Below are 71,835 nucleotides of genomic sequence, written 5' to 3' on the forward strand. Positions count from 1 at the left end.
TTAGAGTGGCCGGTCCGATGTCCGGGCTTTCCCATATCCGTTTCGGATTTAAGCTGGGTTTGAGGGGTGCGGGTCCGCTAGTACATCCGCAGCTGTTTTGATACGTTTTATTGACGGGTGCTGACCAGTCATGTTGCTACGTGAGCACTGAGTTTACAGCTCGACTTCTTTGGTTGCAAATGTTTAAACTCTACTAGAATAATGCTCGTGCGGTGCAACGGGATATAAGTCTTTTAGTACGTCGGTTTGTGATTTACCTTGATCATCAAATTCTGCTCATGAATCTCTACTACTTACCATTTCAAGCTCTTTGATTCGAAGTTTGGTAAGTAAATTAAAATGGAGCCGGTTCAGAAGGTAAGTAAATTAAGTTGATTTATTATCGTATAAGGAAGGTTGAACGAAGGGGTGGTGGGAAGAGGACTGGGATCAGGTGACTTACCTCTTGGCAGTCACGCTGTAACATGCGGCTATAAATCCAACGTTCATTATTGATCCAACGTACAGCAACGGTTGAAGGCCAAAGACGGTCCAGACTTCAGTGATTCAAGCCACATGATTGGAACGATGTCTGTTCTGTACATGTTTTCGATACCTCTGCATGCATCTATCTAAACCTACGAATCTGCTATTAAGTCAACCATAAATTAATCTCTACAATAAAAGAACAAAAACTCAGCAAGATCAGTCACACAAAGCTACATATATTTTTCTTTTACCAAGCTACATACATTTTTTCCTTTACCATATAAATACATTTGCTATTAAGGACATCTCTGACACCAACCCCTGAAACAAACAAATATTAATCATTTTGTCCACGGACTGGTTTGGACCAGTACGCAGACACTAATTCAGAATCAAATTCATTACATCTTTTGATACATTTCTTTTTTTTGCGGCTGGCATTTTTGATATACTTCAACTAAACAAAAATGCCCCGAAGTTAACCTAGTCTAAATCTCCGCCAGTCGTAGTGAGCCCCCAAAAGTGTCCAACAAGTCCTTGTTATTCACCACCGTGTCCATGTAGGGCGGCCGTGAGCCCTAGAAAGTGAAGGTGCGGTCGTCGGCAAGGAAAAGTAGGACATGGGACACGAGAACAACACGCAACGGTCCGGACGCTCGCAAAGCCCCTGTTGTTTGCCTCTAGTTTCGGACGAAACGGACGTCCGGACCGATCCACGGACGGATGAGGTACCGAGTTAGATGGAAAATTGCTTCCGGACCACTCGGTCCAGACGGATGCGGGAGGTTTAAGGGTCAGGGTTGAAGATGCCCTAAGCCAACTACGAATAAATCTCTACAAAAATTAAAAGAACAAAAACTCAGCCAGATCAAGCACGCACCAATCTGCAAAGGCAAGAGTAAACTGTACAGCTAGATCCCATAGGCAAGCCGACTGCCTCCTTTGTCTCGTGCTCCGACTGCTCAATAGCAAGCCGGAGCGCCTTGGCGTTCTTCCGCCGGAGGCAGCGAGCGTCCGTCTCCGCCATCGTGAGGGACCGGCGGTAGACCCATGCGAGGAGACGCGCGTCCTCGTCGGGGTCCGCCTCCATCCCACAGCGGCGGCGCGCGGACTGCTTCACCGCATCCACGTTGCCTCTCGCGGCGCGCGCCTCTGATCCCGGAGTGCGCGTGCGGGCCGACATCGCGGGCACTACCACCCACCGCTGCCTGCATGGAGGAGAGGCCGGTGGGAGAAGGAGATGGCGCTGTCCTGGCGTCGCTGTGCGCGGGCCGGGTGGTTCCAGCTCCGGCGTTCGCGCTGCGCCGGCGCTCCAGATCCGGAGCTGCCGCCAGTCTCCACCTTCGACCGCTCTAGTGCAATGCGGAGGGCCATCTCCTCCTCGTAGTCGAGCTCGGAGCCGGAGTCGCTGTCGGAGCTGGTCATCATAGTGGATAGGATTGGAATCCGAGAAGGAAAGAAGAGGATGGAGCGAGAGAGAGTGAGCTATGGTTCGGAGCGAGGCGTCCGGATTGGGGTTTTTATGGGACGGTTGTGGGGTCGGTGGTGGGCTGGACCTGTCAGGCGGACGCGACCGGGCCGCCCTATATTTGGGTTAGATATGAGGGGTGCAGGTCTGCTCGAGTGTTTGTCCATGGTTTGAGAGGTCCGGTTGGGTTGATTTTTTTTGACCGGTCAGTGACCGGATAGCCTGCCCAGGCGTTTGAGACGGGTACGAGAGGCCCAGCTGTAGATGCTCTTGATCTCTAAAAAAAATCAAAAGAACAAAAGGCTAAGTTTTTGTAGTTTTGAATTTTATCGAGATTGATGTGTGCTTGATCTGGCTGAGTTTTTATTTTTTCTTTTCTTTTTGTAGAGATTGATTTATGGTTGACTTAATAGCAGATTCGTAGGTTTAGACCGATGCAGAGGTGTTGCAAACCAGTACAATACAGACAGGGTTCCAATCACGTGGCTTAAATCGCTGAAGTCTGGGCCGTCTTTGGCCTTCAACCGTTGCTGTACGTTGGATCAATAATGAACATTGGATTTACAGCCAAATGTTACAGCGTGACTGTCAAGAGGCAAGTCACCTGATCCCAGTCAGCGGGAAGAAAGGTGAAATGAAAACCTTACATTCTTTTGAAGTACTAGTAGACTAATATATAGTAGACTAGTAGACTGGTAGAGATTGTGAGCATGTGCATTTTCTTTGCACACAAAATGTTTTCTTGGCTTCTGTTTCGCTCAGCGCTCTCCTTTCCCCATCTCGTGACCTGGTGCGGCGGCGCAAATCGTGTGCGACAGCAGCCGGGCCTAGGACAACGGCGGTGGCGCATCATGGGCGAGACTTGTAGCCGGATTTTAAGCGCAAGCTGCATCGAGCCTGTGTAGATTTTCCACTAGCTAGCTACCTCCAGGACGTGGGACGGCGGGGCTAGGGATGGCACCCGCAGGGTTTGGGTACGGGTAGAGCCACTCCATACCTTTACCCGTCGTCCCAAATCTTGTCCATCACCCGTACCTATACCCGTCGACGGGTACAACTTCCCCATACCCATCATCCGTCAGAGTAAATGGGTACCCGTGGGTAAAATTACCCAGATTTGCAACACATCAATTTAAGCATTACATAGTCATAAACAACAACTTAAAATAATAATTTATAAACATCAACACATCATGACAGCAACACATGAATACATGACATTATCTATGGACAACAAATATATTCCTACTCTAAGATCAGCGCTCATAATCATAAAATAGTAAATAAAATTGAAACTCACTTAGCCGAAATAACCTTGCTCTTGTTCTTGTGTTTGGTAGCAGCAGCAGATGGACCATTGCTAAGCAAGCTAGGGTGTCGCTGCTTCATGGACAACTTGGACATAGAGTTGCAACGATGCTGCGCCTTGGACCCCAGAGCAGGAGGAGGGAGACCTTGATGTCAGCCGGGGAGTTGGCTCTTTCCTAGCGCGCGGAGGCGCAAGGCCCTGGATCCATGGTGTTGGCGTCCACCTCGGAAGACAGGAAAGGGGTGGTGGTGCGAGGCATCAAGCGGCTGGAGGCGCCGGCGGAAGTGGGCAGCGGCGAGAAGATGAGATCGATTTGGGCGCTGACTGCTACGAGCGTGCGAGGTAATTTTAGACGTGAATCACGCTGATATAGCCATATAAGGAACGAGGCAATTCTGGACATTAATCACCTTTTTTGAGACAAGGACATTAATCACCTAGATACGTACACGTATGGGATGGGCTTGTGGGTCCTGTGGCTTTGTTGTGGGCCAGTTGCAGGATTTATGTAAAAAACATTTAGCATATGGATACATAATATTTAAGGCATATTTAAAAACTCATATTACATGCGGGTACATGGGTACACGAGTATGGGTTGTACTAAACCATACCCGTACCCACTATACCCGATGGGTCTTGAATTTTCCTATTTATGTATCTATGGGTATTTTTGTGACCCATACCCTTGTCCTAATAGGGTTTTTACCCGCCGATACGCGGGTAATGGGTACCCATTGCCATCTCTAGGCGGGGCCGGCCAGAGCGCGTGCAGCTGCTTTGCCAGGGCAACGGCTTTGCTGAGGCTCGCCGAGCGTGTGCGTGCCCTGCCAGCAGTGCTGCTGGCGTGCCTGCTTGTTCGTGCGGCTGGCTAGCTGGGTTGTCGTGCTTGCTGTGTTCGTGCGTACGGCCGGCGTGTGCGTGCCCGGGGCGCCGGCGGCTGCACGAACGGGGTGGTGGCCAATGCTGCTCCTCTCCTCTCCGGGGAGCTGCAAGCTGGGCCTCGGAAGAGCTGTGGACGACACTTTCCTCGCGGCGCCCAGCAAGTGTTTGCGTAAATGCCTGAGCGCTTGGTGTGGTGGGTGCTCTGTCCTCCCTACTGCCTTCGTACTTTCGGAGTGTATAAAAAATCTTATCACTTCCACTGATGCCTCCATCTTCAACCAAGCTGTTTCTTTGAATGTGGATTCTTCTTTTTGCAAGCCGAAACTTGGACTGTTTTTGGTCTATGGAGCATCAGGCCAATTTTAGCAGACTTCCCCTAAGCTTCATCCTCTCTGAATTCAACTTGAGTCATACACATCAAAGGAAAGCTGAATTGCATAGCTACATACCTTAGTTGAACTGAGCTTTTGGAGATCGATCTGACCCTACTTTCTCCTTCTGATGTAGTAACAACCATGATGAGATTTGATCCAGACGCAGCTCCTTTTACCTCCTTTTTGCAGATTTTGTTTTTTCTAACTCTAAAACAAAGTACTACAACTAGTAGATCATAAGTCAACTTTGATTAAAAAAATTTTTGCGAAAAAAGTCAACTTTGATTATGAAGTTGCTAGCAACACATACCGTGTGGTATTTACATCGTGGCCTCAGGCTCCTTCCAAGTCGGCAGCAAGATGAGCGGGCCATCAGACGGCTGCCGTGCCACGGCGGTTGAATGAAGCAGAGAGCGAGGGAGGAGGGGTCCGATGTCGCAGTGGACCTCTGGGGTCCAGCTGCAGTGGCTGCGGCGAAGGGCTGGTTTCAACGGCGGGTGTGGCTGTGAGCATTTGGGTATGGCAGGTGAGAGGCTCGCTGCAGGTATGTTCAAACAACCTCAAATTCTCCCCATCACTGATATGAGAAAAACTGGATCCACACTGGAGCTAGGTTCACGATCTAAAGTATGGACTGAAGTGCGTTGTAGGTCCCGGAACTATTTCAGGGGTGTCACGCTCACACAAGTCCTCGGACTATGAAAATCATCATCCATGTCCTCAAAGTTCAATAAGTGTGTCATCCAGGTCCAAAATCAGTTCAACACTAAACTAGTCTGAGGACCTATATTTTACCTAGCATGACACACTTGCTGTACCTCGAGGACCTAAGTGACACCCTTGAAATAGTTTAACGACCTACTGTGCACTTCACTCAAGTATGTGGTGGAAAAATTCCAGGTGTTCTTGTTTACAACCCCTTCTCCCCCCCCCCCCCCCCCCCCACCAAACAAGTCCCACAACAAGTAGTAGCAGACCTGTAAAATATAATATATCCAAATGGACTGGTTCAGGATCAAGTTGAAACATTATACCCCACAATACTGACAATCATTCATGTTGAAATATATTGCCCGCCTCCCTCCATCAGTTCGGACTTTTGGATGAGTTGGCTGGAGCATGAGTTCAATATGGTATCCGAGCCAAGAGGTCTTGAGTTCAAGACCCTGCCAACACAGTATTAAATAAAAAGATTCTGCGGCCTACATCGATCCCACGTCTAAGGACTAAAATAGCCTAGACGTGAGGGGGAGTGTTGAAATATATTGCCCGCCTCCCTCCATCAGTTCGGACTTTTGGATGAGTTGGCTGGAGCATGAATTCAATAATTCAGACCATACATGGAGTTATGCCCATGTATTTTATTGTTCACTTGGTAGGTAGCTGATTCATTAATTTTGACCCCTTCACGGATCAGGCTTTCTCATAAAGAGTTGACCATCTGTTCCTTCCTCCACATCCACTCCATGGCGATTTGTGCTACAACAAGCCTTCAGCTATGAGAAAGATGCTTCATTAACTGTATTGCCGCATCAATTCCTAAGAGGTATGTTGGGCTCAACCGCGACTATCTTTATATCTTACTGAATTTTTGCAATTTCTTCGATGGATACTTCTCTACAGGTTTGTATTTTGACATCCTGATTCTTCGGATATATGCTTCAGTAGGTTTCTGACTCTTCTCCTAGTGTTACCTTCTCCCTGTCAGAAAGCACTTAGCTGCTTTTCTTTTGGTTTGCACCTGGATGCAGAGTTACCCAATGCCTAGCCTGAAACTCCAGTTAGTACCACGGCAGAACTGAACAATAGTGATTAATTTTGCTCTCTCCTGCGTACAATTTCGACCTTTCCTTATGGATCTATTCCCTCTATCGATGATGTCCAGCAACAAATAATATTTTTCTACAATTTTGTGCAAAAATTACTGAAGAAGCAGCCTAGATTTATTATAATTGAACGTGAAAGTATTTATTCTTCATCACCAGAGAATATGTCTATGATTAAATGGGGGAAGTTGAGCACTCTTATTCTCTTGATTTATATGTTGGACTGAAATCGACTCTTACCCCATCTTTATGATAGTCAGCGGAGATCTTTATGACAAACTATCTTTAAAACAACACACATCAATGTTTTCGTCAGTACATGTGCACCTGATATGGCCACAAAACACTTGGCAATCATTCATTCTGCAAAGTACTCTTATGTTAATCATAACTCTGGTTATCTCAGGTTTGGGTTCACACTTTTGGAAAATATTTTTCAGGTCAAGTCCATATATCCAGCATAATAGTTGAAGCTAACTGGTATACACAGTCTTTGCTACTTTACTTTCATATAAGATGGACCTTCGAGAAAGTACAGTGTCAGAAATGATCCAAAGGGATGACAGATCAAAGTGGTTGTCATATAGCAAACATAACATAAAATGCTTCACAGAGGATGAGATAAGAATAATTACCAGCAACTATGAAACTATCATTGGAAAAGGTGGCTTCGGAGAAGTTTACAAAGGTGTTCTCCAAGATGGAATAATGGTTGCTGTCAAGAGATTTATCTGGAATGTAGAAGAAAATTTTGCCAAAGAGCTGAAAGTCCACTGTGAAATCAACCACAAGAATGTAGTTAGGCTCATAGGCTATTGTGCGGAGGAAAATGCCCTAATGATAGTCAGTGAGTATATATCCAAAGGGAACCTTAGCGATGTTCTTCACCACGAATGCATTCCCATTGCGCTGGATACACGACTGCGGATCGCGGTGGAGTGTTCAGAGGCACTATGCTACATGCATTCACAAATGTATCCTCAGGTCATTCATGGTGATATCAAGCCTGCCAATATACTACTGGATGATAACCTCAATGCAAAAATATCTGACTTTGGAATATCAAGACTTGTCAACACAGATGAAGGTTCTTGAAGGAGTTGCAAAGCTAGCAGGACAATGTTTGAAGATGGAAATGGATAGACGACCTGAGATGAGAGATGTGGCAGAACGTCTTCGGGGGCTAAGGAAAACTCAAGTTCAAGGAAAACAAACTATTTTTCCTTGGGGGTGGAGGAACAAGCCGGCAGCTCAAAACGACTTGCAATCTTCTAGCTTAGTCAGGCCACAATCTCTCCCATCCAACTTGTGCCGCCATTTCTCACTTGGAGAGATGAAATCTGCGACAAGTAACTTTGATGAGTCACATCTTGTTGGTCGGGATGGATTTGGTAATGTTTACTATGGAATGATTGATGGGGGAGCAACTAAGGTGGCTATCAAACGTGGCATAGATGAGAGTCAGTTCAAGACAGCGGTAGCGACAATGGCAAAGCTCCGCCACCATCATCTCGTATCATTAGTCGGTTACTGCCAAGAGAAAAACCAGAGGATACTGATCTATGACTACATGGCTCGTGGCACCCTGAGTGGGAACCTTTACGCTAACAACACCAAGGAGCCACCACTTACTTGGAGGCAGCGTCTAGACATCTGTATCGGTGCTGCTCGTGCCCTGCACTACCTTCACGAGTGTTCCCTCATCCATAATGACGTGTCAACGACGAACATTCTCCTAGATGAGAGATTGGTCGGCAAGTTTTCAAGTGAAGTCTCACGGCCGTGGAATGTCATGGACCCAATAATGCCTATTGGACATTATTGTGTCGATCCTGAATTTCACCGCACTGGGGAACTCACAGAGAAATCCAATGTATATTCTCTTGGTGTCGTGCTGTTTGAGGTTTTGTGTGCTCGGGCTGCGTGGGATCCCAGTCTTCCAAGGAGGCAAGTATACTTGGTACAATGTGCCCGTAGTTGCCAGAAGAAGGGCATCCTTGATCTGATTGTCGATCCCTATCTTGAAGGAAAGATTGCCCCGTGGTGCTTCAAGAAGTTTGTGGAGATTGCTGAGAAATGTGTTAGTGATCATGCTATCCACCGCCCTACAATGCAAGAAGTGCTTGAGAACCTGGAGTTGTGTGTGTGCCTTGCAGAACAAAGCGGAAGCCTTGGTGATGAGACACCAGACGACGTTGACACTGATGGTCCATCAAGGAGAGAATATCGGCTGAACCTTGAGATGTACCTTGCAGAGGACGATGATTCCAGCTATTGTAGTGAGATGCCGATATCTGAAGATGATGGCATAGATGGGGATGAGCAAATTGCTGATAGTATGGATTCCAAATTGTCAATTGATTCCAACTTGTGCCACCATTTCTCACTTAGAGAGATGAAATCCGCGACAAGAAACTTTGATGAGTCGCACCTTGTTTGTGTGGGTGGATCTCGTGACATTTACTATGGAGTGATTGATGGGGCAGCAACCAAGGTGTCCAAGTTAGCTTCACGAGGCAAAGTTTGTGTGGGTGGGTCTCATGAAGTTTACTATGGAATGATGGTGGCTATCAAACGTGACAAAGCTGTGCAGGATGCGAGTAAGTTCCGGACAGAGATTGCGACGATGGCAAAGCTCCGCCACCATCATCTCGTATCACTGGTTGGTTACTGCAAAGAGGAAAACGAGATGATACTGATCGACGAGTACATGGCCGCCACATAATCCAACTGTAGACAATCTCAAAGTTCTCAACCCAACTTTTTTTTTACGCGTCAACGGCCGGCCAGCTTATGCCTTCCTGAACTTTATTACCAACCAAAGAAGCCATTACACTTGTTCAGAATTACATAAGGGGGGAGGTGGGACTGAAGGGGAAGATTACAATTAAGGTACACGAAACTATAATCTCTCAGCAAGGTGGGTCAACATAGCGGACCAAGCATTCAGCAGAGTCTGTTTTGGAATACTTTTGCATCGATGAACCCAAAGGTGGAGGTCATCTACAGCCGCCCCGGCGATGGAGTGAAGGCCTTGGTGCTCAGCACGAAAAACCATTGCATTGTGTCGTTTCCAGATGTTCTACAGAATGGCCATGAGCACCGTGGAGCGTGTTTTATTTGTGAGCTGGCCATCCCAGGCGTGAACCAGCCCCAGGGCATACCTTGGCAAATAGCGGTCATCCCCTCCCAGAGAGGACGTAACTGGATGCAGCGGAACAGAAGATGATCTATGGGTTCTGTCTGATTGCAGAAGGGGCAGGTGTCGGCATTGGCGATGTTTCGGCGAAATCTTCTGCCACTGGTGAACAGCCGGTCTTTATGTGCGAGCCAAATGAAAATTCTGCTCTTATTCGGTGCGTAGTTTCTCCAGATGGCCGGTGCAATTTGATCTATTGGCTTTGCATGCCATACTGCATTGTAAGCAATTTTAGTGGTTAGAGGCTTGTCTTGCTCCCTCGAAATTCTTTGTCTGCAACCTGCAAGTTCAAGTTTACCGAAGCCAACGTGATGCGCAAAGTAGTAAGCTTGCAAGTAGCCCCGTAGGACAGTCGAGGGGCTAGGTCTAAAGAAAGGTCGTGTGTTGCCAAAACCCTAGCCACAAAGGCGGTTTTCCTGTTTGAGTGAGTGAATAGAGCCGGGAACTGCCGCTCAAGAGTGTTCTGGTAGTGCGGAAGCCAAAGATCGGACCAAAACGAAGTGGAGGTACCATTACCAAGCTGAACTTTGGTAATGGAGTGGTAAAAAAATCGAGCCATTGAATGATGTCTTGCCAGATAGGAGTGTAGGCATTGTCGGAGGCGCCGAGATCGTTGTTAGGAGACCATTCGTATTTAGAGACCAAGTAGTGGCTATCCAAATTTAGCTAGGAGTCATGAAGCTTAGAAATGTACTACAAAAGCAGACAAAGATTCATATGCTTTAGGGAGAAAAACCAAGGCCCCCTTTAGCAAACGGAGCGCACACAAGATCCCAAGCGACCTTATATTGACCACCTGTAACAGTTTCCTGGCCAGCCAAGAAGAAAGCCCTGCATCTCTTGTCAATCTCTTGAAGGGTCCCTGCCGGAAGTAGAAGGACGCTCATCGCGTAGATTGGCAAGGCACGCAGAGCCGATGGCGGCGGGCCAACGGCGGAGTGGGTGCGGGTAAGGTTGGGGACGCGTTGGCGGGGATTGGGCTGAGGAGAGGCGAAGTGGCATGTTGGACTTTTACTCCGCGGCCGCGAGGTCGACCCTATTTAAGAGTCGTGAGCAGCTGGGAGTATTTTTCTTTACTCCCCTAGTGTTTTTTGGGGGGTTCAACTAGATGCCGGTTAGAGAAGGAAAATTGGATTTATCTTTCTCTAACCGGTTATTTGGATCGGTTAGAGTTGCTCTTGCAACAAAGGGAGGGGGTGGGGGGATTTGTCTAGTTTTGTAAACATCGGGGGATTAGATACCCGGTTTTGTGGTCTCCGCCTCCTGATTTCTTACTCCCCTTCCTCGTAACTGATATGATTATTGTTTAATAAAGGTCGCTGAATTAAAAAAAATGTTGACACAACCGCCGCCGTTTTCACGTTGCTTACAAGGCGCTTCCTTCCAAGTGGGCGGCAGGATCAACGGACCATAAGATGGCTGCCGCGCCGCGGCGATTGAATAAAACAGGGAGCGAGCGAGGACGGGGTCCGATATCGCAGTCGGCAATCGCAGCGGACCTCTGGGGTGCGGCTGCAGCGGCTGGGGCGGAGGGCTGGTTTCGACGGCGGGCGTGGCCGTGAGCATTTGGGTACGGCGGGTGAGAGGAGGAGACGGTCCGCTACAGGTACGAATTTTCTGTTCGAACAACCTCAAATCTCCCCGTCACTGATATGAGAGAAAATTGGATCCACACTTGAGTTAGAAACAAGATCTGAAGTCTGTGGTCGAAAAATTCCAGGTGTTCTTCTTCGAGTTTTTTACCCCTTCACGGATCAGCTTTTCTCATAAAGAGTTGACAATCTGTACCTTCTTCCAGCTCCACTCCATGGCCATGTGTGCTACAATCAGCCCTCAACTATGAGAAAGATGCTTCATAAACTGTATTGCCGCATCAATTCCTAAGACTAAGAGGTATGTTGATAGTTGATAGTTTCTTCAGTTGATAGTTTTCTGCGGGATTGCATTTGATATTCTAATTCTATATGCTTCAATAGGCATATGCCTGTTCTCCTAGTGTTGTTATTCCTTTTCCTGTCAGAAAGCAGTTATGCAGCTTTAGCTGCTTTTCTTTTGGTTTGCACCTGGATGCTGGTTCTCTTTTGTTCGTTACCTCTTTGGTAGTGGAATCCGGCCAGAAGGCTTGTTTGGAAAACAAAAAGTTAAGCAAAATTGCCCAATGCCTACCATGAAGCTCCAGTTAATACCATGGCAGAACTGAACAATGATGATTAATTTTGGTCTCTCCTACCTACAATTTCAACCGTTCCTTGTGGATGATTCTCTCCATCCAGCAACAAATTAAACAGTTTTCTGCAAATTAGTGAAGAAGCAACCTAGGTTTATTCTTCAGAGAGAGAAAACGCAAGCCTTGCGTTTTGATGCATTTGATAGAAAGAAGAGTTTGTCCAAGCCGTACGAAGGGTAATACCTGGTGATTACAAAACGATGCCTCTCATCGCCTGTGTTTTGAATTTCGGCCGGAAAAAACGGATTTCGGCCATCTCGGCCTGGGGCGAAATATATCTTTGACCAAAATTGGTCAAATTTGTTAAATTTTGGTCAAATTTTAGTCAAAATTTGGTCAAATTTCGGCCGAAAAATTTGAAAATGGCCGAAATTCGGCCATCTCGGTCTGGGGCGAGAAAAATCTCAAACCGAAAACCAAAACACAGTCATCGCTAGACACCTAGGTTTGTCACAATTAAACCAGACAGTGTTTATTCTTCATCACCTGAAGAATATGTTCTGTTATTAAATGGGGGAAGTCCAGCACTCTTATTCTCTTGATTTATGTGTTGGACTGAACTCGACTCTTACCCCATCTATTGTTCAACTTCCTCACCTTCAGCAGCAAGATGAGATCTTTTATGTCAAACTACCTTTAAAACAACGCACATCAATGTTTTTGTCAGTACATAGGCATCTATTGTGGCCACATATCACTTGCCAATCATTCATTCTCTAGAGTACTCTTATGTTGTTAATAACTCTGGTTGTTTGAGATTTGAGTTTCACACTTTTGGAAACCATTTTTCAGGCCAAGATGATGTATCCAGGGTATTAGTCAAAGCTAATCGGTATACCCAATCTTTTCTACTTTACTTTCATAAGATGGACCTTCGAGAAAGTACGGTGACAAAAATGCTCCAAGAGAATGACAGATCAAAGTGGTTATCACATAGCAACCATAACATAAAATGCTTCACAGCGTATGAGATAGGAAGAATTACCTGCAACTACAAAACTATCATTGGAAAAGGCAGCTTCGGAGAAGTTTACAAAGGTGTTCTCCAAGATGGAAGAATAGTTGCGGTCAAGAAATTTATGTGTAATATAGAAGAAATTTTTGCCAAAGAGCTGAAAGTCCACTGTGAGATCAACCACAAGAATGTAGTTAGGCTGATAGGCTACTGTGCCGAGGAAAATGCTCTAATGATAGTCAGTGAGTACATATCTAAAGGGAACCTTAGCAATGTTCTTCACCATGAATGCATTCCCATCACGTTGGATACACGACTGCGGATTGCAGTGGAGTGTTCAGAGGCACTTTGCTACATGCATTCACAAATGTACACTCAGGTCATTCATGGTGATATCAAGCCTGCCAATATACTATTGGATGAAAACTTGAATGCAAAAATATCTGACTTTGGAATATCAAGACTTGTCAACACAGACGCGACCCTTTCCACTGAGCATGTAATAGGGAGCATAGGCTACATGGACCCTTTGTTTGCTCGCAGCGGGCGTCTCACCTCGAAGAGTGATGTTTACAGTTTCGGAATTGTTCTGGTTGAATTGATTACAAAGAAAAAGGCAACAATAAGAAATGGAGAGATCAGCATAATTGAATGTTTCACCCAAGCTCTTGCAACAGGGAAGGGAAGGGTGAGAGAGCTGTTCGATGTTGAAATCTCAAGCCAGAACAACATGAAGGTTCTTCAAGGGGTTGCAAAGCTAGCAGGAGAATGTTTGAGGATGGAGATGGATAGACGCCCAGAGATGATAGATATGGCAGGACGTCTTCGGGCGCTTAGGAAAACTCTAGTTCAAGGAAAACAAACACTAACTTTTTTTCCTTGGGGGTGGAGGAACAAGATTGCAGCTCAAAACAACTTGCAATCTTCCAGCACAGTCACGCAACAATCTTTGCCATCCAACTTGTGTCGCCATTTCTCACTTTTGGATATCAAATCCGCGACAAGAAACTTTGATGGGTCACACCTTGTTTCCGTGAGTAGATCTTATAAAGTTTACTATGGATGGATTGATGGGGGAGCAACCAAGGTGGCCATCAAACGTGGCATAGTTGAGCAGGATGTCAATAAGTTCCAGACAGAGATAGCGACGATGGCAAAGCTCCGCCACCATCATCTCGTATCACTGGTCGGTTACTGCATAGAGGAAAACAAGATGATACTGATATACGACTACATGGCTCGTGGCACCCTGTGTGGGAACCTTTACTATAACACAAGTGTGGAGCCATCACTTACTTGGAGGCAGCGTCTAGATGTCTGCATCGGTGTTGCTCATGCCCTCCACTACCTTCACGAGTGTTCCATCATCCATAATGAGGTATCCACGGTGAACATTCTCCTAGATGAGAGATTGGTCGGCAAGGTTGTAAGCAAAGCCTCATTATGGCGGGCTTCCACAGTTATGACCACATGCTCCATAGGATATGATAGTTTTCTCGATCCTGAATTTCGCCGCACTCGGCAACTAACAGAGAAATCCGATGTATATTCTTTTGGTGTCGTGCTGTTTGAGGTTTTATGTGGTCGGGCTGCTTGGGATTATGGTCTTCCAAGGAGACAGGCTCACTTGGTACAATGCGCCCGTATTTGCCAGAAGAAGGGCATCCTTAATCTTATTGTTGATCCCTGTCTTGTAGGAAAGATTGCTCCCCAGTGCTTCAGGAAGTTTGTCAAGATTGCTGAGAAATGTGTTAGTGACTATGGTATTGATCGTCCTTCAATGAAAGAAGTGTTTCACAAACTGGAGATTTGCCTTGTGGAACAAAGAAGATGCCTTGGTGATGTGATGCCAGATGACGTTAAAATGGATGGTCCTTCAAGGAGAGAACGCCGGCAGATCCTGGATAGGTACCTTGCAGAAGACGATGATTCCAGCTATTGTAGCGAGATATCAACTTCTGAAGATGATGACATGGATGGGGATGAGCAAGTCGCTGATTGTATGGATTCCGAATTGCCAATTGATTCCAACTTGTGCCGCCATTTCTCACTTAGGCAGATGAACTTTGCAACAAGATACTTTGATGAGTCACTCCTTGTTGGTGTGGGTGGATCTGGCAAAGTTTATTGTGGAGTTATTGATGAAGGAGCAACCAAGGTGGCTATCAAACGTGGGAGAGTTGAGCAGAATGCGAGTAAGTTCCAGACAGAGATAGCGACGATGGCAAAGCTCCGCCACCATCATCTGGTATCACTGGTTGGTTACTGCAAAGAGGAGAAGGAGATGATATTGATCTATGACTACATGGCTCGTGGCACCCTGCGTGAGAATCTTTATGGTAACAACAACGAGCAGCCACCCCTTACTTGGAGGCAGCGTCTACACGTCTGCATCGGTGCTGGTCGTGCCCTGCACTACCTTCACGAGCGTTCCTTCATCCAGAATGACGTGTCCACGGCGAGCATTCTCCTAGATTGGAGATTGGTCGGCAAGGTTTCTATTAAAGTCTCGCTGCCACAGGATGCCACAGATGTGACCACGTGCCAGCGCCCTATGGGACGTTTTAGTTTTCTCGATCCTGAATCTTGCCGCACTGGGGAAGTAACAGAGAAATCAAATGTATATTCTTTTGGTGTCGTGCTGCTTGAGGTTTTGTGTGCTCGGGCTGCTTATGATCGCAATCTTCCATGGAGACAAGCTCACTTGGTGGAGTATGCCCTTAGTTGCCAGAAGAAGGGCATTCTTGATCTGATTGTTGATCCCTTTCTTGAAGGAAAGATTTCTCCATGGTGCTTCAAGAAGTTTGTCGAGATTGCTGAGAAATGTGTTAGTGATCGTGGTATCGATCGCCCTACAATGCAAGAAGTGCTTCAGGATCTTGAGATGTGCCTTGGAGGACCTTCAGATGTGCCTTGGTGATGACATGCTCGCTGATGATGACAGTGATGGTCCTCAAGGAGAGAACGTCGACTGAATCTGGAAATGTACCTTGCAGAAGATGGTGATTGCCTCTATTTTCGTGAGTGATCGGTGTTTGAAAAATGATGGCATGGATGGGTGGGATGAGCAAGTTGCTGATGGCATGGATTCTGAATCTCAAGTGGCTTGATGAGCAGGCACGAAGAGTTTTCAGGACCAATATCTGTACTGTCAACGCTCTCTCCGCTGACGGACCATGCCAGAGAGTCATTCCATACATGTACATGGCATATTCTGTGCCTTCCTTTTGTGAAGCAAGTATTGTGCACTTTGTTGTAATGGATTTGTCTGTAACAGAATATAGTTATAGTGCATGCAAACGACCACTTTTGCTACCTAGAGTGCTGCTGCCTGTCTGATTGCATCCGTGATATGAATGTTCGATTACACAGTTCTCGAGGCCTCCTTGTTTGGCGGCAATCAACCCACAAAGAAGGTCTGCTGTCAGTGTTTTCGACGGTCACTAGGGTTAGTTAACATTCTGGGGTTTTCCCAGTTCATCCATCAATCTGTGAGTTTAACTGGTGGTTCACTCTGAAGTTCTACACCACCTCCTAGTTTTCAGTTGGCCCATCATCATGGATGAAACCGGTTCCTTGGTTTTGTCCTGAATAAGGCGCCATTGATCGTACTAGCGTATTATTTTCTCAACTTGAGGGTGCAGAAGAGGCTGGGCGGATCGAGAGCTGAAGCAGCTCAGAAGCGAGCAGGCTGATGTATGCCTTCAGCAGGAGCAGTGCAAATGATGAATGGCTGAGAGCTGTTCCAGCATGAACCCTGCGTGTGTGTTTTTGACAGTAGCATTTGTTGAGATTGTCAAATTCAGGGCACTGCGCCGCTTCCACAGACCACGGATTCCATATGGCGGAGATTAGCACCGTAGAACGAAGCCTGCTGCACCTGTGGAGAGCCAAGAATAACGGCTGACGAATGCATACACAGCGTAATCCGAGAAAACAACTGTTCACCTCGCGCGAACGTGCTAGATGCTGTTGGATAACCGCACGGATCTTGAAGCATGAAAGAGGAGACACGTCGGCTCTAAACTTGTACGGCAGAACACAAAATCGCTGTGAATGCTATCATATGCGAACACAACAGCCCAACGCACTGGCCATCACCTTAAGGATTCATTTGATTCAAAGGATTTTCATAGGAATATTGGAGGACCAGAATCCTTATGAATTTTCCTATGTTGGTTGTTTGATTCATAGGATTAAATCCTATCGGAACTCTTTCCTAAGGATTTCTTTGTACTACTTGAGTTTCTAGCAGCCACTCAAACCTCTTTCGAAGAATCCTTTGTTTTTTTATGTGCAATTTGACAACACAAAATCCTATAGGATTGCAATGACCATAACATTCCAATCATATGTTTCTTCTAGTCTTGCGGTTTTAGAATCCTACAAATCAAAGAGGCCCTAAGCCTCCATCTGGGAGACCTGGGTTCGAATCCCAGTTCCTCCCCTTTTCCTTTATCGCTTCTTTTAGTTACATGGCATTTTACAAAAGAAAATGTACATGCCAAACTTATTTTTTGATCAATGAATGGTAAGTTCTTTTTTTGCCATGGCAAATTTACTTTATGGACCATGGCAAAAAAAATTGATCACGGCAATTTTGTTTTTTGGACCATGGCAATTTCATTTCGTGAACCATGTCAAATTTATTTTATGGACCATGGGAAATTTATTCTATGGACCATGATAATTTTATTTTGGTGGAACATGGCAACTTTTTTGGAACCATGGAAATTTTATTTTTCGTAGTATGTCAAAAAAAATCATAGCATGGGAAATTTATTTTTTGTATTATGGCATATTTTTTTGGACAATGGCAAATTGATTTTGATTTTGTTTTCTACTATGTGTTTTTTACCAACAACTTTGGCAATTTACTTGTTTGCATCATGGCATTTTTGTGTGTGTTTTCCTCTTCTTCCCCGACAAATATTCGTAATATTGTGTATTTTTTACCCTCAACATGACAATTCTTTTACAAAAAATTTCAAGAGATTTACAATCGGGCTGGAGGCCTAAAAGGCGTGTATTTCCGAGGTTCCCACATGGGGGCCTATCAAAACGTTTGTTGGTCCTCACTGTGCATCAAACAAGTCGTTCGATCGGGTCCGCTCCCCTGGTGAACGTTAGGTAGATATCCTGATTCATCAGAAGTAAAGGTTTATGCTTTCATAGACTTACAGGGAGACCTGAAAAACATTGCTTTCCATTCTTTCTTTCTTTTTTGTGAAATAACTCTTTATTACTTAGAATTAGGGATTACAATCTCGTAAGACAATATCTAAGACCTCATTTGGGACCAAACCAAGGTACGACCCTGGCCTCTACCAAAGTTTACCATAGCATGATTAGCATCATTTTCTGTACAACGAATATGAGTAATAGAAGAGTCACGTTTCCCCATACTATATTTTATCTCTCTGATCAGGAAATAGTTTTTAGATAAATTGCTACCGACACTCATCACCATGGATACCGCCTCCAAGCAGTCGGACTCAACATCAATGAGAAGAGAGAATAACTATAGATGCTCGACATGCGACTTTTTTTGCAACTCTATAGAAACTAGAACCTCTTCGAGAAATACATCTCAAACTTCAACTGGGCTATCAAGAGCACCAACTACAGTAAAACGAAGTGTGCAACAAGATATTTGGTTCTTCCTCCTCTACCTCGAGCTCTTCCATAGGAGCAACAACAGGGCATGTGCTTTCAGGTGGTGGGGAGTTAGCGAAGTACCTCAACAACGACAAAATCAACTTTAATTTACTTGAGGAGAGAAGAACCAGTCTCACCCTGGATATGGTGAAAATAGTAATGACCGTGAAAGACGGGGAACTAGGCAGGATGAGAGCCCCACACACTGTCGATAACATAGAACCGGCATCCACATCCCAAAATCTTACCATTCATGAAGAAGAACCCGACGAATAGTCGTAGTCTTTGTAAATTTTCCTTTTCTTTTGTAATATTCTTATCCTTTCGTAAATTTCCCTTTTATTTTTTAATTTACTTATCCTTCTGTATTTTAGAGCAATCTTTGTACTCCTTTTCCTTCTCAGGAATGTAAGGTTTTAACGAGACAGCCTTTGCCTCATTTTTAGATTTTTTTCTGAATTTTCAAGTAATTGGACCAAAAAAGGCCCACGGTCCAAAATGTCACATGGGCTTGGGCCGGCTCATTAAATACATGTATCGTGGGCGCGGCTACGTGGCGCTGTTGTGATTCCTAGTGCAACACCGCCTCAAGGAACACACTACTATGCCGGCCCATTAGCGAGACCGAGTCTAGGCTTTGATTTTCTGTTCATTTATTTCTTTTAATTTTTCATTCGCGTGTTCATTCTATTTCTACATTTGTATATATTTGTTTGAAATACTTGAAATAAATTCATTTCAAAACATCAATTTTACTTATTTTTAAAAAAATATTATTAATTTGAAAAATATTAATGCAGTGTAAACAATGTTAAAGTAATTTTTAAAAATGCTAGTGACATTTACAAATGTTTGGCACATATTGAAAAAAGTTTAACGCATGTTCATAAAATGTTTAAAAACATCTGTTTGAAAAAATGTCAATCATGTATTTAATTAATTTTTAAACGTGTGTAAAAAATGTTCTTCATGTATACAAAAAATGTTTAACCTGTATAAAAAGAGTAGACTTCCAACACATATATTTGAAAACATGTTAACCTTGCCTAACAATAATGTATCATATGTGTATAATAAGTATACGATGTGTATGAAAAATAGTCATCAAAAACATATATTTAAAAAAATGTTTATCATGTATTCAAAAAATATTAAACATGTGTAAAAATATTCCTTATGTATATGAAAAATGTACAATGTAAATAATAAAGTAGACACGAAACATATACTTGAAAAAATATTAATCATGTATTTAAACAATGTTCACCTTGTAGAAAAACTGCCTCGTATGTATAAGAAAAATGTATAGTGTATACGAAAGATACCCATCCAAACATATATTAGACACACATATTAATCATGTATTTAGAAAATGTCCAATATGTACCAAAATGTTTTAGAGTACAAAAAAAAAGATGTAATGAAAAAAGGAAAAAAATAAAAAGGGAAAATAAAAAATAAAACCCTAGATAAAAGCGTAAAAAGGAAAGAAAGAAAAATAATTGAAAACAGACCAAAACATTAAAGAAACACATAGAAAAAGGAAGAATGAAAAACGATTAGAAAACTAATGAAGACTGTAAGAGAGACGCCGAAAAGGGAAAAAAGAAAAAACAATGAAAATCTTAAAAAAATACAAAAACGAAAAAAAAGAAAAAAAAGTTGGAAACCAAAGAAAACACACACAAAAGAAAAGAAACAGAAAAATACCCAGTGAATATTGTACAAAAAACATATAAGGAAATAAAACAAATTGTAAAAACCAGACCAGTCAACCAATAGACCGAAAATAAGGAAAAAAACCAATGAAAACTCTACGTGAGCGATCAAGTGTGCATGGAACGTATCTGGTGCTACCGGTGCACCCGACCCGTTGCACGTTTAAAATGTATATAAATTATCCAAAAGAAAATTAGTGCGTTGACACAACATTGATGTATGTTGTCACGAAATTTTGAATCAAAATTCAATACATAGCTCGAGATACAAAAATGAATAAAAAAAATCATGAATACTCAAAGCTTGCGTATCATTTCATTCATAGAAGAGAATTGAGAAAGTACAAGATATCCCCGCAAAAAAAGAAGAAGAGAAAGTACAAGATAGGATAAACACACTACACGAAGGCAATAAGGCCCGAGTATGGTCCCATACGAGATGCTCAGCCCGAACAAGCACAAAAATGACAAATTTGACACTGAATAACACTTCAGTTTTGTCCCATCAGCATCTCCCCTTTGCCCTCCGCCTCCAGGCAGTCTTGGCCCTTGCTCCGCCGCCGTTCTCACGTTGTTGAGTTACAAGGCGCCGCACCAGGCTCCTTCCGAGTCGGCGGCAAGATCAGATCAGCGGGGCATCAGATGGCTGCCGTGCCGGTGCCGCGGTGGTTGAATGAAGCAGGGAGCGTGGGAGGATGGGTCCGATGTCGCAGTGGACTCTAGGATCCGGCTGCAGCGGCTGGAGCGAAGCGCTGGTTCCGACGGAGGGCGTGGCCGTGAGCATTTGGGTACGGCGGCCGGCGGGTGAGAGGAGGAGACGGCCCGCTTCAGGCGCAGGGAGCTGCCAGGTAACTTACAGGATAATTAAACCATCATCACCTACAGGATATGTTCTATGATTAAATGGGCGAAGTCGAGCACTCCTATTCTCTTCATTGATGTGTTGGACTGAAAATGACTCTTATCCCATCTTTGGTCAACTTCCTACCCTTCGTGAGCAAGAGGAGATCTTGTATGACAAACTATCTTTGTTTCTTATCGTTTCACTGGATGCTGGATATGTGTTCTTCCTTTATCTGATGATGGTGGAACCCGGCCATAAGGTAGTATGGAAAAAAACGCAATTCAGTGTTTTTTGTCAGTACGTGGCCGTCTGATATACCCACAAATTTAGTTACCATTCATTGATTCTGCAAAGTATTCCTATGTTATATGAGATTTGAGTTTCACTCATTTGGAAACTATTTTTCAGGTCAAGTCGGTGCGTCCAGCATATTTGCCGAAGCTAACTTGTATACTCAGTCTTTGCTGCTTCACTTTCATAAGATGGACCTTCGAGAAAGTACAGTGGCAGAAATGATCCAAAGGGGTGACAGGTCAAAGTGGTTGTCATATAGCAATCATAACATAAAATGTTTCACAGAGGGTGAGATAAAAAGAATTACCAGCAACTACGAAACTATCATTGGAAAAGGCGGCTTTGGAGAAGTTTACAAAGGTGTACTCCAAGATGGAAGAACAGTTGCAGTCAAGAGATTTATGAGTAATATAGAAGAAAATTTTGCCAAAGAGATGAAAGTCCACTGTGAAATCAACCACAAGAATGTAGTTAGGCTCATAGGCTACTGTGCCAAGGAAAATGCCCTAATGATAGTCAGTGAGTATATATCCAAAGGGAACCTCAGCAATGTTCTTCACCATGAACGCATTCCCATCACGTTGGATACATGACTGCGTATCGCGGTGGAGTGTTCAGAGGCATTGTGCTACATGCATTCACAAATGTATACTCAGGTCATTCATGGTGATATCAAGCCTGCCAATATACTATTAGATGACAACTTCAATGCAAAAATATCTGACTTTGGAATATCAAGACTTGTCAACACAGACTCGACCCTTTTCACTGAGCGTGTAATAGGGAGCATAGGTTACATGGACCCTTTGTTTGGTCGCAGCGGGCGTCTCACCTCGAAGAGTGATGTTTACAGCTTCGGAATAGTTCTGGTTGAATTGATTACAAAGAAAAAGGCAACAACAAGAAATGGGGAGACCGGCATAGTTGAATGTTTTACCCAATCTCTTGTAACAGAGAAGAGAAAGGTGAGAGAGTTGTTTGATGTTGAAATCTCAAGCCAGAACAACATGAAGGTCCTTGAAGGGGTTGCAAAGCTAGCAGGACAATGCTTGAGAATGGAGATAGATAGACGCCCTGAGATGAGAGATGTGGCAGAACGTCTTCGGGCACTTAGGAAAACTCAAGTTCAAGGTAAACAAACACCAACTATTTTTCCTTGGGGGTGGAGGAACAAGCCAGCAGCTCAAAACAACTGGCAATCTTCTAGCTCAGTCACGCAACGATCTTTGCCATATAACTTGTGCCGCCATTTCTCACTCAGGGAGATGAAATCCGTGACAAGAAACTTTGATAAGTCGCACCTTATTGGTGTGGATTTATTTGGTAAAGTTTACTATGGAGTGATTGATGGGGGAGTAACAAAGGTAGCTATCAAAAGGGGCAGGTTTCAACAGGATGTGAGTATGTTCCAGACAGAGATAGCGATGATGGCCAATCTCCGCCACCATCATCTCGTATCATTGGTCGGTTACTGTAAAGAGAAAAACCAGAGGATGCTGATCTACGACTACATGGCTCGTGGCACCCTGAGTGAGAACCTTTACGCTAACAAAATGAAGGAGCCACCGCTTACTTGGAGGCAGCGTCTAGACGTCTGCATCGGTGCTGCTCGTGCCCTGCACTACCTTCATGAGTGTTCCATCATCCCTAATGATGTGTCGATGACGAACATTCTCCTAGATGAGAGATTGGTCGGCAAGTTTTCAAGTGAAGTCTCACCATGGCGGGATGCCATGGATGTGACCCCCACACTGCGTATAGGACGTCTGGGTTGTGTCGATCCTGAATTTTACTGCACTGGGCAACTAACACAGAAATCCAATGTGTATTCTTTTGGTGTCGTACTGTTTGAGGTTTTGTGTGCTCGGGCTGCTTATAATCCCAATCTTCCCGAAAGACAAGCTAATCTGGTATATTGCGCCCTCAGTTACCAGAAGAAGGGCATCCTTGATCTGATTGTTGATCCCTATCTTGAAGGAAAGATTGCTCCGCGGTGCTTCAGGAAGTTTGTGGATATTGCTAAGAAATGTGTTAGTGATCGTGGTATCGATCGCCCTACAATGCAAGAAGTGTTTGAGAACCTAGAGTTGTGTCTTGCAGAACAATCAACCTTGAATTATAGAATAAAAAAGTCTGTCAACACTGCTGTTTCTCCGCCTCCTAACCCTATCCCTCCTGCGCCGCCACCCGCTAGGCGGCCGGGGAGGGCACCGCGATCTCCTCCGCTCGGCCCCCTCTCCCTCCCTACTCCCCCTCGCCGCCGCTGGAGGGCGCGGCTGGGCGAAGCCCGGTCTGCGCAGGCGGCGGCGGGGCTTCTTTCGTCCCCTCGCGCGGGTGGTCAGGCGCGGGGCAGATCCGCCGGGCCTGGGCGCTGGACTGGTTGGCGGGTGCGGCGGCACGGCGTGCTGCGGAGTGGTCGGCGACGAGCTCCTGGCGGCGGTGCGGCGGGCGTCATGGTGGTGGTCCTCGCCTCTTGGCGCGCGGGGCTGACTCCGGGGCGGCGGCGCGGGCATGGACTTCTTCTGTTCCTGTGGGCGCGGCCTCGGCCTCCCCTGCTCGGCCCCTACTGAGATCTGGCTTGCGGGATCTTCCAGATCCCGGCAAGGATGGCGGCGACCCGTGCACGAGAGATGGAGGTCTTCGATCAGATCTGGGTGAAAACCTGCTATTGGCTATTGCCAAGGCCGGCGATGGCGACGCTGTCTGCGTCGTTCCCTTCCTGAAGGCATCGTCGTGGAGAAGTTCAAGGCCACTCTCTGCTACCTCCGGGGGAAACCCTAGATCAGTAGATCGGATGACGGCGGCTCTCTGGTGTCGTCTTCCCCCCTGGGGGCGTCATTCTTGGAGGTGCACACGGGCTCGAGGGATTAGAGGACGGCGACTTTGGTGGAGCGGTGCTTCATCTTTCACATTGATGGTGGCGGATCTCGGCGGCATGGTGCTGTGGAGACTCGGCGTCTGATGCGCGGAGATGGACTCGTGCAGGAGGAGGAAGCTGTCTGGCGTCATGGGGACGTCGATGGCAGAGTGGCCAGACAAGGTAGAAGCCTCAATATGATCTGAAGACGGACCTGTGGAAGATGGCGGCGACGACACACGAGTGCGTCTGACCGGATTGTGCCCCAGACCCGGTATGTGGCTCGGCTGGGGCTTCCGAATGAGTTTCGGCTTCCGGCTTTTGATGTTAGGCTTAGGTGAGTGGTTTGGGTAGTGGCCCAGCTAGCACCCCCTCATCATATTGGATAGGAGTAGCGGCATATGTTGCCAAGATGGTGGATTCAGACACATTGTTGTAATACTTTGTACGGTCCTCGAGAATAATCAATAAAGTGGCCGTATGCATCTCCCAGATGCATAGGCCGGGGGTCATCCTCCTTTAAAAAAAAAAGAACAATCAACCTTCGAAGATGATGGCATGGAATGGGGTTTTGATGGTGGTGTGGATTCCGATTAATGCCACGATGAGCAGACAGGAAGTGGTCACCAATTTTCCTACTGTCAATGCTCTCTCCACCGACAGATCATGTCAGAGACTTACTCCTATACATGTATACTGCAATTTCTGACGGTCCCTTTCTTTTCTGAAGCGAGTATTTTATTTTTGCATTATGTCTTTCTTCATGCTTTTCATTATCAGGGTGCTGTAATGGATTTGTCAGGCCGTTCGCCTGCACTATTATTATGTCCTGTTAGTCTTGCGCTGGTCACAGTTTTCAGTTGGGTCATCATCATTATGCATGAAACTGGTTCCTTTGTTTCGTCCTGATGAATAATAAGACATTATCGATAGTACTGTACTAGCATCATGTTTCTTCTGAACTTCAGGATGCAGAAGAAGCTGCGCAGAAAGCTGAAGCAGCTCAGAAGCGAGAACCCTACAATTCCTGCTATTGCATGGCTATGGAAAACCTGCAATCAGAGAAAGAGCTTTTTCATTGAGGACTACACATGTGTCATGTGTGATGAGCAAGTTTCGGAGACAAGAGACCATTTGTTCTTTCATCTGCCCCGGTTGGTCTCCCCTGTCTGTCTGCAGGTATTCAAGATCAGCTCAGTCAGTTAGTTCGCCTGCTCAATCTTCCATTTGCAATGGATGTCATCATACTGATTGCTTAGACCATCTGGAGCACGAGGAATGCATATGTTTTCAGAAGGGGGTTATCCATCCCCAGTCTCTTTGCCTGCAGACGTAGGTTGAGGGAGGAGTTTCAGTGGTTACTTCTATATAAGAGCAAAAAGAAAATCCTATGCTACTCTGCCAGACTGCCAGATTCGCTTAGTTGCTTGTGCCGGTAATTTCACAGTTCCCATACAAAGTAGTGGGACGGATTTTTTAATACCTCAGATGTAGTTACCACGTTATTAATTACTTCCACCATATAAGGGGATGTAGCTCAGATGGTAGAGCGCTCGCTTAGCATGCGAGAGGTATGGGGATCGATACCCCACTTCTCCAATTTTCTGTCTTTTTTTTTTGCAAATCTTAACACTGAAATATACTGTAGAATTCAAGTATACACCCAGTATCACCATCTCTAAAAAAATCGGTCAAGTTATCACAGTTTACTTGGATGATGGAACATCTTTGTCAAAACTGTCACCACGTGAGCTATTACAAACCTTCATGCATTGCTCAATGCAAAAAATGTAAATAGAGGATAAAATATAGAGTGGAAGAACAAAAGGTCAACAAAGCGCATCTGGTGTAGTGGTATCATAGTACCCTCCCACGGTACTGACCAGGGTTCGATTCCCTGGATGCGCATTTATTTATTTTCTCATCTGGTGTTTTGTAGTTTTCTATGGACTTTCAGATAAGCAGAGCAGGGCATGACGCACAATGGATTTCTTTCTCTGCTGTTTTGTTGAATTTGTTTTTGATACTCCTAGGCCCTGGTTTTCTTTTTCTTTCTGTGTACATAACAATTACAAATGTTTGAAAATTTATAAAAATATGGGGAGAAACTATAGTTATAGCTTCAGGAGCAGTGAAATGATGAACGGCCGAAAGCTGTTCCACCATGAGCCCTGCCCTGGGTGTTTTTTTCTTTGCGGCACAACCCCTGGGTGTTTTTTTCTTTGCGGCACAACCCCTGGGTGTTTGACAATAGTTACATTTCTGGATTTCCCTTTGTCGGGATGGTCAAAACTGCGGAATTTTCTTCCGAGGGAACTAGGACGGGCAAAATCCGGCATGAACCATTTTCCAGTAGAAGAGAATCATGAAGAAGAGCTTTGCGAGGAGCATTGGCTGCAGCGGTCGGACCTGAGCATCAAGCCGTCGGTGTAACGGCGGTAGATCGCGGGCAAGGGTTCATTTTCGTTGCGAAAAATCTTGCCGTTGCGCCGCTTCCACGGATTCCATATGGCGGAGATCAGCGCTGCAGAAAGAACTTTTGCAAAGATGAGAGCCGTCCCAAAAATCACTAACCTTGCTTTTTTTTTTTGCGGGAGAAATCACTAACCTTGCTGCAACTGTGAACATTGGGGTGAAGAAAAACGGTTGACGAATGCGATCGAAGCCCATCCAATCTCAGGTGAACCCAGAAGACACCAAACATACAGTGTAGATAGAAGTACTACACACAGGGTAATCCGAGGAACCAACTTCTCCTGCTGCTGCCCAGAGAACAAGGCGCAAATCATCAGTATTCAGAAAGAGAACGTGCCCTAAGGTTCAAACTTTGATCTTAAAACTGAAAAAAAATAACAAAAGGAAAAGGGTTTAAGCTTTCACAGCCTGACAGGAGACCTGAACAAAGTCGCTTCCATACATCTTACGACATAGATCCATGGAATACATGAAAGGCGTGAATACGCAAGGAACAATCCTGAATCCAAAGGTAAACATAAATAAAATATCGAACTTAAATACATGTTTGGTGTCTCTACCGGCAAATTATAGCTCCAAAAACAGTGGATAAAACCACATTTGGAACAAAATGGTTGCGCAAAAAATGGGACTAGAAAGGTGGGGGATAATTGGTTGAGGATTCATGGTACGCTTTATTGGGCGCCACCCTGATTCATTTTTTCTGTTCATGTCACTCTTTCGTAGTTGCCACCAATCTGAATGTGAAGCCACTCTGAAGCCGGCGAGCCCTGGGTGTACTCCTTTGGTGTTTGCGGGTCAAATGTTAAACCTGGAGCTGTGTTGTACGTCGGCGCAGCAAACTGCAGGCGAGAAGACAAGAAGGTAAACCTTCTGGAGCTAATATATATTTTGCTGTACACAAACGTGACAACATAGCATCTGCATCATATAGCAGGCCTAATTGCAGATCAAGGGCCAAGATGCATAGTACATTGGCAACACAGTTTGAGAAATCAAGCATTGGAGCTAAGATATACTGTACTTGTTTGTACCCATCATCTTTTTGCTACTTGAACATTGAGTTCGCAACTTGACTTACTCCATCTTTAGTTGGAGATGTCTCGGCCCCATTGTGAGCATGGGCATTAACCGCCTCAGGCTTCATGGACAGGAACTGCAGATGACAGCAATTGTCAATCTATTTATTGTTAACTGTACTATAGAGGGTAACACAATTCCATAGAAGCGACAGCCATGACACAGCATACCTCAATTTGACGTTCCAAAGCTTGGACATAATTGATTATCGAGGACTGATGCTTTGCCAATAACCCGACCAAGGAAACATAAGCTTTCCAAAGAAAATTATTTACATACACAAAACTAGGGAGGACTTAGAACTTGAAGATGATACAAAGATAAATATATATGGACTTTTGTCAGACAGAATGGAAACAATAAAAATATTGAATGCTTGTTGATGAGAATAAAATGCACCTTATTACATCCAGGGACAAGATCTTGGAGAACTTTCATCCGATCCGCTCCATTATTTTCTCACGTCGTGCCTGTCAAAACGAGTAGAACTTTCAGTGACCGAATCGCCTTGTTTACTTGCAATTGCAGTATAGGAAGAATATACTTCGGCACTTCAATCCATAACCAGATTTATTACTCCTTTAATGGGCAGTGTCAATGTGAATCTATGGGGGCGTGTAACAATACTCAAAACTGAAAACAATACATTCAGAATAGTCATAACTGAAGAAGGTTCATTGAACTGACCCTTTCTGCAAGGCTATGGCTTGTCAGTTGCTTGACCCCTTCTTTCCCTCACATGGATGAAATCTTGCTTTGGTGGCTCTGGCGGCGGAGGATTTTGATCAACAACCTTACTAGCATTTCTTGAATAAGCTTCAGCATCTTTTATAAAACTGCCATTCTCATCACTGGATTTATTTGCCTTCAAACGCTTTGCTTCTGCATCAGTCTGCACATTAATATTCCAGTGAATTGGCGATTAGGACAGACGAGAGAAAGAACAATTGATCTCCTGCTCTCTGCAGAAGCTGTGATATGGGCATTTTTTCTTTAGAGCATAACAAAAATATAGTAAACTGCCTTCTGGCCTCCCAAGTCAAACAACTATTTAAACTGCCAATCGGCACATAACCAGTCAATATAAGGGGCGCAAAGTCATTTAATGGCACCAGTAAAATCAAAGATCACATATGACAATAGGCTTGCAGACTATCACCAATATGATGTCTGCTAAAATATCACAGTAGGTTACTGCAAGTAGAAGATGCAAAACACTCTGGATCAGTAGGTTGTTGACTCAGTACTTCAGTAGTTAGTGCTGGAGATAGTTTCGCCGGCTCCAAGAGGTTTGATGGGGCCGTCTCGTCGGAGAATGTTGCGGACCTGGGTGATCCGCTTCATCCGGGTCTTTAAGGTCTCGTCATACAGTCAGAGCAGGGAGGTTCTTGTTGGGTCGGTTCCGCCAAAGTACAACCACATTCCCCTGACACGGGCCTGAAGTGGCTAGATCCTCCGGCTGACCCAGGCGGCAACTATATCATTGCCGGTCAGGTCCGACTCCGAGAGAGGGACCACCTGCTCCATCAGGATCTTAGCCTGGGTCTGCTCCATCCGAGTGAGCTTGAGCAACCACCCATGTGCCAATCCGCGGCATCGGGTGTGTACGGAGGCAATTTAAAGCCCAAGGCAAAGGCAAAGATGTTGATGCTCCAACAACATCAACATTGACTCTGAGGGCGTAACTTGTACCAGAAAATTGCTACATGCTATGACCCCAATACTAAGGCCTTCATCTTTGGGGGAAAGCCTTTCAGATGACTGTGGAAGATGTCGAGCATATACTAGGTGTGCCCGCAGTGGGCCAAGAGTTTTTTCCATGTGAATCAATTCAAGCATCTGCATTATACGAAGAGCTGAAAGGCCCTAGCAAAAATAAAATCATTTTGAAAGGGCTTGCTGAAAAAATAAAAAATAAACAAGGGGTCAACTTTCGTCCATGCCTATGTAATGTACACAATAGGTGTGCTTACGTGACCAACAGCACAAAGGCATGTCAACACGAAGTACCTAAGGACTGGTAGCAGACATATCTAGAATAAGGAAGGTGAAATTTGCACTCCTCACTCTTACTCATCAGGCCAGCATCTCCAAGTTTAAAGATGGATGCTCGAATTTGGAGGGGAACCTCCCATTGCTACAGGTTGAAAAAGCTATAGCTATCTGAATGGGAGGTCCATACAGATTCATATAGTTAGTAGCCTTTTCTAACCTGTAGCAATGGGAGGCTCCCCTTCAAATTTGAGCTTCCGTCTTTAAACTTGGTGATGCTGGCTATCATATGGTTAAGAGTAGTGAGTACAAAATTCATCATCCTTATTCTACATATGTCTGCTACCAGTCCTAGGTACTTTAGTGTTGATGTGCCTCTGTGTTGCTGGACACATAAGCACACCTATTGTATACATTACATAGGCACGGATGAAAGATGACCCCTTGGTGTTTTCTATTTTTGTAGCAAGCCCTTTCAAAGTGATTTTATTTTTGCTAAGGTCTTCCAGCTGTTCCTACAATGCGGATGCTTGACTTGGTTCGCATGGAAAACACTCTTGGCCCAATGTGGGCACACCCATGATATGCTCGACATCTTCCACAGCCATATGAAACGGCTTTGCCCCAAAGATGAAGGTCTTACTGTTGGGGTCATAGCATCTATCAATTTTCCGGTTCAAGTTATGCCTAATGTTCATTTTTGTTCACAGGGTAATGGAGCAGCCACTTATCTGTGATCACAGACCTGGGATGGTTCCAGTGCATCGCCTCTAAAAATGAATGGAGCAACCACTTATATGATGCCACGCTCTCGTCCGATACAATGCCGACCCGAAAGACAACTGGGATGGTGGTTCAAGCCAATGAATGTGACAAATGGCAAGTTATATTTGTTCACATGGTACGTGCTGTCAAACACAACAATCCCACCAAAGGCATCATAGTCCAACCGAGACTGCACGTCTGACCAAAAAAGGTTCTGCTGATGGCCTTTGTTGTCTGTGTTGTACCTGTACCGAAATTCAGAATCTCACTCTTCCTGCGCTGCCGTATAGTTCAGCATGTATTGGGCATCAAAACCTTTGATCCTTTGCTTCTTGTACTTGGCAGAAAAATTATATAGGTCCCGAGACACATAGCCAACTTTGTCATAACCAGCGTGATGCCTCACCATTACCTCCATTATGTGATGCGTGCGTAGACCACCAATACCATACTCAATGGCATGCGCCTTTTGAGCATCATTAAGTCCACGATGAGACCATAAGAATGGTGTCTGATCAAGCTTAGTGAATTCATGGTTATGCTGGTCCACAAATTCCTTGAAAAACCATTCACGAGTTTCCATATTGAGCTCGATCTGCAGTTGAGCGTCATATTCACAACGAGAGAGTGCCCTTGGTTTCCTTTTCCTCGGTTGGACCTTTCAAAGTTTTTCATGGGCCTATATATTTCTTTGCTGCACATGTACAACCTTTGGATTCTTATGTCTACCATGTTTTTCACATTGGCCTTCCTGACGCTGAACACTTCCGCTTAAGCATATTTATTACAGAACTCGAAACCTTGTTCCTCGCTTGTGAATGTTTGACTAACCACCATGTAATATTCTTCAATTTCCTCTATGGTGACGTGGTGAGCATCCATGTGTTGTGCAACTGCCATCCACAAAAGAAACTGAATAATGTTATCTATGCATCTGCAGTGCCAAACTACATCATCAAAAATGTAAACCAAAGTAGTTCAGCCACATGACAACCAACACCAAAATGTGAACCCTAATTGCATTTATTCTAAATATGTGTGGATTGACTATCCCTTTACTGTAAGCAAAAAATATAAGTTATGTGATTCTACCAAGCAAATAATATGCGGCCACCAAGTTTTCATGAGAGTTGGTCCTAAATACTCGATGCAATTTCTAAGATTATTTAAGATTCTGTATGAACAAAAATTGTGGTGCCACATCATCTTATAGAAGATACAACAATATCGATGATAAAGGTCAAGAGAATAGACTGAAGGCAAGAGCATGTCCAATTTTACTTGGGCCAAATACATGAACTGTAATCTCGTTGGGATTATTCAAGCATTACCTTCTGCCGGCGGACCAGCAGTGATAGGAGACAGCGGCAAGAGGTTCTGGTAGAGGCGGGTGGACCAGAACGTACAGACCTGAAGGTTCCGGAGGCGGACGGCTCGAGCGGCAAGAGGTGCGGTAGGGGCGGACGGAACGGACGGGCAGGAAGGATCCGGAGGCCGACGGCGCGCTGGCGCAGCGGCAAGCGGCGGCGAGTAGGGCTTGCCTTGGGTGACAAGTCGGGAATTTCTGTTGATTAATTGAACTATTTTATCGGGCTAAACTGCCCTTGGGCTAAAAGAAAAAAAAATCTAATGTAAAATGCCTATATTACCCTTCAAATCGACGGTGGATCTGTGCAAATACTAGCATTTCCTATGACTAGTAACTTGCACCGTAAAACGAATCCTAACTAACCCCAGTGACCGTCGAAAACGCTGACAGCACACCTCCTTTGCACGCTGATCGCCACTAAAAAATTGAAAAACGCTGAGGCGTCAACTCGTCGAGAGCCGTGTAATCTAACATTTATATCATGACAAACACATGATACAATAGTGCAAGCAAAGGGGGACGCGGACGTTTGGTCTATGGGTGCATATACACCATAGTGAAAAACAATAGTAATTCAATAAAAAATTGAAAATTTCAGAAAATATTTTTGAAATAAACTTGATCTTTCATTGTATTTGTAAAAAAATCCATAAAAAGAAAACCCCGCGTTGACTTCTTTTCAGAAAGACAAAAAAGTCGGACAAACTAGTACGAATAGTGACATATAATAACAAATTGATTTTGTTTTCTTGCCCTGAAGTCAGCGCTAAGTTTTTATTCGCGAAAAATTATATACAAGTGCAAAAGAAAGCCAAGTTTATTCCAAAAAAATAAACTTATTTAACTGTTTTTGTAATTATTAAAAAAATCCCAGATAGAAGGTGTATCTGCAACCATGAACCAAGGGATATTTCCGAGGCGAAGAGCTGATAAATCCATTACAACACTCGGGTAACGAAAAGCATAAAGAAGTACGAAATACTCGCTTCACAAAAGAAGGGTTATTTTCCCAGTTCATCCATTAATCTGTGAGTCAAGACTGTTATTCACACGGAATTTGTAAACAAATACTCCCTCCGTTTCTAAATATAAGTCTTTTTACATCCGTATGTAGTCCGTATTAAAATCTTCAAAAGATTAATAAGGCTTCTATTTGAAACGGAGGTAGTATAAGATGCTTTAGATCACTGCTTTAGTGATCTAAACCTTTTATATTTGTTTACAAAGGGAGTACCTCCTAGTTGTCAGTTGGGTCATCATTAATTCATTATGGATAAAACCGGTTCCTTGGTTTTGTCCTGAATAAGACACCGTTGCTCATACTAGCATCTTGGTTTTTCTCAGCTTCAGGATGCAGAAGAACCTACATAGAAAGCTGAAGGAGGTCAGAAGCCAGCGGCAGATATATCAAAGCTTCAGGAGCCGTGCAAATGATGAATGGCTTCGAGCTGTTCCAGCATGAACCCTGGGTGTTTTTTCTTTCATAAGCTCTTCGCCCTTCGGCATTTGACAGTCACATATTTACATTTGCTGAGATGGTCGAATTTGCGGATTTTTTGTTAGGTACCGGCCTGAATCAGGTAAAAAAGAACCAAAGTTCCTTGCAAAGGCCCTAGGGCAACAAGGGGACGCTAAAAGCTAAAACCAACTATAGAAGCCATGAATTTTGTAGCGCAAAATCTTGGAATGAAAATCCAATCTCAGGCAAACCCCGAAGACACCAAACATGCGATCCGAGAAACCAACTGCCACAGGCACAAACCCACAGAACTCAGAAAGAGAAACATGCCATAAGGTTCAAGCTTTGATTCTAAAACCAATAAATAAATAAAAGCAGAAAAAAGATCAGGTTTAAGATTTCACAGCCTGACAGACACCTGAAAAAAAAAGTCGCTTCCTTTCATCTTAAGAATGATTACCAGCTACAGAAATCCATGGAATACATGAAGGTTGCGAATACATGAGGAACAGTCCTGAATCCGATGGTCAAAACAAAAAGGCACCGTGCTCGGCGGTTCTCTCTAAATACATGTCTGACGTCTCTACCGGCAATTACAGCTCCAAAAACTATGAATAAAACCGCATTTGGAACGAGATGGTGGCGCAAAAAAAAATGATCTACGATATGAAAGTGGGGGTTGATTGGCCGAGGATTCATGGCACGCTTTGTTGGGCGCCACCCTGGACTTTTGTTCTGCTCATGTCACTCTTTCGTAGGTGCCACCAATCTGCATGTGAAGCCATTCTGCAGCCGGCGAGCCCTGGGCGTACTCCCTTGGTGTTTGTGGGTCAAATGTTAACCCTGGAGCTGTGTTGTACGTTGGCGCAGCAAACTGCAAGTGAGAAGAACAAAAGGTAAACCTTCTGGAGCTAAGATATGTTTTGCTGTACACAAACGTGCCAATATATCATTGGAATATATTTGCAAGGGACGAAATGCGAAATAATATATTGGTGACACAGTTTGAGAAATCAAACGTTGAAGCTAAGATATATTTCCTTGTACCAGTTATCTTGCTATAGTTAGCCATTGAGTTCACAATTGACTTACGTCTTTAGTTGGAAATGTTTCAACTCCGTTGTGAGCATGGGCATGGGCATTAACCGCCTCGAGCTTCATGGACAGGAACTGCAGATGACAGCAATTGTCGAGCAATTATTAACTGCACTATTGAGGGCAACACAATTCCATAGAAGCGACAATCTGTGACACAACATACCTCAATTTGACGTTCCAAAGCTTGGACATAATTGATTATCTCATCGAGGACTGATGCTTTGCCAATAACCTAACCAAGGACGCATAAGCTTTCCAAAGAAAATCATTTACGGACACAAAACTAGGGAGGAAGTTTGAAGATGATACAAAGATAAATATATATGGACATTAGTGGGACAGAATGGAAACATTAAATATATTGAATGCTTGTTGATGAGATTAAAATGCACCTTATTACATCCAGGGACAAGATCTTGGAGAATTTTCATCCGCTCGGTTATTTTCTCACGTCGTGCCTGTCAAAATAAATAGAATTTTCAGTGACCAGATTTGTAGTTCCTGTAATGGGCAGTGTGAATGTGTATCTATAGGGGTGTATAAGAATACTCAAAACAGAAAACAAAACATTCAGAATAGTCAAAATTGAAAACTGTGCATTGAACCGACCCTTTCTGCAAGGCTATGGCTGTCAGTTGCTTGACCCCTTCTTGCCCTCACATGGATGAAATCTTGCTTTGGTGGTGGAGGATTTTGATCAACAGCCTTACTAGCATTTCTTGAATCAGCTTCAGCATCTTTTCTGAAACTGCCATTCTCATCACTGGATTTATTTGCCTTGAAACGCTTTGCTTCTGCATCAGTCTGCACATTAAGATTCCAGTGAATTGGCGGTTAGGACAGACGGGAGAAAGAACAATTGAGCACTTGCTCTCTGCATAAGCTGTACTGTGGGGCATTTTTCTTTATTATAGAATATAACAAAAATATTGTAAACCACCTTCTGGCCTACCAAGTCAAACAACTATTTAAACTGTCAATCGGTACATAACCAGTCAATATAAGGGGCACAAAAATGGCACCACCAAAATCAAAGATCACATATGACAATAATGATAGCTTGAAGACTATCACCAATATGATGCCTGCTAAAATATCACAGTAGGTTACTAAATGCAAGTAGAAGATGCAAAACACTCTGGACCATTAGGTTGTTGGCTCAGTACTTTAGTAGTTTTTGCTGGAGAAAATTGATTGGGTTTAATTGTTTGTCCATCAACCACCTTTAACCAGCAAGTACAGACCAAAAAAGTATTGCACTAAAATTGTAGGTACCGGAAACAGAGAACTCTAAAACAAATAGTCATACCAGCTGTCACCCAAAAACTCGGTCATGGTATATAATTCAACATGCATACAGTTTATGTAAACAAAAAGTAACACTGGGGAAAGGTTAAAAAACAGTGGATGGTTTTATTTTCTAAGCTACTAATACAGCAAGCAGATAACTGGGGTACCAATGACTATTACAGATTTAAAACTGGCAGCAAGATTTCAACAGTAGAATAGTGCTGACTGTAGGCTGTAGCTACATAAAGAGCATGTAGGAGTAGGACAGTAGAAGTTCTATGGCATATGCACATCTACTGCTGGTTCAATAACTTGTCCCCTTGCAACTAGGGATTATAAAGATTGGCAGACTTTGTGCGAGGATAAACTAGTCTTGTTAACTTGATACTGAGCAGAGCAATCATACGCTGTCAACATCAGTGAGCCAAGCCTGACATGCATTAGCAGTTTAGCGCCGATATGGACCAATCTAGAGTACGTACACACATCACTGTTCAGTACCAAGTTATGACACCTACTTATTATATACATCCTTTCAGTTGACAGAAGTTGAGTTGTGAAAGCCACTACAGGATGTCTTTGTCAAAAGCACTCACTCTGTTTCTTTATACTCCGCATGTAAGATTTTCCTGAAGTTAAACTTCGTAAAGTTTCATCCACAAAAAAATAATCTTCATAAAGTTTGACCAAATTTATATTAAAAACTATCAACATCTACGATACTAAAGGTCTACAATATGAAAATTAATTCCATGATACTGTGAGTGTTGATATTTTTTTTCCTATAATTTTGGTCAAACTTTGCAAAGTTTCACTTAAGACAAAACTTATATACAGAGTAAAAAAACGGAGGGAGTAGAATCCAGGCCAACGCCGTGGATATAATAAAACTGTGACGAGCTAAAAATAGGAAAACTAGCACTGTAATCAACAGTGTGTTATTACTCTAATAATGATGAAAGGTAGCTACAGAGTAATGGTGCGTTTCGTACATCTGGAAGTGAGTCTTATCTAAACTCAAACTTAAACACCACTTATGGTTCCTACTCAAAGGCATTTGGTAATTAGGGGAATCTATAATGTTAACCTTCCGGTACTTCTATAGAATGTTGTGGATTTTTTTGTGCGGCCCTATATAAACTAAATTATGAACCAGCACCCAAGTCTAGATGCATACAGGCATCGTCACACGGCAAATGCTAGCTGCATATATCGAACTAAACTAAAGTACCAAACCAATCCAAGCTAACCAAAACGGTCATGCTACTGACTTAGAAGAACCACGACTACGCCGAATCGAACACATTAACAGATCACCGACGCCGCCAAGCTGACCAGTGTCTGAAGCGGCCACTCTCAGAGCTCACTTCCAGCAAGTAGTAGTGTAACAATTCGTGAGCCTCCGAATTCCACTCCCATTAGCCCAAACTCCGCCCCCGCCACACGGATCACGACGAACGCCGAGGAAAGACCTACCAAATCCTGGCCGCCGCCGCCGGAGGTGGAGACGGGCCTGGCGGAGGCCGAGTCGTCCTCGGAGGCGGGAGGCTCCCGCTGCCTCCTCCGCGGGCGGCTGCCGCTGCTCTGGCCCGTGACGGCGGAGGACGCCTCCCCCGCCGCGCGCCCGCCGGCCGCGCCGGCGCGGTGCGGCGGGCGCCAGGGCTCGGCCTTGAGCTGCGGGGCCGGGTCCATCGCGGGCGAGCGGCGAAGCGAAGCGCCCCTTCGCGCGGCGGCGCGGCGGAGCCCTAGGGTTTGGCGGGGGGCGCGTCCGCGGGCGGGGGGCGACCAGATCGGGTGGGGAGGCCGAGGCTGGGGGAGCTCGCCGCGGCCACTGACCCACTGTGCACTTGCGCAGGGTGGGGGGAGAGGGAGGTCAGAGAAGACTGGAAGAGAAAGAAATTAATAAATGCTCGGGATTTGGCCACGCGGTGATTGGCGGGCGTGCGTGGGTCTGGATCTACTCTACTCCACGCGATCGAATCTGCTCCATCGGTGTGGGTCTGGACGTGCGGGTCGGCCCGGCCCGGCCCGTCCGGCCCGTCTTGGAGCATGTTGGTGCGCCGCGAGCTGTCTTCAGCCTGGCGAACCGACGCGGGTCGCCGTCACGTGTCCGGTGTGCCCGTGGAAGCCGGTCTAGGAGGTAGGGACTATAGGCCTCCGTACCGGGTAGGCATCTTCTTCTCTTTCAAATAATAAAGTTTCTCTGCCTCGTTTTTCTTTTTCTTTCTTGCCTGAAGCATCAGATCTATGGTATAAGGTTTACCCCGAGAAATACAAAGCATCTCAAACATAATAAATATTACTTCTCCATTCCATAATGTAGTAGTAAGTTCGCGCTTTTCGAGATCTAAATTTGACCATACGTTTAACCAATGAGACCGACTACGGCGGGAGCAAAAATTATACCACTGAGTTCATATTCGATATTGTGGAGTGGAGGGAGTATGTCAAGATTCTGAGACCACCGAACGAACACCGATGCGCCAGAACAGGCCGTCGACGCATCGCTGTTCGGCCTTGTCGATGACACTTTTATCTTGTGTATACCTTATCTCGTCTTATGAAGATGGTTGTCATCAAGTGCACAACCCCTACTCCTAATACATTTATCCCGATTAACTTCAATGAGGTCTTCATTATCATCATCCTCGACTAAGTGAATGTTGTAGCAGTTGGCGCCCTCAAGGGGTTGAGAAAGAAAAGCCGCGAAGAAGATGGGTGCGAGATCATCCTAGCTTGTGGAGCACACAGATGATTCCGTAGTATCCATGCAATCTTGTCGGCGAGGGGTGATGGAAGTTCCTCAAGGTGGTCATCATCTAGAAAGTTTGTCATCACACTATTGTCAAGCGGGAACTCGAAATAGTCAAGTTTGAACGCTAAAGGATGGCTATGTCGTAAGGTTCACGCTGCTCACGCGAGAGGACAAATGCGTGGCAAAAAGGGAAAGTTCACGATGTAACCAGCAGACTTTGAACATTGAACAAGCCCTAAAAATTTGAATCCCATCGACATATCATTTTTTTTTTTGAAATTTTAGAGTTCTTCCATATTTCGGTATATTGAAACATTCCTAAACACATCAAAACTATGAAAATCGAGAAATTTCACCGAAATTTTGAACCCATCCATCAAACAACACATACCGCACAAAGGGTCAAATGTGTGGCAATGAGGGAAATTCATGACGCAATCAATCAACATTTAACAAGCCCTAAATTTTTGAACCTCGCCGACATATCCAACCTTTTGAAATTCCAGAAGTTCTTCTGAATTTCAATATATCTAAATCCACCGAAATTCTTTGAAATTAGATCTAAATTTTTGTTTAAAATTATGCTGAATCAAACACGAAACTTGGAGATTACAAGTGTTTCTGAACCCATCAAAACTACAAAAAACAGGGAAACTTCACCGAAACTCTGTTGAATGCGCAAAAAAGGTCAAATTTGACAGGACCTCATAACTCAAATGTTAGACTATGGTGTATATTTCGCTGTCAAAAATGATAGTTGGCCATAAAAACTTTTAGTAAAATACCGTCTACCGCGTCATAGTCTTATTTTTCTACAATAAAGCGCGTCACATGTATGACATGTGTGCTGTCCATTCTAGATGTGTTTGATGCTACAGCCATCCATACGCGCCAACATCACAAGCTTCGTTGACCCCCAGTTTCATACAATTACGCACCAATCACACTCCACACAAGCTTTCCCAGTAATTTAATAGCCAAACTTGTGGTAATCTGACTGTATTTGCAGGAGTAGAAAAGAAGATAAATACTGTAGATATAGATAGTTAAATCAATCATCGACGGTACGGGGAAGGCACGCGGCTGCTGAGCCCGACGAGGCAGCTAAGCCTAAGCTAATCAATCCATCCCTCGCTTAACCCTGAAGAAACCCCCAGAAAAGTTGAACCAACGAGCGACCCACCAGAAGGGGTCTCCACGCGGCGGGCGGAAGCATTTGGAGGACCGTTCCGCAAAACGCCCACCTACCAAATTTGATTTCCCTTTTTCTTTTACCACCCCCACCACCCCCATTGCCCCTTGCCCCTCCTCCCACTCCACCAAAGCGAAACCGACCTTTCCCCCTTCCCATCCCACCTCCCCTCCCGCAGCAGCCTCGCCGAGATCCAATCCGGCAGCCCCCCTCCCCCACCGGCGGCGTGCTCGAGCGGAGAGGCGGCGAAGCGAGCGGGAGGAGCCATGGGGCAGCAGTCGCTCATCTACGCGTTCGTGGCCCGCGGCACGGTGGTGCTGGCCGAGTACACCGAGTTCACCGGCAACTTCACCACCATCGCCTCCCAGTGCCTCGTCAAGCTCCCCGCCAGCAACAACAAGTTCACCTACAACTGCGACGGCCACACCTTCAACTACCTCGTCGAGGACGGCTTCAGTGAGTCGCCCGCCTCCCCTCCCCTCCCCTCCGCCCGCCCGATCCTTGCTTCCCTCCGCCCGGTTCGTCGCGGGCGTGATCTGATCCGCGTGGATCTGGCGCCGCGCGCGCTCGATTTGGGCTCGCCGCGCGTAGATCTCGCGGATTTGCTGGATTTGCGGCGGGTTCGTTTGGATTACTGCTGGCGATCGGCTTGTTGCTGCGCGAACTTCGTGCGGGAGGTTGTTGCTCCCGTGGCTTGGTTCTAGGCTTCTAGTTTAGTTGGTCGCACGCTGGGTATCGGCCAGTTCGAGTTCGGTAATACTTGGTCAATATCGTGCTATGCAGTCAATATATCGTGGTTGCTCGTCTTATCCCACGCCTATGGGGCAGTGGCTGTAACAGCTGCAATAGCCGACATCAGCAGTAAAATAATCCAGTACATAGTGCCGGCTCTGGATATCTGTGTTATTTATAGTAGATGACAGACTGTTAGTTGCTGGCTTGCTAGGCATGTGTATCGAATGCCAGCACATATTTATGCTAATTTGGCAGTTAATTTGTTGCTTACATGCTGTGATATCTATTTATAGTACAAGGGTAGATGGTTCATTGCTGGCTTGCTAGACCTGTGTAGCAAATGGCAGCGTATATTTACGCATGGTATAGGTTTCCGGATAAGCAATGCCCCTTAATCTATTTTCATACCCTTGATCTTTTTGAAGAGTATAAGTAGATAGGGAATTGGTTAGTAGATGTTTTCACCAGTGATAAATTAAATCAACCTACATAAGTGCTTAGTATGTTTCAGCCTTCTATGACAGCTGATCACATTACCATGGGTCATCTTAAGTTTGTATAAGCATTTCATGGATAATATTTCTACAACCGCAAAAGTATTCGAGCATTGATCTGCAAGCACCATAACAATGAATATTCCCTTGCATGGTATTTTGAAAAATCAATTCAAATAGATGCTCTTTGATTGGACTGTAGATTGGATGCACTTGTTAGTTAAGTGTAGCCTTTGGCACTTTGCAACAACACTGGTCGTTTGCTTTTGTCGCACATGCGCAGTGGAAGCTTTAAAAACTGTAGAGATTTGGATTGATGTTGGAACTATAATGCTCTCTCAATCCATATGTAGTTGTCACATTTGGCTTCTGCTTATGAATGTTGAACTGTAGCATTTTACTGAACACAGAAGCAATTTTTGTAAAGTATATAATATCTGTAGAGTACATCTCATTACCGTTCTAGCAATACCATTCTTATATTAGATGATTGTGTTCAAATTTAACTTTGTTCAAACCTTCATTAGTTAAAGTCAAACGTCACAACTGATTTTGAACTAATTTTGTTATACTGCTGTCTTTTTTTTTCGTAGTGCTACTATGTGAATTTCAATGCACAATTCCTTCAAACCCCCTTTCCCAACGCATGTCGCATGGCTTATAGCAGTGACAATAGTGTTGGAAAAATTGATCAAGGAACTACTGTTCAAATATATTAAGCAACTGATTTTTTGCTGACATGGCACTTCTCTGAAAACGAAGATAATGCTTGTTTCTTTCCTTGGTTGAATTATAACTCCAGAACACTATATGCATTTGTTGGCGTTCCTAACTTTGAAGTGAAAAAACTACGATGCTGACATCATGCTTTCTTCTGCAGCATACTGTGTGGTTGCCGTTGAATCAGTGGGGCAACAGATGCCAATTGCTTTCTTGGTTCGGGTTAAGGATGATTTCAGCAAGAGATATGCTGGCGGGAAAGCTGCTACTGCTGCACCAAGCAGCCTCAACAGAGAGTTTGGGTACGTGTGTATTTTTGCCAGTGTGGGTCTATTTAAAATATATGGCCTTATTTTTGCTAATTTTGTGTGTGAACATTTACTGTTTGTAGATCAAAACTCAAAGAGCACATGCAGTACTGTGTGGACCACCCTGAAGAGATAAACAAGCTTGCTAAAGTGCAAGCACAAGTTTCAGAAGTGAAAAACGTGATGATGGAAAACATTGAGAAGGTACATCTCTGTACTTTGCAGATACACCGAAGGTATAATTTGGAGGAAGTTTCTGATCCTTATTCTACTTCTGAAATTCAGGTTCTTGATCGTGGTGAGAAGATTGAGCTGCTTGTTGACAAAACAGAGAATCTCCGCTCACAGGTTTTAATAATTGACACATTCTTTTATCCCGCCCTGTACTGGGCACTGTACTTTAATTGGCTTTGGTTCCGAGCTGTTATTATATATTATTAGTACCAGGATAATAAGCTTGGTTCCAAGCTATTATTGTATATTAGCAAGAGTACAGATAGGTCACAATTGAAGCAGTTAAGCCGGGATCCAGCTATATACTAAACTGTAGTTATGTCAAGTGGTCAAGCCAACAACTGGTGGTACACTTAATAGTTATTGTGTTAGGTGCTCTTGATATGCTCAAACTACTGGGGCGTCAATCATGATGTTAGTGAGGGCTGTATTTCCTGAAATCAGTTTGGCCGTATATGGTTAACTGGCTAATACTTAATCTAAAAAAAGCTGGCTAATACTTCTTATGGATCACTAGAGACCTCCCTAGGTTATATCAATTGCCAACTTCTTTCTCCCATAGCTGATAAGGACTTAAGGTGATTGAATATCCATCTTCCTGGTGAGAGCAACTACATATTTGTTCAGGTCACCTGGAATTGATATGATTTATTACAACGGATCATTAATTTTTCTGCTGTAGCGATAAATTAACTGTTCTTTTCTGCTAAAAGAGTTTCAAGTCTTGTCCTGCTATTACTCTCATGGTAATGCCCAGTTATATCTCCAAGTTGGCGTCTTATGATAAGAAGACACAAAAAAACTAGAACGCTGTTCTTAAATTTGGGAATCAGAATTCTGATTTTGCTGATGTCCTCCTGGCTGATGCACTTGGGTCATCTTAACATCCTGGCCTGATTCTGGCGAGCCGAAAACATTGCTTAATGTTGAATTTTGGGTGTTGCAAAAGGATAACATGATATTGCTACTCAAGTTTGATCATGAAGTTCCGTACACCTAACATATGTTGGTTAATTCTCTATGATCTTTAACGGCGTCTACATAATTTCAGGCCCAAGATTTCAGGCAGCAAGGAACACAGGTGAGGAGAAAGATGTGGCTACAAAACATGAAGATCAAGCTGATCGTCCTGGGCATCATCGTCGCGCTCATCCTCATCATAATCCTGTCGGTGTGCCACGGATTCAACTGCGGCAAGAAGTGAGGACAAGTCGAGGTCGTGAGACACATTCAACTGCCCCTATATTACTCTGCTGATTCGAGCAAAAACCATATATATGGTGCTTAGTTCTTTTCTTGTTTAGTGTGCGCTGGCCCGGGCCGTGGTGCCTGTGGGTGGGTCTGTGTTTTCGTTGTCGTCGTGTTGGGATGTTCGGTTACCGCTGGATGGGTGGTGGCTGGGTCGGCGGGTCGTGTATTTTTGGACGCTATGTATGTATAGCTTGGATCTTGACGCCTTTGTTCTATTGTTATATGATGATGATGAGTAGTAGATTTACTTAATTAGAGTCAGAATTGTGTGGGTGTGTCTGCCTTGGTCCTCTTGTTGGGGGCTGGAGCTTGTGCTTGTCTGACCACGACAAGCCTAGCGTTGGCTGTCATGCGTTGGCCAGTTGCTCTCATATGTCGTGTCACTTTCGTTGCTGTGTCGTAGCTAAACCTTGTTGCGTTCTGCTGCATTCACTCGGGTTATTTACGTAGCTCGAGATCATATCCCTTGGCCGTTTGCTGTTAATAGAGGCCAGTCTGATAGCAAGTTCGGCAATCCATGGGCGTGTAACTGAGGGACATTTGGAGCTAGTTTGGATTGTGTCCACAGCTACATGACTGGGCAAACATGCTGCCTGGCGTGGACGTGTGCATCAGGTATGTTGCTGCCTGGTCAGGCAGCATGGCCTAATAGGTGCTGTTGTTAGAATTAAAAAAAAAATCATTTCGTGGGGCCATCTACAGGCTTGGGTAGTAGCTTTTTCTGTACCTAACTCTGTACTTAAAGTCCCAGGCAGGCCTCAGGCATTTGAAATCCCACGCCTGGACCAGGCTAACACACTTTGCCTGGCTTCTCCATCAGGCTAACCACCTTCAAGCAATTCCAGGCCAGGCCAACTCAGGCACTTTCAGGACAACTACTAGGAAGTTTCCAGGCACACGCTCCAGCCAGGAAAAAAAAACACCAGTTCACGTACCAAACTAGCCCTTGGTCCGCAGCCCACGTCCAAGGGATATGTGTACGCTATTCCGGCGTGGGACGACCGTGCGGTGATATCACCCACCGCCTGCTGCGATCCTTCAGCACGGAGAACATGATTGCGGGACTGGCGGATCCAGGACCCAGGTCGGGGAGCCTGGGCCTGGGGCGTGCACAATACTTACTTCGGTTACTGTTGCATTTTGGGCCCTATAGTGAGACTGTAGCATATACTGCAGCAGGCCTAGGGCCCCGGGCGTGGCCCAATCCAAGCTCCGCCCCTCACAGGAGCAGTAGCACGGGATGATCATGGCGATTTTATTGCTGCGGCATCTTGGTTTATACCTCATGTTTCTTCCGTGGATGCGGCAGAGATGATAGCTATTCGAAATGGATTCTACTTAGCAGCTAAGATTGGCTGTAACAGTTTACAAATTGAATCGGACAGCTCAAACGCAGTTGAGGCTCTAAAACCTTGAAGTTTTCTTCGGCCAGAAATCGGGAATTCTTTTTGAGTGCAAGGAAATGGGCCTGGACTTCCCCCAGTATGAAGTAACATAATGCTTCAGGGAAGCTAATAGTGTAGCTGATTGCCTGATTGTATAGCAAAATCATCTCCTGATTGGTAGATCGTGAGGCCCCCGCGTCGCTCCGGCAGGGGCGACTCGGGCGGCGTAACCCTAGCCCGCCGCCGGCCCTCTCCCCCACCTCTCCTCTCCCTCGTCGCCACCGGAGGTGGCTGCCGGCTCGCCGCTCGGCCGCCGGTGAAGGTGGCGGCGAGGATCTCACTACTAGAAAAAGGGCTATAGCTAATATGGACATTAATGGCGCACCATGTATGTGGTGCGCCATTGCTATATAGCAGTGGCGCACCAGATACAGGTGCGCCATTAGTGTCCTCATTACTAATGGCGCACCAGACACACGGTGCGTCATTACTAACAATTTTATTTCCAAAACTATTAATGGCGCACCAGGGCATAGTGCGTCATCACTAGTTTTAACTAGTAATGGCGCACCACACACTCTGTGCGCCACTACTAATAGAATTTTTTTTACTTTTTTTTTCAAAACTAGTAATGGCGCATCTGGGTACAGTGCGCCATTACTAGTTCAACTAGTAATGGCGCACCACATCCACGGTGCGCCACTACTAACAATTTTTTTTTGCAAAACTAGTAATGGCGCACCACGTAATAGGTGCGCCATTAGGGTTACTAATGGCACATTTTTACGTGGTGCGCCATTAGTAACCTGAGACCAGATATATATTTTGGACAGCCACCTACCACACTCACTTTCCCCATTTCGTTCTCTCCACCTCCTCCTCCAAGCTTGTCTCGGCTGCCTCCTCCTCCTCACCTCATTTGCACCATAGATTCACCCAAATTAAGTGGTTCAATTACCTTTTTTTGATAGGTAAGTAAGGGGAAAGCTTTCTTTATGTTGTAGATCTACTTTTTTCTCCCTCCAACAACGTGCACATGCACTTTTTATGGCCTAGCTAGATTTACGTATGTTTGTGGTGTTGCATATATGTTTGTGTTTGCAGATACCGGTATTTGAAATGCGATAGTTGCCAATATTTTGCAGGAATGTTGATTCATTTCGTTTCGGCGAGAATTTGGCACTATGCATTCTTTTTGGTCCTATTTTTAGGCAAAGTCATGCCAAATTTTTTCTTGGTTCTAAAATATCGTTTTTCTCTACCCCGCAGGCGACCATGGTCCGCACGATGACCGAAGGCATCGTGAATAGGTTTTTGAGCTCCGCGAAGGCCGAGATGCTTCAAAAGAACGAGACGGAGATAAGATGTCCGTGTCGAAGATGCAAGCTGAAGAGCCTTATTACGGACCCGGATTCCGGACAGGTGCGGGACCACCTGCTCTTGCGTGGTTTCATGGATGGCTATCGGTGGCAAGGTGATGAAGATGACTATGAAGTCGTCCATGGGGGCCGGGCAAGAAATGAGGAAGGGCAACAAGACAACCACCGCGGCGAGGGCGGGTGAGAAGACGAAGAATCTCCAGGACATGATCACGACGGTGATGCAGTACACAGTCATCATGTAGAAGATGCCGGACATGATGATGAGGAAGATCAAGACGAAGGGCATGATCATGAAGATGAAGATGCCGGAGCAGACGACGATGGACCATCGATGGGCTGGGTGCAGGACCCTCATATTCAAGAGCTGCTTCTCAAGCAGACGGATAACGCAAGAGCTGCCGCCCGAGAGAAAGCCAAGCTGGATCAACTGGAGATAGACGCGGTTACTCCATTGTATGAAGGATGCAGGCCCGAGGATACCCGCCTGAAAGTAACGCTCATGGCTCTGGAGATGAAGGTAAAACACAAAATGACCGACGCATGCTTCGACGAGAACATGTCATTCTGGCACGAACGTCTTCCCAAGGGGAACAAGTGCCCGACCAGTTTCGAGGAGGCGAAGAAAATCGTGTGTCCTCTGGATTTACCGCACGTGAAATACCATGTGTGCATGAACAATTGCATCATTTATCGGGACGAGCACGCGGAGTCTACCATATGTCCGGTGTGCGGCGTCACTCGATACAAGAAGAGGAAGAAAGCTCCTCGAAAAGTGGTGTGGTACTTTCCGATCACTCCTCGTCTGCAGCGGTATTTCGCGGACCCTAAGCTAGCAAAGCTCCTGCGTTGGCACGCGGATAGGGAGGAGAAGAAGCGAGAAGATGACGGAAATGATCCGGAGATAAATAAAAAAGACAAGATGCTGAGTCACCCTAAGGATGCGAGCCAGTGGCAAGCATTGAACTTCGAACACCCAGAATTTGGGGACGATCCAAGGAACATCGTGCTGGGCGCGAGCACCGATGGAGTCAATCCGTTTGGCAGCCAGAGAAGCACACATAGCACCTGGCCTGTGTTTGTGTGGATGTACAACCTTCCCCCTGGTTGTGCATGAAGAGGAAGTACATTCACATGGGTATGCTAATTGAAGGGCCGAAACAACCAGGGAACGACATCAATCTGTATCTGGGGCTGCTGAAAGAGGAGCTAGACACGCTGTGGAAAACGCCAGCCAATACGTGGGACGCCGCAGAGAAAGAATATTTCCCTATGAGAGCCGCACTGCTCACGACGGTGCACGACTATCTCGGTTACGGATATCTCGCAGGGCAGGTGGTCCACGGATTTTCTGGATGCGTCAGGTGCATGGATGACACAACGTATCGCCAGCTAGATAGAGATCCCGGGTCTTCGAAAACCGTGTTCATGGGACATCGTAGGTGGCTTCGCGACAATGACCCATGGAGAAAACGCAAGGATCTGTTCGATGGTGAAAGCGAACCCCGAAGACGCCCGCGTACGAGAAGCGGCGAGGAAATAGACGAGCTGTTGAAAAATTGGAAAGATTGCCCACTGCCGGGAAAGAAGCAAAAGGCGCCAGAGCCGGGAAAGAAGCGAAAGGCGCCAGAGCCGCTGCTGAAGGTATGGAAAACGAGGTCTGTTTTCTGGGACTTGCCGTACTGGAAGATCCACCGTGTGCCTCACAGCCTTGATGTCATGCATATCACGAAGAACGTGTGCGAGAGTCTGCTTGGTACCCTGCTCAACATGCCAGAGAGGACTAAAGATGGGCCGAAAGTAAGGGCAAACTTGAAATCAATGGGCACCAGGGAGGAGCTTCACGCTAATGATGATGATGATGAGGCGCAGCAGGACACGGAAAGTCGTCGCAAAGGCAAAAAGGCCAAGAAGATCGGAAATGACTACCCTCCCGCGTGCTTCACTCTAAGTCAGGAGGAGATCGAGCAGTTTTTTACCTGCCTCGTAGGAGTAAAACTTCCTTACGGTTACGCGGGGAAGATAAGCAGATACCTAGACTCAGCGAAGCAGAAGTTCAGCGGGATGAAGTCTCACGACTGTCACGTGCTGATGACGCAGATACTTCCAGTTGGAATCCGTGGGATCATGGACGCGCACGTACGTGAAACGCTATTTGGCCTATGCAACTTTTTCGACGTCATCTCTCGAAAGTCGGTTGGCGTGAGGCAACTCAGAAGGCTACAGGAAGAGATCGTGGTGATACTATGCGAGCTTGAGATGTACTTCCCGCCCGCATTCTTCGATGTTATGGTGCATCTGCTGGTCCATATCGTGGAGGATATCATCCAACTCGGGCCGACGTTCCTGCACAGCATGATGCTGTTCGAAAGGATGAATGGTGTCATCAAAGGATACGTTCGCAACATGTCACGTCCAGAGGGAAGCATAGCCAGGGGCTTTCTGACCGAAGAGTGCATCTCCTACTGCACGAATTATCTAGGCATCGAGAACCCCGTTGGTCTGCCCGTCAACAGGCACCTCGGCAGGCTCGCTGGATGGGGTCACCGCGATGGTCGCCGCGAAATGCATGTCGACTTCGAGGGTCGACTCGCCGACTTTGAAAGAGCAAACCTAGTCGCGCTACAACACATAGACGTGGTCGATCCTTGGGTGGTAGAGCACAAAACCTTTATTGAGAAGACGTACAATGACCGAGGCCAACAGAGGACGGACGGAGATATAATCAAAGAGCACAACTCATGTTTCACGCGTTGGTTCAAGGAGAAGCTTCTGTCGTACCCTTTACATGAGGATTCTTCCGCGGAAGAAAAACTCATATTCGCCTTGTCACAGGGCGCCGAGCACAACCTGATGACCTATGAGGCGTACGATATCAACGGCTACACATTCTACACCGAGGGAAAGGACATGAAGAGCGATGGTTATCAGAACTCCGGAGTAACGATGGAATCCTACACCGGTAACGACAAGGACAGATACTACGGAAGGATCGAGGAGATCTGGGAGCTGAGCTACGCTGGAGAGAAGGTCCCGATGTTCCGTGTCAGATGGGCCAAGAGCGTCATAAAAGAAGACCGGTATTTCACCACCATGGTTATACCCGAAGCCAAATCCAAGACCGCGGGCGCAAACGTCACCGCGAAAAATGAGCCATGGGTACTGGCTTCCCAAGTGGACCAATGCTTCTTCATTACCGACCCGTCAAAGCCCAGTCGTGTTGTCGTGAGGAGAGGCAAAAGGAAGATCATCGGAATGGATGGAGTCGCCAATGAGCAAGACTTCGACAAGTACGGCGACCCGAAGATGGAACATGACGACGACGATGAAATGCCATACACCACAAGAAGAAGCAGGACCACCCTACCTAAAGGATGTCCGTTAAACAGAAGAACTCCATTTGCGAAAAAGAAGGGCAAGAAGATTGTGAAAAGATAGCTAGCTAAGATCGATTGTATTTAAATCGTAGTCTTCATTTCTCGATTGTATTTCGACATATGGAAATGGGCGGCACTTTTTGAATTCATGAATATTTTGAAATCTGATGATATTTTTTCATATTCATAAATGTTTTCTAAAAAATTATTAGATGCAACTAAAAATCCAAAAAAAATCCAAATAACAAATTTGATGATATTTTTTCATATTCATAAATGTTTTCATATTCATATTTTTTCATAAATGTTTGAAATCTGATGATATTTTTCCACATTCATAAATGTTTTCAAATTTGATCGTCATTTTCTAAAAAATTATTAGATGCAACTAAAAAAACAGTTAGTAATGGCGCACCAGGGGAGGGTGCGCCATTGCTATGAAGGTATTTATGGCGCACCCGAATGAGGTGCGCCATTGATATACAAATTTTTATTTTTATTTATTCTTGTATTTTATTTTTCAGTGTTCCTTTTCCTGCTTAAATTTAATGGGCATTTTTTGAATTCATGAATATTTTTTTCAAATTTGATGATATTTTTTCATATTCATAAATGTTTTATCAATTCACAAATGAATGCAACTAAAAATCCAAAAGAAATTACTAAGTGCGCCATTGCTATCAAAAAAAAGTTACTAATGGCGCACCGCTAGGTGGTGCGCCATTGCTATCCCTTCCCCCACTAAAATCCCCAATCCCCGATCCCCAATCTCACATCTCTCTCAGCCCCCCACTGCGCGCCGCTGCCCCGACCCATTGCGCCGCCGCCCCTACGTGCGCCGCCGCCCGGCGCCCCGCCGCCTCCCTCTCCCCATCCTCCCCTTCCTCCCCCTCTGACCCCACCCCGACGCGTCTCCGTCTCCACGCCGTCGAGCACCGAAGCAGGCCGGAGAAGTCCAGCACGATCGTCTACGTCATCTCCGTCGGATACGTCGACGAACCGGACCGGAGCCGAGCCGAGGAGCACCGCGAACCCGCCACCGAGCCCTTCTTCCACCTCGGATTCCGCCGCCTCTCCTTCAAGTCTGGCTGGCCTGCTGCTCCTAATCCACCGCCGGGCCTTCGTGTGCCTCCGCGGTGAGCTCCCCTCGCTTCCCCTCTTCTGTTTCCCCTCGTCCCGAGCGCTGTAGACCCCTCGCGCACCCGCTCGCCTGCGCGTACCGCCCGCGCTGGACGCGTCCACCCTGCCGCTCCCGCGGTGCTCCTCGCGGACCAGCGCCGTGGCCGGCCGGCTCTGCCGTGCTCATGCGCATGTGCGCCCATCCGCCCGCGCTGCTGTGTTATAGTTGAATGATACTGCCTGGAGATGCATATATTGTTTCACCATAGGATAAACACCATATTTATCTGTAGACAGCTCAAATCTGTTATTTTTTCCTTCCTAATATGCATCGAATGTTCTTTTGATTTTACTGGATGCATTCTGGTCCCTATATAAGCGTTGACACATTGGCACTCTTTTGATCAGACAATAGCATTAATAGGTGGAGACTGTTTAATACCGGGGTCCTGTTGTTTTAGTTCATGACAGCTCTTGCGTTTGGTATTGTTGACTTATGTCTCTGCCCGCGACTCTGTTTTGCATACGGGCTGTTTTGTTGTTTGTTAGATCGAAAGAAAAAAATGTTCCTTGATGCGTTCCAGACACTAGAATAGGATCCACCATAGAACAGACCAGACTCCATCTTGCATTGGCTGGTGAACTCCTCGATCTGTTGTTAGTCCTTATCTGCATTTTCCCACATTGTTCATGTATCTGATCCACCATTGCTTGTACTAGTTTGTCAAGAATACAGGTCTGTATAGCACAGAGAGCACCACAAGTTAAACACCTCAATCTGTTAGTATTTGTCTGCATTTTCTCACATTCTTCTTGTATCTGATCCAGTATTGCTTGTAGTGGTTTGTCCAAAATGTTGAATGATACTGCCTGGAGATGCATATATTGTTTCACCTCTTCACAAGCCAACGTATTTTCCATGTTGTGATGGAGGCCTTTTTTTAACACTAGGCTTTGCCACCTATTGTTTGTCTTGTAAATAGCATTGGACAGAGATTTAAGCAAGTAGCACATTGCCTTGTCCACTCGGGATAATGATTTTGCAGGTACCCCGAGAGGCCCTTGAGTTTGCCGGAATGTCGATTAACTTCCGTTCCGGCAAATTCGGGTACTCCAATATGTCCTATTTTCAGCAAAGGTCATGCTGAAATTTTCCAGGAATTTTAGCATGACTTTGCTAAAAATAGGACATATGGGGTACTTGCGACTAATGCATGGGCCGGGGTATCTTAGTACTTAATGAAGTAGGATCAACTGCCTCTTGTGTTATACATATAGAAGTGTGATACCAACTCATAGTTATTACTAATGTCAGTTGCTCGTCATCGATAAACCCTAATCTGGTAGGATGACCTACTAAAAAAGCCCATACCACATATTCTATTTGGATGGCCCTGCTAACCCTTGACCATAAATACTTGAGATGGATGTAGCAGGCTTAAAGAAAGAAATGTTTTTAGGCCAACTCCACTGGGCCTGGCTGAAAATGCACAAGTGTGCATGACTAACAATATTCTATTGTAAAGCTAAACAGGAAAGAGGAACCACTCATCCTAACCATTTGCTCTCAAAATTACCACTTCACTTCTTACTACTGAAAATCTTAGACCATCTCCATTCACCAATAGCTCAAACCAGTTCGAAGGGCGTGTTTTCACCACACTGTGGATTATCTTATTGGACCCAACAGATATTTGCAGAAGTAACTTCCTATTCACCTAAAGGCATGAATTATCCAAATCTTGATTCATCCTCATTAAAGCTTTCCATCTGAATGGATTCTACTACCTATCTATCCTCTACAAGACCCTCCACCTATGTTTCTAATTAGATACCTTTATTTCAACTCTTAACCAGTTCCATTTCTCCACTAGAATTTTCCCTAGAACTTGTTATATCAACCAATCAACTCCTTATTAGAAGAACTCCACCAGAATTTTCCCTAGAACGCATGCAAGCTTCCAGGTCCTCGTAGGGTCTCCGTTATAACTTATAAGAACTTGGAAATGCAATCTATTAGTGCAAGAAGTGAATGAAACTCTATTACTTAATTAAGATTTAACAAAATGTACGATGAACTTAGTTGTTATAATATTTTCAAGATGATATGATGATGATGGCTTTTAGGGTGCCTCGTCATCGATAAACCCTAAATGATGAAAACTTAGGCTTTTGGGGTGCCTCGGCGTCGACAAACCCTAAATGATAAAACCTTAACTTAGCATTTAGGGTGCCTCAGCGTCGACAAACCCTAAATGATAAAAGCTTAGCTTTAAGGATGCCTCGGTGTCGACAAACCCTAAATGATGAGATCATGATAATTCCTCACAAACCAACCCTTAAATAACACTGAGCCATTATGCCGTCACCCTTGAAGCCTTGCGGGCATTTGCAGCCCTTAGCTTGTTCATTCTGTAGATTTCCAAAATTCAGTTTTGTACCGCACACCAAAGCCAACTTTTTGGCGACATTCCTCGAGAATTAGGTTATTTGGTCAACTTAGAGATCTTGTTCCTTGACAATAACCAACTTTTTGACCAAACTTTTTTCCTATTTAGAGCGAAACATGGCCCACAACGATGAGGCCGGCGGTTCGGGCAAGGCATTCTGGGAGCTGTCCCAAGAGATGGAGGAAGAACCTCACCGCTATGAGGACGCCATGGAAGACACCGATCCCGACTACACAACCCCTAGTGGCGTCGGGGATGACACCACTGATGGTGCCGCCGAGGATGCCACCACTGATGATGGCAGCGCACGCACAGATGGCAGCCAACCGAAGAGGCAACGGAAGGACCGGCACCCGAACGTGCTCGGCACCGTCAAGGAGGAATTTACTGAAGTGTCCTCCAAGGGGCATCCAACGACGCCCAAAGAAATAGTCAAGGGGTACGCGGGACAACTCGGGTGCATTCTCCGGAGCACCGTCTCGATCAACACCGAGAACCTAAGGCATCGTGACCGAGGGAATTTGCGCAACCTCCTCTTCACGAAGCTGCACGAACGATACAAGTTCCCCGGTGACTTCGCAAACACACGCCTCTCAGGGAATAAAGTGAACAGTGCCGCCCTCACGAAGATGAGCACGGTCCTGGCTACTTGGAGAGGCGCGGTGAAGAGAATGATTGAAAAAGGTGATAGTTATGAGAAGATCAAGGAGAAAAATCCTTTGATCAGCGAAGCTGACTACCTGGAGTTCAAGATCAAGTGCGAGAGCGGCGCAACCGTGGAATCAAGTCAGTGAGGGAAAGATATGCGGGACTTGAACTTAGGGGTCCACAAACTCGGTCCCGGCGGTTACAGAGTGGCGGAACCTATATGGGACAAGGAGGACGCGGAGCGTGACGAGCAAGGCCTACCGCCCCTCTTCGAGAAATACCGTGACAAGCAGACCAGGAACTATGCAAGGCCCGGTACAAGATTGATCCTGTAACCAAGAAGCTTACCACGGATCCGAAGACCAAGGCGATTGAGCGTGTTCGGGTAAGGAATACACCCCCGCGTAATTAGATCCATATGGTTGCATTCTAATTAATGAAGCCAAATTTCTAAATGGTTCACGTTCCTTCCACAGGACACTGAAAGCAGTAGCGCGGGGTCGTCTCAGAGCTCCCCTTTCGACGCCCCTTTAAATAGGGCATTGAACGTAATGAAAAACAAGGATAAGCTCAGTAAGCCGTCGTCAGCTGGTCGTGTGGCCGGCAAAGGCTTGTCCACGAAATGGTCGGAATACTATACCGCTGGGCGAAAGGAGAGAAAGACCAGCTCGGAAAGCCAGGAGCGCGAGGTTCAACAACTCAAGGCACAAGTGGCGCGGATTCTGGAGATGGTCGAAGAGCAAGTGCAAGACCAACTGGGAGCGACGATCACCGCCATTATACCTACCTTGGTTTCTGGGCTGCAGGCGTGGATGGCGGGCGGCCAACAGGGGCCGTCCCCGATTCCCAGCTTCACGACTAGCAACTCACGCAACGCGCCAGCGGCGCCATTGGTGTCTCCGGCGGAGGCGGCATTGGTGTCTCCCGCGGCGGCACCCGCATTGCATCTTAATGCACCCGGGTGTGGGAAGAATACGCCGGCCGGCACCTCGGCAGAAAGCGGCCCCTCCGTCACTTGCACGCCCGCTGTTGGTGGTGCCTCGACATTAGCCGAGCTCGACACCATCACGGTAACTAATTAAGCCTCTCGGCCGATGACTTCATCTCCTTGCCTTTGACTGGGCATCCCTGACGCCCTACATGTTTTCGTAGGGCGCCGCCGACGTTCCATGCACTCTCCTGCACTTCGTGGAAGGTGAGTTGATCGATGTCGCCAAGGCTAGAATCGTTCAACCGGGAAACCGCCTGTTCCATGGTAATCCGATGCCACCCAACGTGTATAGGGTTCAACTGGTTCGGGTGCTGCGGGGCTGCGACGACTTGTTACCTCTGTTTCAACCCCATGGGGCCGACGAAGATGATGTGATGACCCTCAGCGCCTGCTTAAGCTGGCCCCTGCTTTGGCCGAAGAGCCAGATTCGTTTGGGGGCGGGGGACACCACTCCACAGACAACACCGCCAGTCGTGCCGGCGCCAAGCCATGGCAAGACCACCGCAATGCTACCGGACATGCCGGACATGCATATGGCACATGATCCGGACATGCATATGGCACAGGATCCGGACGACGATGACGACGGTACATTTACCAACGTCGATAAGTACTTCAACGAACATGGGTACGGTGACGAATTCTTGGGGCCTCTTCTCAAGAACCCAACCCTGCAAAAGACGATCGTGATCTAGCTGGTACCGCGGAGAAACCCAATTGCAACAGGCGTCGTCTGGCGTTCAGTTCTCAGGAGACGCCTCCAGCTGCCGCCTTCACCGAGCCTCAGATAGCCGAGGTGCGAAATATTATCAGCCCCAACACACTCAAGAAGGCGGTCTCTGAGCAGAACTCGATCCCATTATAGCAGAAGAAGAAGGGACAGAAAAGAAAGACTAACAAGGGTGCGAGCCAGCCGACACCGAGTACGATCCGTGCTCAGGACGGGCCACCTTCACCTAAGGATATCTCGAGGAGGGTGCATGTGGCGGGTAGGCCGATGCTACCGACTAATCTGCTCAATGCTGCAACCGGTGCTATGCGGAGTCTGCATGACAGTGTTCTTTCTTTGGAGAAGCGGCGTCTCTCCGAGAATGATGTGGCATACCCGGTTTTCGTGGCCAAGGTGCCAGAGGGCAAGGGCTTTGTGGATAGCGCCATCGGGGGTATGATCGTCCTGCAGTTTGATGACATCTTCCCTATGTTTAACCTTCATCCGCTGCACTACACCTTCGTTCGGCTATTTTCGCTGAGTATGGAGATGCGGATCATTAGAGACAAGACCCCGGACATCGTGATAGTCGACCCCTTCTACATGCGTGCCAAGATCTTGGGCAGCGCTGGGGACCGGCAAGTCGCGAGTTCATACCTCGAAGGCGTCATTCTGGCAAACACAGATAAGGATAACTTCCTCGTGCCTTACTTTCCCGAGTAAGTTATCCCCTCACCGCCCCGTAACATATGATTTCTTAGATTTCGATCGTTCTTTTTTTTCTAACATTCCGTGTTTTGTGCAGTGACACACATTGCACACTCATCCTCTTAAGCCCGAAATATTCCATGGCCACATATTTCGACTCGGACCGTCAGTCGAAGAAAGACTACACAAATATCAAGAAAGTTCTTGATGACGTTCTCCCCGGCTACGCCAGATCTGGAGACACCTTCAGCAGGCCAATTAGTAGGTACGGCAAGCACATGTTCACCCACAATACGATGTTCCCCTGCGTCAAGCAGCCGACTGGCGGTCAGAAGGATGCCTACTACGCCCTCCATCACATGCGGTCGATCGTACGGGACCATAATCACCTGCTGCTACCAAATAATCTCAAAGATTGGGCCGCACGCTTGTCGGCAATCCAGGATGCGGACATCAGACAAGAATTCTTTCGCATCCAGTCGGAGTTTGCGGAAATCATCCATCAAGATGTCCTTCGTACCTCGGGGCAGTTCTACCTCAGATATCAACCGTCCAACAGTGAGATAGAAACAACGCTACAAATGCAGACTGACAACGCCCGCGATTTCATGACCATCACGACAGACGGCGGCTTCATCCATGCTCCGGTCCCTAAGTCGAGTCGAAAGTAGTGATGCTATGTAGTTCTGAAATATCGATTAGCTCATGTTGTAATTAAACTTTAATGAACTTGTATGTCTCTTTGGTTTGGACAGTCGTTCAACTTATATGTAATCGATGCTATTTATTAGTAGGACCATGAATCGTGCTATTAATGTGTTGCTTTTCTCTTCCGATCCTTTTGTTGCATACTTATATATTGCTTATGTATTGTCTGTGAATTGCTACTAACGTTTTGTTTGGCTAGTGCATAGAGATGCCGTCGTATGTCGTGTACAAGGGTAAGGTTTCCGGAGTCTACGACGACTGGGAGGAGTGTCGGAGACAGGTTCACCGTTTCAGCGGTAACAGTTACAAAGGGTACACCTGTAGGGCGGAGGCGGAAGCTAGATACGCGCGCTATCTAGCGGGAGAGAGGGGGGAGCGGAGGAGGAACCAGATGAAGACCAGTTTCATCGCGATGATGCTAATCGTGATGACCGCATCTCTCTTCTATGTGATGGTAGTTTAGATGATCGATATCGACTTGTAATTTGAAGACAAACTCGCTACTCGCGGTCTCGAGACTTGTAATGTTCTAACTTTGTTCGGTCTTTTGAATTCGGAGACTAATATGATGAATTATATTCGGAGACTAATCTTCTATTGTATTCGATAAATCTGCTGTTTATATGTTGTGCTGTCTATATTCTGTGCAGTAATATATTTTGTAACCTGTGCAAATATTAGAAAATAAAAAATAATAATTCCTCATATTCATACTAGTGGCGCACTAACTAGTAGTGCGCCATTACTAACCCAGAGCACAAGGTAAATATGGCCCCCTGGGAGGCATAGTAATGGCGCACCGTTTGACATACTAATGGCGCACTCCCTGGTGCGCCACTACTGTCTGGTATACTAATGGCGCACCAGGGGTGCGCCATTAGTATTAGTTACTAGTGGCGTGATGATAGTGGCGCACCTGTAGTGCGCCATTAATGGCCAAAACAGGTGCGCCACTAATTAGCCTTTTCCAAGTAGTGTCTGGCTGCCCCGTTCTTCCTCAGGGGGCTTTGGATCAGTGGCGGCGGCCTCGGCTGGTGGATCGACGCCGGATCTGCGGTGACTGGTGCTCGTTGGTGCTGTCCGTTCTTCCTCGGCCGTGGGGGCGGCGAGGCGGCGGCAGGTGGCGGCTGTGGTGCGGGCGTCTCGGTGGCGCCCGATCCAGATCTGAAGGCCTCCGTCTACTTCAAGCAGGGCTGCCCCCGATGGTCCTGCTTTGGGCGGCCTTTGTCGCCGGAGTTGTACCTGTTTGGCGGCTGGAGGTGGGAGGTGGCTCCGGAGAAATCCGAGGCCAGCAGTGCTGGCCACGACGGCGGCGACGCCCGAGGGCACCGTACCCTTCTTGTAGGCGCCGTCCAAGTTGCCTCCTTCCCCTCTTCCTTCCACCCAGCTCGTATGCCGGGCGAAAGCCCAAATCCTTGCCGGATTGAGCGACAGCGGCGCTCCGGGCGTCGTCACCCTCTTGGGGGTGTCGTTCGTGGTGAGCTTGGGGTGGATGTGGTGCTTTGGTTGCTTGGCGGCGGTTGGTGGCGTGGTCGGAGTTCATCTGGTGGCGGTGCGTTGGCGCTCCGCCGCCTATGTGCTCAGCCTCAGAGTCCTTCTTCCACGGTGCTTGGTCTTCAGCAGCCCTGCCGGACTCGGCGGAGCGGTGCTTCATCCTACTCATTGATGGAGACGTATCTCGGCGGCGTGGCGCAGTGGAGATTCGGCGTCCGATGTGTGGCGATGGACTCGCGCAGGAGGACGAAGCTGTCTGGTGTCGTGGTGACATCGATGGTTGAGTGGCCAGACAAGGTAGAAGCCTCAATATTTGCTCTGAAGACGGACCTGTGGAAGATGGCAGCGGCGACGACACACGAGTGCGTCAGACCGGTTTGTACCCCAGACCCGGTATTTGGCTCGGCTGGGGCTTCCGGCTTTTGATGTTAGGCTTAGGTGAGTGGTCTGGATAGTGGCCCAGCTAGCACCCCTTCATCATTTTGATGTTAGGCTTAGATGAGTGGTCTGGGTAGTGGCCCAGCTAGCACGCCTTCATCATTTGGATAGGAGTAGCGGCAAATGTTGCCAAGATGACGGTTTCAGGCATATTGTTGTAGTACTTTGTAAGGTCCTCGAGAATAATCAATAAAGTGGCCGCATGCAACTCCCAGATGCAGAGGCCGGGGGGGGGGGGGGGTCATCCTCCTTTTCTAAAAAAGTAGATCCTCCGAGATTTGGGAAGATGCAATCCCGGACTTTATTCTCACCTTATTGTAAACGACCTCGCATTATCTGAGAAATAAAGTATTCTCTATAAAAAGAAAAAACCCACCGCCTGCTGCGATTTCCAGTTGCCTACAGTATGACACGTTGAGTTGGTGCTGCTACGCATGCACTGAACACCGCTCATCAGTGCCGGCCATTGTTCGGTGAGCCTGCCCTGCCCGGCTTCGCGGAACATCCAGAGCTTGAACCAGAGCTTTCATTGGCTGGCTGCATCTGCTTACCTGCCTGCCTTCCTGCACCTTAGCTCAGGCAAGCCATGCAGTTAGAGCATTGGGGTGATCCCTGCAGCTGCACGGACTATGATGAGTCTGACGGCATCTTCGACTCCGTCCATTAAATCGGACAATGTGTCCGCGGACAGCCGATAGTGAAGCAACCATCCAACCTTAGGACAACTCCAGCGCATGATAGACGTCCATTTTGTCCGGATTCTATCCGTTTGGGTAGGGCAATGAGTTCGTGTCCGGGCAGTTTCTAGGATGCGGTGGCCGTGCATCCAATGCACGGACGCATCCCGGCCGTGTCCTGTCCGCGTACAATTTTCTTTGCAAGCCCTTAATTTTTTTTCATCATTCATTTTTGATACATGGAAATACATCACCAAATTTTGACTAGAAAAGTAAGACAAAGAAAACAAGAATCACAAGAATACATTTTAGAAGACATCCAACTTCCATAACTGCTCCCGTAAGTTGGATTAGTGCCTTTTCGATGCATTCATTGTTGATATGTGGAGGAGGATCGATCTTGCATGCTTCTTTCTTCGTCGAGTGTAAAGAAGTAGACGTTGCTTCCTCACATCTAGTTTCATGTCTAGCCTCTATTCTGGCAACAAGTGCACTAGTCTCATCTTTAGCCTCTATGCTAGCTAAAAGTGCACGAACATATACTAAATTGTGCTCTATCAATATATCGATGTACTCTTCTTCCCAATACCAAAACATGCATCCATGTTACACAATAAAATTTTAAGTTAGCACAACTAGTCAAATCCGAGAGCACAACCGAAGCTAAAAGTAGCACATACCCCATCGTTTAAGCACTTGATGAACACCCATCCGGGATGTTCCGGCGTTGTAGACACGCGGCGCACGACCTTCTTTGGGGCGTCGTGGGGAAGGGGCTGGGCGAGCGCGCGTCCGAGCTGCACAACTGCAATGGCAGCGGCGACGACGGCGGTGGTGGCGAGAGGCAAGAGTGGAGAAGAGTGGAGGGGGGTGCGGCTGGAGGGGGGAGGGGGCGGATAGAAAAAGGGGTCCCTGTGCCACCGACGGGCGGGCCAGGGGAGGACACGCGCACACGGCCCGCCCGTCCGCGCGCTGTCCGTTTCATCCCAAAAGCGGCCCAAGCTTGGGCCGGGATGGGTCGAAAGCGGACAGAAAACGGACAAAAGTCCGTTTGCGTCCGCGCGCTGGGCCGTCTGGTTCGTCCGTTTTACCCCAAACGGACGCACCCGGACAGGATGGGGTTGCGTGCTGGAGTTGGCCTTATCACCTATGCACGCACCTGCCCCTTCTTAGAAAAAGATAAATCAAATGTCCGTCACTCAGCCTATTCATTGATTTTAAATTCAATCTAACTCCACCTTCATCTCTGAGTTTTTTCTCCTTGAACTTAAACTTCTTCATTGACACATGTTTTCACCCAGATGGGTTCCCCCTTGAGCATCATCCAACAATGATGTCTTGCCCTTCGTCTTTTCGTACATCACGGTAGAGCATGAGGACTAAAATGATGTGATCATCAAGTTGCAACATTGAGTGAATCAAAAAATTGACCAACACATTGAGCAACAAGAAGCAAAACTTACAATCTTCATGATTGACGCGTCTATTGGCCACATTCTTTCCACTTGTGTGAAAGAAGAAAGGGTTTAAGCATATGCACCTTTGGCAGGGACGTGTGCGTGTTAATATAGAGGAAAGATTACAGGATCGGCAGGTTGTTTCTAGTCTTGACCTCTACTCCAAGCTATACAAGAGATAAGATCAACTAGCCTAACAACCTGCCGGGTATACACAACTATATGCACGCAACACACCCATCGTGACAAATGTCACGTTACATACAAGCCTACTCTTTAACATCCTCCCTCAATCTCAACATGTCAAGGTTTAGATTGTTCTTGAAGGCTTGTAGTTGTCGAATTTGAAGTGGTTTAGTGAAGCCATCCGCAACTTGATCTCCGGTTGGAATAAACTTTATCTCCAACAATTTTTGTGCAACTCTTTCACGAACAAAGTGAAAATCAATATCTATGTGTTTTTGTCCTTGCATGAAACACAGGGTTCGCAGACAGATACGTTACCAAGGTTATCACACCACAAACATGACACATGTGACCTGTGAATACCCAACTCATCAAGTAACGTTTCAATCCACATTACCTCAGCCGTTGCATTTGCTAAGAACTTGTACTCTGCTTCAGTACGGGAGCGTGAGACAGTTGCCTGTTTCTTTGCATGCCATGATATGAGATTAGAACCAAGAAAAACAGCAAAACCTCCTGTGGATTTCTGTCATCTGGACATCCAGCCCAGTCTGCATCAGAGAAGGCACTTACTGCAGTTGATGAAGACTTACATAATTTTAAGCTGGTTCCAGTGCTTCCTTGTATGTATCTCAAGATCCTTTTTACAGCTGTCCAGTGCAAAGAAGTTGGTGCATGCAAAAGCTGACAAACCTTATTAACAGAGAATGAAATATCAGGCCTTGTCAGTGTTAGATACTGAAGTGCTCCAACTATGCTTCGGTACCTAGTTCCCTCTTCTACACTTAACAATTTCCCTTCATGCAAAGAGAACTTTTCAGTGGTGGACATAGGTATACTGGAAGGTTTACAATCCTTCATTCCAACACGCTTTAATATATGTGAAGCATAATTTTCTTGAGTGAGCAAAATACCATCTTGCACCTTTTTTACCTCAATGCCTAGAAAACAGTGAAACTCTCCCAAGTCCTTAAGTGCAAATTCATTTTCAAGTTTCTTAACAAGGCTGAGGTGGCTTCTTGTGAGGAGCTAGCAACAATTATGTCATTCAAATAAGTTAACATAAACATTGTCACCTTTTCTCTTCTGAAGAAGAACAAAGAAGTGTCTCCTTTTGATGGTCGAAAGCCAAGTTGTTGCAGTTTTGAGCTCACTTGGAGTACCACTGTGACGCCCGGGTAATTAAGCTACAGTAATCCCACGCTAATGGTGCCATGTTACCTCCGTTACTATTGCTAATCTATCGTTAGATCAAAACCGGTCCAAAATTCAAAGTTCAAAATCAAGCAAACAATAAAAGTTTTCAAATATTAAAACTAAAATGTTCGGAGTGAACCAAATATTGCATAGATAATAATGGTGGAGAAACCTAACTTTAATAAAATGTTTAAGTGTTCAAAATAATTAAAATTCGAGGTTTAAATATTAAAATAAATGCCTTTTAAATTTTATAAAATTTTAAACTATTTTAATTTGGGTTGAGAATTAATGTGGCAATAGTATATTTAAAAGTATTAATTTAAGTGCTAGTGATAATTTTTATTAAACTAAAATAAAAGAAAACCAAAAGTAAAACAGTAAAAGAAAAATAAATAAAAAGAAAAGAGAGAAGCAAAACTAAATAAAGGGGACACCCCCCCCCCCGCACTGGGCCAACCGGCCCATCTGGCACCCAGGCCAACTGGCCCACCTAACCCCCTGGCCTATATGGCCTCACACCCGAAACCCTAACCCCCATTCCCCACGATCCCCACTCTCCTTCCCCCCCGCGCGATCTGGATCAGGGGCGCCCAACGCATCGCCGCCCCGATCCCGTTGCCCCCGAGCCCGACGCCGGGGCCCGACGCCGCCCCGCCGTCGCCAGGCTGCCCCGCCCCACCACTCCGTCGCCGGAACGCCATCGCCGCCGCCTCGCTCCACCAATCCCCGCCGGCGCCTCGCCAAGCCCGACGCCGCCCGTCGTCAGCGCCGGCGCCAGGCGCCTCCTCGCCTGCGCGGCCCCAGCCGCGCCGCACGAAGCCACCGCCCGCCTCTCCGACTCCTCCCGCACGCCCGTTCCCCCCCGCGACTTGACGCCGTCGCCCATCGCCCCTGACGCCGCCTGGAGGGCCACATCGCCGGAGCCCCGCGCCGCCACGACTGCGTCGTCGCCCGTCGTCACCGCCACCTCGTCGCGCGCCCCCGACCTCGCTGCCTCAAGCACCACCACGAGCCGCTGCCATCCCCTCCTGGCTCACTGTGAGCCCCGCGCCCTCCTCTTTCCCCTGTGCTCCGGCCTCCCCTCCCCTAGCTCGTTCGCCACTGTCGCCGGCGCCGTTCCCCTCCGCCGCGCCCTGGCGCCCCCCCGCCGTGGCCTCACCGCTGTGGCCTCGCCTCCTATCGCTCTCGCCCGCGCACGCGCGTCCGCGCCTCGGCCGCGCTCACCGCGGCCCCGCCTCCATCGTGCCCGCACGTCGCCATCCTTGCCCAGCCCCGTGAGCGCACGTCCCCTGCCTCCCTACGTCGCCGGTGCCCCACCAGTGCCTCGCCAGTCCCGCGCCGCGGCTGACCTGGGCGAGTGCCCGCTCGGGTGCGCCCGCACCCGGCGCCCCAGCGCCCGCTAGCAACCGCCCCGCGGTGGCCCTGTGTGCCACTAACTAGGGGCCCCACCTCTCAGAACGAAAAATGAATAATAATAATAATAAAATGAAATAAAATAAATAAAAATAAAATAATAATTAATATATAGAAAATAATAATAATAATAATTAATTAATTAATAAAAATTAATAAATGAATAAATAAAGAAGATAAAAATAAAAATAAAACTAATAAATTAATTAGTTAATTAATTAGTTAATAAACCATGTTTAGATTAATCTAATTTAATTAATTAGTTTAATTATTAGTTAATTAATTAGTTAACTCTAATTACCCTAATCAGTCTATGACAAGTGGGACCCACGTGTCAGATGACTGCTGACGTCAGCATGATGTCATGCTGATGTCATCGTAACATTTTTTCGGATAATGTATATATTAAATAATTAAATAAATTCCAGAAATTAATAAAATCTTTAAAATTTAATATAAGATAAACCATAGCTCGGATGAAAAAACTTTGTACATGAAAGTTGCTCAGAACGACGAGGCGAATCCGAATACGTAGCCCGTTCGTCCACCACACCTCCCTAACCTATCGAACACGCAACTTTCCCCCTCCGTTTCATCTGTCCGAAAATGCGAAACATCGGGAATACTTTCCCGGATGTCCCCCCCCTTCACCGGTACCACCTACTATCGCGTTAGGACACACCTAGCACTGCTCATTGTCATGTCACGCATCGTCATGTTTATGTTTGCATTGTATTTACTGTTTCTTCCCCCTCTTCTCTCCGTAGACTACAAGACCGACGCTGCCGCTACCCAGTACGACTATGGTGTTGACGACCCCTCCTTCTCGGCTGACCTTCCAGGCAAGCCCCCCCCTTGACCACCAGATATCGCCTATTCTTCTCTATACTGCTTGCATTAGAGTAGTGTAGCATGTTACTGCTTTTCGGTTAATCCTATACTGATGCATAGCCTGTCATTGTTGCTACAGTTGTTACCCTTACCTGCTATCCTACTGCTTAGTATAGGATGCTAGTGTTCCATCAGTGGCCCTACACTCTTGTCCGTCTGCCATGCTATACTACTGGGCCGTGATCACTTTGGGAGGTGATCACGGGTATATACTATATACATTATATACATGACACATGTGGTGACTAAAGTCGGGTCGGCTCGAGGAGTACCCGCAAGTGATTCTGATGAGGGGGCTGAAAGGACAGGTGGCTCCATCCCGGTAGAGGTGGGCCTGGGTTCCTGACGGCCCCCGACTGTTACTTTATGGCGAAGCGACAGGGCAGGTTGAGACCACCTAGGAGAGAGGTGGGCCTGGCCCTGGTCGGCGTTCGCAGATACTTAACACGCTTAACGAGATCTGGGTATTTGATCTGAGTCTGGCCATTTGGTCTATACGCACTAACCATCTACGCGGGAGTAGTTATGGGTATCCCGACGTCGTGGTATCAGCCGAAGCTCTTTTGACGTCAGCAACTGAGTGGCGCGCGCCGCATTGGACCGTAAGCTCGCGCTTGTATTAAGGGGGCTAGGTCTGCTTCCGGCCGCGTACGCAACGTGCAGGTGTGCATAGGGCGATGGGCCCAGACCCCTGCGCGCATAGGTTTAGACCGGCGTGCTGACCTCTCTGTTGAGCCTAGGTGGGGCTGCGACGTGTTGATCTTACGAGGCCGGGCATGACCCAGAAAAGTGTGTCCGGCCAAATGGGATCGAGCGTGTTGGGTTATGTGGTGCACCCCTGCAGGGAAGTTTATCTATTCGAATAGCCGTGTCCCTCGGTAAAAGGACGACCCGGAGTTGTACCTTGACCTTATGACAACTAGAACTGGATACTGAATAAAATACACCCTTCCAAGTGCCAGATACAACCCGGTGATCGCTCTCTAACAGGGCGACGAGGAGGGGATCGCCGGGTAGGATTATGCTATGCGATGCTACTTGGAGGACTTCAATCTACTCTCTTCTACATGCTGCAAGATGGAGATGGCCAGAAGCGTAGTCTTCGACAGGATTAGCTATCCCCCTCTTATTCTGGCATTCTGCAGTTCAGTCCACTGATATGCCCCTTTACACATATACACATGCATATGTAGTGTAGCTCCTTGCTTGCGAGTACTTTGGATGAGTACTCACGGTTGCTTTTCTCCCTCTTTTCCCCTTTCTATACCTGATTGTCGCAACCAGATGCTGGAGTCCAGGAGCTAGAGGTCCCGAGGATGATTCTACTTGGAGTTCGGCTTCGAGGAGTAGTTAGGAGGTCCCAGGCAGGAGGCCTTGCCTTTTCGATCGTTGCTACTTTTGTGCTAGCCTTCTTAAGGCAAACTTGTTTAACCTATGTCTGTATTCAGATATTGTTGCTTCCGCTGACTCGTCTATGATCGAGCACTTGTATTCGAGCCCTCGAGGCCCCTGGCTTGTATTATGATGCTTGTATGACTTATTTATGTTTTAGAGTTGTGTTGTGATATCTTCCCGTGAGTCCCTGATCTTGATCGTACACATTTGCGTGCATGATTAGTGTACGGTCAAATCGGGGGCGTCACAAGTTGGTATCAGAGCCAACTGCCTGTAGGAATCCCCCTTTCCAACTCCTTGGCCGAAGTTGAGTCTAGTCAGTGAAAACTGTTTTACTAACATGGCTGTGTGGCTTACGGGCCCACGTCGCCATTGGGTGGTATTAGGATCTTTTACTCCTTGTCTATACTCTGGGACTCTGATCTCTCTTCTATTCGGGTTAAGTGAATTTTACTAAATCTAACATTAGGATCTCGTTATCACTTTCACCCGGAGAGCCCCTTATTACTGATGATCGTCTGCTGCACGTGAAGACCCTGAAGATACTCTCCGCTGATAACCCGAGAACTTGTGTTCATTGCTTTTGCAATTCCCTTTTATCGATAAACTCCTATGAATAACCACGTATACTCGCCATTCATACAATGTTTCCCAGTTGATCTTGTTATTACAAGATACCCCGAAATTCTCTCTGTTGTTCCGAGAATCCTTTGAGCTTACTGCCTTGCTGTTCTTTGTCACCTGAATACCCCTACGGATAATTCTCGCACTTACCGAGTATCCGGTCATCCCCAGTTGTTTCAAGTATTCCACAATAGTCTTCAAAATACTATTCGATCTTCCGAAAATCCTCAGGAGCCTATTGCTCTTGAAATTCTTGTTTGCTTGCATTATGGTTAATCCCAAAATTCTCGTAATCTTATTGGCATCTCTTGTCATTATCATTTTGAGTCCGTTGATTCAATTTGTTGCGAATGCTCGCAATCCTCAATCATATCCTAGAATTCATTCTTCCGGCTCAGACGTCATTTTAAACGTGAGCTGGATCTCGACCTATCAAATTGCCATCGATTGTACCCCTAAGCCTATTCAACTTATCCATCCTTGATCAGAGCGTTGCTTCTGACCCCCCTGAGTTGGAAATCATAATTCTTTTGCATTTGAACTTTGAGTTAGTCAGTTGTTTCTATAATCAGATCTCCTGGCATTCTTCTTCCTCTGGTTGAGTATCGATGCTCACATCAGATCCCTTGTGGACCATCGGTTCCCTTGTTGGATTTTATCCGACAGTGTCCTTCCTATTGAATAACCTTGTGAGCCTTTCCATGGGTATATAATGCCTTTGGTAAATTGTATCATCTGATTTTGAACAATGCCCTTCTTTCGAGCTTGTAATATTTACTCCGAAGTTTGTGGTATATGTTCCTAAGATGCCTTGATGGGTTGAACCTATGCCTTTCATAATACGTGTGAACTCGAAAGTTTTCATGAGTCATACTCTTCTGGTATTTTGCCAGATAAAATTTTCCACACTGCAACTTCAGCAAACGCGAGAAGTAAATGAAAGGTTATGCATTGAAGAAGTGGGAGTCGACCTTGAACTTTGTGTTCATGCCCATGGACACGATGTATACCTTATCATGGAAGCTTCTCTTAAAATAATTGTCCCCTTGTAATAAGTTCATCTGGTATCCGTGGACGTCGTTCCGACCATGTTCTCCTTTAAATACCATTTCTCGTACAAGTTTAAGCACTTGTCTTCTGTAAGAGCAATACCCCAGTCCAACCTCTACTTTGGTTTGTCGTCGAGTATTACCCCCTGGTATCTCGAGATTATCATGGAAGTGCATAACTTCTTATGACTTCTTCATCAAGTGCTACATTCTCATTGATTCCAAATTTTCACGGGCTTTGAGTTTTTAAACACTCAAAACCACCGATAATTGAATCGAGTCCGCACTACGGTTCAACAACTTTTAGTAATGCTCCTTACTTACGAGTTTGTACCCGACCGCGTCATTCCTAGCCTATTTGGCTATATCATTATCTTGATGATTTTAACTGTGCTACCTGGTCCTTATTCCCGGAGATCCACTTTCGACGATGAGCTAAGCTTACGTCGATTTTCCTCGTCATATCGTTTCACCTGGAACAACAAACTTGACCCCGAGTTTGTGTGCTACCCGTGGTTCCAATAACCTCTCGCTTTCATCATTCCTTTGACTTGATGTCATCATCGATCAATTACATCTTCTTGAAAACCTCTCGACAAATTTGTCGTGATCATTGTCAACAATTTGACTTCTTCCAAGTTGTGTGTCGAAATTCAGGATGAGAAATACCATCCTTGCCCCTCGATGAATTATGTTATCATCGACAATATTCTTACCTTCCCCCCCAACACGAACTTGTTCATATTTTGTGATGTATCTTGATTTCCCCTGCTATCCAACTTATGTTATGTTCTACCGTGGACTATTACCATTTTTGATGTCAAGAATGTCGTGAACATTACTCCACCTCTTAAGAATTCTTGGTACAGTGATACTTCTCACCATCACCATTCTTTCTTGGTCCCCGTGTAGTTTCTAAACGAAATACCGACAAATGGTCTGTGATGTGTATATTTTAAACTTCTAGCAACCCTATTGCTTTGAAGTTATTGGTCTATAGTTCCATTCTACGTCTATGGCTTAATGAATCATCATTCGAACATTGATCGTGCTACCTAGCCCATATTTCGGGTGCACATTTCAGCCAATGTTTAACTGTGTATGTTTTCCTCGAGCATACTTCATTAAGTCATTCGATCTAGCTAATGTTATCTCCTTGTTCACATAGTTTTGGAAATCCATCTTTTGGAAGTCTCAATGGATTGTCGCTGAGTCAATCAATCACCTCCTCACCTCTCCTTGGTTTAATGATGAACTCTTGTTTCGGAACTTGCTTTCATGGTTCATTTCCCGAGAATCTTACAATGTCATCCCATCAATTTGTGTTGCACCTTTCTTCTCAGACATCCTAAGTCTGAGGTAACCTGACACCAATCTGATCTGAATCTTGGTCAGAAATGATGGTTGGAACGTAATTCCAAGAGTTATAACATTAGTCTTTTTATAACCCGGTAAGATGATGTCATGCCTAGCACACATGGCCGGATGACCTATTGATATAGTATCCTCCTTACCAAGGTTAGCCATTCTTCCATGAGGAAATTGTAAGACTTATTCCATAAGTTGTTCCTGATGGAACCTTTGTGAATCCATGGCCTGATCTTACCTATTGACCATGTCAATGCTATCTCGAAGCATGTCTATGGTACTCTGGTTTTCAACAGGAACATTTGAAGCCCAAAGCTAATTGTTTTCTGCTCAATTATTCAAACACCGTTGTATGGGTAATGTCATGAAATTTCCTTCCCCTTACCTAAAGAGTTTTCTACGTTATATCCCGTCATGGATATCATGCTCTACTTACCCTTGGGAAGAATATACCCTTGAAATATGTGTTTTAACACATTTTCCTTTCCATTCTTCTGTTTAATCTGATAATCATATTTTCCTTTCCATTGTTTGGTTTAACCTTTCTGGTGATCTATATGATCTAAGCAGTAATATCCTCCTGCTTATGTAAACACCTCGGTGTACAACTCTGTCAGTAAGACCCTGTTAATATTGTTGGTGACATTTTCGGTAACCCCCAATGGACGAGAACTTTGCCTATTGGTCCGCCTCATTTCAACGAGCAGGAAAATGGTTCTCTTCGTCCCTCGCCCTTGGTACCAACGTGTTGCCGACATAACTGACAGGGTACTCTCTGACATGCCTTGCTATCATGACCGTGCAAGATGTCACTGCTCCTATATAAAAAAAACCACATGGTGGGCCCATAACCCACAGGTCCCAGGATCGAAACCTGACTCTCTTGTACACCCCTGTTCCCAAAGTTATTCCTCGCGCTTGATTTCGTATGTAATTCACGGGCCACCTTCCTAGTGATCAATTCTAGTATCATGCACAATACTTATTTTCGTTGCATTGAGCCCCTTTCACGCCCTATTTCAGACATCGAACGATTGCCTGCCCGCTTGAAACTTCCCATGGTACCTCCTTACTTTGCTCTCGATATTTTCTTAAGTTTCAATTCGAGAGTTACTTCCGCTACCTTCCTCGATGTTATTGACCAGATAGTCGACCTTGCAGAGATCTGTTCTCCCGGAATGCCCCCCCTTTATTCTTCCATAAATACGATGGAGTTCCCGAAGAAAGGATGCCGACTTTATCATGATGACCTGAAGCAGAGAAATGAAGTCATCAACGTGATGGATCAACCGCTTCGAGAAGAGCAACCAAGATCGAGAATGCTCGTTAGAATTTCGTGACCAAATCCCTTTCCCGTCACTTCCCCTCTTAAATCTCGGGACGAGATTTCTTGTAGTGGAGGAGAATTGTGACGCCTGGGTAATTAAGCTACAGTAATCCCACGCTAATGGTGCCAGGTTACCTCCGTTACTGTTGCTAATCTATCGTTAGATCAAAACCGTTCCAAAATTCAAAGTTCAAAATCAAGCAAACAATAAAAGTTTTCAAATATTAAAACTAAAATGTTCGGAGTGAACCAAATATTGCATAGATAATAATGGTGGAGAAACCTAACTTTAATAAAATGTTTAAGTGTTCAAAATAATTAAAATTAGAGGTTTAAATATTAAAATAAATGCCTTTTAAATTTTATAAAATTTTAAACTATTTTAATTTGGGTTGAGAATTAATGTGGCAATAGTATATTTAAAAGTATTAATTTAAGTGCTAGTGATAATTTTTATTAAACTAAAATAAAAGAAAACCAAAAGTAAAACAGTAAAAGAAAAATAAATAAAAAGAAAAGAGAGAAGCAAAACTAAATAAAGGGGACACCCCCCCCCCGCACTGGGCCAACCGGCCCATCTGGCACCCAGGCCAACTGGCCCACCTAACCCCCTGGCCTATATGGCCTCACACCCGAAACCCTAACCCCCATTCCCCACGATCCCCACTCTCCTTCCCGCCCCCCGCGCGATCTGGATCAAGGGCGCCCAACGCATCGCCGCCCCGATCCCGTTGCCCCTGAGCCCGACGCCGGGGCCCGACGCCGCCCCGCCGTCGCCAGGCTGCCCCGCCCCACCACTCCGTCGCCGGAACGCCATCGCCGCCGCCTCGCTCCACCAATCCCCCGCCGGCGCCTCGCCAAGCCCGACGCCGCCCGTCGTCAGCGCCGGCGCCAGGCGCCTCCTCGCCTGCGCGGCCCCAGCCGCGCCGCACGAAGCCACCGCCCGCCTCTCCGACTCCTCCCGCACGCCCGTTCCCCCCCCCCGCGACTTGACGCCGTCGCCCATCGCCCCTGACGCCGCCTGGAGGGCCACATCGCCGGAGCCCCGCGCCGCCACGACTGCGTCGTCGCCCGTCGTCACCGCCACCTCGTCGCGCGCCCCCGACCTCGCTGCCTCAAGCACCACCACGAGCCGCTGCCATCCCCTCCTGGCTCACTGTGAGCCCCGCGCCCTCCTCTTTCCCCTGTGCTCGGCCTCCCCTCCCCTAGCTCGTTCGCCACTGTCTCCGGCGCCGTTCCCCTCCGCCGCGCCCTGGCGCCCCCCGCCGTGGCCTCACAGCCGTGGCCTCGCCTCCTATCGCTCTCGCCCGCGCACGCGCGTCCGCGCCTTGGCCGCGCTCACCGCGGCCCCGCCTCCATCGTGCCAGCACGTCGCCGTCCTTGCCCGGCCCCGTGAGCGCACGGCCCCTGCCTCCCTGCGTCGCCGGCGCCCCACCAGTGCCTCGCCAGTCCCGCGCCGCGGCTGACCTGGGCGAGTGCCCGCTCGGGTGCGCCCGCACCCGGCGCCCTAGCACCCGCTAGCAACCGCCCCGCGGTGGCCCTG

General features: G+C 46.2%; 2 protein-coding genes, 2 non-coding genes and 3 pseudogenes across 4 annotated transcripts; 5 read left to right on the forward strand and 2 right to left on the reverse strand.

The window, feature by feature from the left end:
• Window positions 1-6,846: 6,846 nt before the first annotated feature.
• Window positions 6,847-9,150, forward strand: LOC123125805 (uncharacterized; annotated as a pseudogene).
• Window positions 9,151-11,292: 2,142 nt separating this feature from the next.
• On the forward strand, window positions 11,293-15,821 carry LOC123125804 (uncharacterized; annotated as a pseudogene).
• A 9,787-nt stretch (window positions 15,822-25,608) lies between these two features.
• On the forward strand, window positions 25,609-25,681 carry TRNAA-AGC (transfer RNA alanine (anticodon AGC)). Its single transcript has one exon. It is a non-coding gene; the product is annotated as a tRNA-Ala (tRNA).
• A 238-nt stretch (window positions 25,682-25,919) lies between these two features.
• TRNAG-CCC (transfer RNA glycine (anticodon CCC)) lies at window positions 25,920-25,990 on the forward strand. The gene has a single exon. It is a non-coding gene; the product is annotated as a tRNA-Gly (tRNA).
• Window positions 25,991-27,107: 1,117 nt separating this feature from the next.
• Window positions 27,108-29,191, reverse strand: LOC123121041 (transcription factor BHLH089-like; annotated as a pseudogene).
• A 4,450-nt stretch (window positions 29,192-33,641) lies between these two features.
• On the reverse strand, window positions 33,642-37,326 carry LOC123123293 (transcription factor BHLH089). Its single transcript, XM_044543769.1, has 6 exons — window positions 37,087-37,326; window positions 34,930-35,124; window positions 34,713-34,778; window positions 34,484-34,552; window positions 34,315-34,392; window positions 33,642-34,096 (listed from the first exon to the last, which is right to left on the reverse strand). Exons 1-6 carry the CDS (start codon window positions 37,300-37,302, stop codon window positions 33,962-33,964), a joined length of 759 nt encoding a protein of 252 aa, XP_044399704.1. The 5' UTR covers window positions 37,303-37,326; the 3' UTR covers window positions 33,642-33,961.
• Window positions 37,327-39,662: 2,336 nt separating this feature from the next.
• Window positions 39,663-43,551, forward strand: LOC123123294 (vesicle-associated membrane protein 721). The gene is made up of 5 exons (XM_044543770.1): window positions 39,663-40,013; window positions 41,667-41,808; window positions 41,898-42,018; window positions 42,100-42,162; window positions 43,100-43,551. Exons 1-5 carry the CDS (start codon window positions 39,824-39,826, stop codon window positions 43,250-43,252), a joined length of 669 nt encoding a protein of 222 aa, XP_044399705.1. The 5' UTR covers window positions 39,663-39,823; the 3' UTR covers window positions 43,253-43,551.
• The last annotated feature ends 28,284 nt before the right edge of the window (window positions 43,552-71,835 follow it).

Source organism: Triticum aestivum, chromosome 5D (assembly GCF_018294505.1).
Source record: "Triticum aestivum cultivar Chinese Spring chromosome 5D, IWGSC CS RefSeq v2.1, whole genome shotgun sequence".
NCBI classification, from domain to species: domain Eukaryota; kingdom Viridiplantae; phylum Streptophyta; class Magnoliopsida; order Poales; family Poaceae; genus Triticum; species Triticum aestivum.

Bases quoted from the DNA above. Each gene is read 5' to 3' on its own strand.
- LOC123123293 (XM_044543769.1), bottom strand. From the start codon at position 37,302: ATGGACCCGGCCCCGCAGCTCAAGGCCGAGCCCTGGCGCCCGCCGCAC. The intron at 34,393-34,483 runs GTATGTTGTGTC...TGTCATCTGCAG, and splicing joins CTTTGGAACGTCAAATTGAG to TTCCTGTCCATGAAGCTCGA. The intron at 34,097-34,314 runs GTAAGTCAATTG...TCTCACTTGCAG, and splicing joins AAACATTTCCAACTAAAGAC to TTTGCTGCGCCAACGTACAA.
- LOC123123294 (XM_044543770.1), top strand. From the start codon at position 39,824: ATGGGGCAGCAGTCGCTCATCTACGCGTTCGTGGCCCGCGGCACGGTG. The intron at 40,014-41,666 runs GTGAGTCGCCCG...TTTCTTCTGCAG, and splicing joins CCTCGTCGAGGACGGCTTCA to CATACTGTGTGGTTGCCGTT. The intron at 41,809-41,897 runs GTACGTGTGTAT...TACTGTTTGTAG, and splicing joins AGCCTCAACAGAGAGTTTGG to ATCAAAACTCAAAGAGCACA.